We start from the raw sequence: 72089 nt of genomic DNA, 5'->3' as shown, positions 1-72089 counted from the left end.
AAATTTTCCCGCCATTTTGAATTTTCTGAAAAACCTACTTTTTCGAACTCCTCCTAGGCCGTTGCTCCGATTTTCACGAAAATTGAAACAGATCATCTTCAGAGCATGTTGACAAAAAGTTATGGAATTCAAGTTGATTCGTCCAATCGTTTTCAATAAACGCACAAACAAATTTTACGTGGAGGTTGCAAAAACACACTAAAGGCTATATCTCCGCAACGCTTTATCGTATTCAAACCAACCTTGGTACATGTCATCACAAGCATGACTTGAAGCAACATGCAGCGTTTCGGCGCAGCGCCACCTACCTGTCCGGAGATACGAAAAATGCCTATTTTGGCTTATAACTTCTGAACCGTTTATCCAAAAATCATAAAATTGGTCTCATTAGATTCAGGGCGTCATGCCGAGTCGACTGATATCCAATTTTACCATGTCGGCCATTTTGGATGTCGGCCATTTTGAATTATGTGCAAAAATGCTGTATTTTATGAACGCATGAACGGATTGTTATGAAACTTGGTATGGGTCATCACCACGATGCCCTGAAGTAGCCTGAGAAGTTTCGAAACAGCGCCACCTAGTGGAGAATTTTTTTTTTCAAACGCTTATAACTTTGGGTGTGGTTGACATATTTTGATGGGAGTGTGTTTTTTGGTCTCCTGAATCCTTGCCGACTCCAACGATACCAGACTTGCCAGGTTTCGGCATATGGTTTGCGCAGAGTTGTAATTTAGTGCTTAAAAAACATTTGCTGATATCTTCGAAACCGCTAGTCCGATCGAGACGAAACCAGCCTCAGAAGTTCGGAAACATAGGTCGATAGCTATACGCTAATGCCCAAATCTCAAAATATTGATAGTAAGGGGTAGTAAAATCCAATCAAAGTCAGGTGTCAGTCCTTTTTTACGTGTTTTTTCATATAAATGTCTATAACTCCAAAACAAAATGAAATATTTTCACCAAACTTGACACACATATGTATGGGCTCACTACGAGGACACATAAAAAAATTGGTGGGATTGTGCCTCTTGGTGGCGCTATAATAAAACAAAACATGAAATTCCCATTGACTTCAATGCAGTATTACGGTTTAAAATGCTAATGCTATAATTTAAGAATGCACTAGTGTATCGTTACAAAACTCGGTATGTGTCTTCCGCTCTATGTCCCGAAGATATTCAAAAAGTTTCGGGGCAGCGCCACCTTGTGGTCAAAAGTTGTAATAAAATGTACAAAAATGCTAATAACTTTTGATTAAATTAGCCTATTGTAATGAGACTGGTCATAATACATTCATTGGCTCATGCCGAGAAGATAGATACCAATTTTGCCATATTTTGCAAACATATCTGTGCTCCATCTTGTTATTTGTTAAAAATCTACTTTTTCAAACTCATCCTAGACCGTTTGTCCGATTTTCACCAAAATTGATCCGTATCGTCTTCAGACCATGCTGACAAATACTTATGGATTTCGGATTGATAGACAAAACAGTTTTCATATACCACTGCAACAGAGTTGAGCCATGATGCAAAAATTACTCTTGAGGCTGTATCTCTGCAATGCTTTGACATATTGACACCAAACTTTGCATGTGTCATTGTCATCTCAATCTGACTAAACCACATCAGTTTCGTAACAGTGACACCTATTGGTCGAAAGTGATAAACCATTAAACCATTATTATTGACTGTATTTAAAATTTGACTGCTATTTTGCCTAAAATCAACTTAATAGGTCCTTAATGGCTCATTGTTGCAGTTGGCTTGAGACTTCCAGCCATGCTGGCATGTCTTGTCTTCTTCTTTGCGCTTGGCCCCGATAATGGCTGCTTGCAGCTATATTTAGGGGCCAAGCACCGAAGGTGCGGAGGCACCTATTGAAATTGTTAGTGTTCCTATTATTATTATTCTGCTTCTTCTTCTTCTTCTTCTTCTTCTTCTTCTTTTTCTTTTTCTTCCGCCATAGGAGTCTCTGGCAGCCCATAGAACCGTATGGTAAAAAGTTGTGAAATTTGGCACACTCATAGAGGCCAGTCTGAGCTGTCACTATAGCAAATTTGGTGCCTCTAACTCAATCCCTCTAGCGCCACCACCTGTCCAAAGTTTCACTCATATTTATGCTTATAACTTTTGACCCCTAAGGGCTAGAAACAAAATTCTTTTTTCATCGGATTCCTTGGCTCAAGCCGATTCGATTTCACCCTATGATGTCATTTTCCGGTATGCAAATTTTCCCGCCATTTTGAATTTTCTGAAAAACCTACTTTTTCGAACTCCTCCTAGGCCGTTGCTCCGATTTTCACGAAAATTGAAACAGATCATCTTCAGAGCATGTTGACAAAAAGTTATGGAATTCAAGTTGATTCGTCCAATCGTTTCCAATAAACGCACAAACAAATTTTACGTGGAGGTTGCAAAAACACACTAAAGGCTATATCTCCGCAACGCTTTATCGTATTCAAACCAACCTTGGTACATGTCATCACAAGCATGACTTGAAGCAACATGCAGCGTTTCGGCGCAGCGCCACCTACCTGTCCGGAGATACGAAAAATGCCTATTTTGGCTTATAACTTCTGAACCGTTTATCCAAAAATCATAAAATTGGTCTCATTAGATTCAGGGCGTCATGCCGAGTCGACTGATATCCAATTTTACCATGTCGGCCATTTTGGATGTCGGCCATTTTGAATTATGTGCAAAAATGCTGTATTTTATGAACGCATGAACAGATTGTTATGAAACTTGGTATGGGTCATCACCACGATGCCCTGAAGTAGCCTGAGAAGTTTCGAAACAGCGCCACCTAGTGGAGAATTTTTTTTTTCAAACGCTTATAACTTTGGGTGTGGTTGACATATTTTGATGGGAGTGTGTTTTTTGGTCTCCTGAATCCTTGCCGACTCCAACGATACCAGACTTGCCAGGTTTCGGCATATGGTTTGCGCAGAGTTGTAATTTAGTGCTTAAAAAACATTTGCTGATATCTTCGAAACCGCTAGTCCGATCGAGACGAAACCAGCCTCAGAAGTTCGGAAACATAGGTCGATAGCTATATGCTAATGCCCAAATCTCAAAATATTGATAGTAAGGGGTAGTAAAATCCAATCAAAGTCAGGTGTCAGTCCTTTTTTACGTGTTTTTTCATATAAATGTCTATAACTCCAAAACAAAATGAGATATTTTCACCAAACTTGACACACATATGTATGGGCTCACTATGAGGACACATAAAAAAATTGGTGGGATTGTGCCTCTTGGTGGCGCTATAATAAAACAAAACATGAAATTCCCATTGACTTCAATGCAGTATTATGGTTTAAAATGCTAATGCTATAATTTAAGAATGCATTAGCGTATCGTTACAAAACTCGGTATGTGTCTTCCGCTCCATGTCCTGAAGATACTCAAAAAGTTTCGGGGTAGCGCCACCTTGTGGTCAAAAGTTGTAATAAAATGTACAGAAATGCGAATAACTTTTGATTAAATTAACCCATTGTAATGAAACTGGTCATAATACAGTCAATGGCTCATGCCGAGAACATGGATACCAATTGTGCCATATTTTGCAAACCTATCTGTCCTCCGTCTTGTTATTTGTTAAAAACCTACTTTTTCAAACTCATCCTAGACCGTTTGTCCGATTTTCACCAAAATTGATCCGTATCGTCTTCAGACCATGCTGACAAATAGTTATGGATTTCGGATTGATAGACAAAACAGTTTTCATATACCACTGCAACAGAGTTGAGCCATGATGCAAAAATTACTCTTGAGGCTGTATCTCTGCAATGCTTTGACATATTGACACCAAACTTTGCATGTGTCATTGTCATCTCAATCTGACTAAACCACATCAGTTTCGTAACAGTGACACCTATTGGTCGAAAGTGATAAACCATTAAACCATTATTATTGACTGTATTTAAAATTTGACTGCTATTTTGCCTAAAATCAACTTAATAGGTCCTTAATGGCTCATTGTTGCAGTTGGCTTGAGACTTCCAGCCATGCTGGCATGTCTTGTCTTCTTCTTTGCGCTTGGCCCCGATAATGGCTGCTTGCAGCTATATTTAGGGGCCAAGCACCGAAGGTGCGGAGGCACCTATTGAAATTGTTAGTGTTCCTATTATTATTATTCTGCTTCTTCTTCTTCTTCTTTTTCTTTTTCTTCCGCCATAGGAGTCTCTGGCAGCCCATAGAACCGTATGGTAAAAAGTTGTGAAATTTGGCACACTCATAGAGGCCAGTCTGAGCTGTCACTATAGCAAATTTGGTGCCTCTAACTCAATCCCTCTAGCGCCACCACCTGTCCAAAGTTTCACTCATATTTATGCTTATAACTTTTGACCCCTAAGGGCTAGAAACAAAATTCTTTTTTCATCGGATTCCTTGGCTCAAGCCGATTCGATTTCACCCTATGATGTCATTTTCCGGTATGCAAATTTTCCCGCCATTTTGAATTTTCTGAAAAACCTACTTTTTCGAACTCCTCCTAGGCCGTTGCTCCGATTTTCACGAAAATTGAAACAGATCATCTTCAGAGCATGTTGACAAAAAGTTATGGAATTCAAGTTGATTCGTCCAATCGTTTTCAATAAACGCACAAACAAATTTTACGTGGAGGTTGCAAAAACACACTAAAGGCTATATCTCCGCAACGCTTTATCGTATTCAAACCAACCTTGGTACATGTCATCACAAGCATGACTTGAAGCAACATGCAGCGTTTCGGCGCAGCGCCACCTACCTGTCCGGAGATACGAAAAATGCCTATTTTGGCTTATAACTTCTGAACCGTTTATCCAAAAATCATAAAATTGGTCTCATTAGATTCAGGGCGTCATGCCGAGTCGACTGATATCCAATTTTACCATGTCGGCCATTTTGGATGTCGGCCATTTTGAATTATGTGCAAAAATGCTGTATTTTATGAACGCATGAACAGATTGTTATGAAACTTGGTATGGGTCATCACCACGATGCCCTGAAGTAGCCTGAGAAGTTTCGAAACAGCGCCACCTAGTGGAGAATTTTTTTTTTCAAACGCTTATAACTTTGGGTGTGGTTGACATATTTTGATGGGAGTGTGTTTTTTGGTCTCCTGAATCCTTGCCGACTCCAACGATACCAGACTTGCCAGGTTTCGGCATATGGTTTGCGCAGAGTTGTAATTTAGTGCTTAAAAAACATTTGCTGATATCTTCGAAACCGCTAGTCCGATCGAGACGAAACCAGCCTCAGAAGTTCGGAAACATAGGTCGATAGCTATATGCTAATGCCCAAATCTCAAAATATTGATAGTAAGGGGTAGTAAAATCCAATCAAAGTCAGGTGTCAGTCATTTTTTACGTGTTTTTTCATATAAATGTCTATAACTCCAAAACAAAATGAAATATTTTCACCAAACTTGACACACATATGTATGGGCTCACTACGAGGACACATAAAAAAATTGGTGGGATTGTGCCTCTTGGTGGCGCTATAATAAAACAAAACATGAAATTCCCATTGACTTCAATGCAGTATTACGGTTTAAAATGCTAATGCTATAATTTAAGAATGCACTAGTGTATCGTTACAAAACTCGGTATGTGTCTTCCGCTCTATGTCCCGAAGATATTCAAAAAGTTTCGGGGCAGCGCCACCTTGTGGTCAAAAGTTGTAATAAAATGTACAAAAATGCTAATAACTTTTGATTAAATTAGCCTATTGTAATGAGACTGGTCATAATACATTCATTGGCTCATGCCGAGAAGATAGATACCAATTTTGCCATATTTTGCAAACATATCTGTGCTCCATCTTGTTATTTGTTAAAAATCTACTTTTTCAAACTCATCCTAGACCGTTTGTCCGATTTTCACCAAAATTGATCCGTATCGTCTTCAGACCATGCTGACAAATAGTTATGGATTTCGGATTGATAGACAAAACAGTTTTCATATACCACTGCAACAGAGTTGAGCCATGATGCAAAAATTACTCTTGAGGCTGTATCTCTGCAATGCTTTGACATATTGACACCAAACTTTGCATGTGTCATTGTCATCTCAATCTGACTAAACCACATCAGTTTCGTAACAGTGACACCTATTGGTCGAAAGTGATAAACCATTAAACCATTATTATTGACTGTATTTAAAATTTGACTGCTATTTTGCCTAAAATCAACTTAATAGGTCCTTAATGGCTCATTGTTGCAGTTGGCTTGAGACTTCCAGCCATGCTGGCATGTCTTGTCTTCTTCTTTGCGCTTGGCCCCGATAATGGCTGCTTGCAGCTATATTTAGGGGCCAAGCACCGAAGGTGCGGAGGCACCTATTGAAATCGTTAGTGTTCCTATTATTAGGGGCCAAGCACCGAAGGTGCGGAGGCACCTATTGAAATCGTTAGTGTTCCTATTATTAGGGGCCAAGCACCGAAGGTGCGGAGGCACCTATTGAAATCGTTAGTGTTCCTATTATTATTCTGCTTCTTCTTCTTCTTCTTTTTCCGCCATAGGAGTCTCTGGCAGCCCATAGAACCGTATGGTAAAAAGTTGTGAAATTTGGCACACTCATAGAGGCCAGTCTGAGCTGTCACTATAGCAAATTTGGTGCCTCTAACTCAATCCCTCTAGCGCCACCACCTGTCCAAAGTTTCACTCATATTTATGCTTATAACTTTTGACCCCTAAGGGCTAGAAACAAAATTCTTTTTTCATCGGATTCCTTGGCTCAAGCCGATTCGATTTCACCCTATGATGTCATTTTCCGGTATGCAAATTTTCCCGCCATTTTGAATTTTCTGAAAAACCTACTTTTTCGAACTCCTCCTAGGCCGTTGCTCCGATTTTCACGAAAATTGAAACAGATCATCTTCAGAGCATGTTGACAAAAAGTTATGGAATTCAAGTTGATTCGTCCAATCGTTTTCAATAAACGCACAAACAAATTTTACGTGGAGGTTGCAAAAACACACTAAAGGCTATATCTCCGCAACGCTTTATCGTATTCAAACCAACCTTGGTACATGTCATCACAAGCATGACTTGAAGCAACATGCAGCGTTTCGGCGCAGCGCCACCTACCTGTCCGGAGATACGAAAAATGCCTATTTTGGCTTATAACTTCTGAACCGTTTATCCAAAAATCATAAAATTGGTCTCATTAGATTCAGGGCGTCATGCCGAGTCGACTGATATCCAATTTTACCATGTCGGCCATTTTGGATGTCGGCCATTTTGAATTATGTGCAAAAATGCTGTATTTTATGAACGCATGGACAGATTGTTATGAAACTTGGTATGGGTCATCACCACGATGCCCTGAAGTAGCCTGAGAAGTTTCGAAACAGCGCCACCTAGTGGAGAATTTTTTTTTTCAAACGCTTATAACTTTGGGTGTGGTTGACATATTTTGATGGGAGTGTGTTTTTTGGTCTCCTGAATCCTTGCCGACTCCAACGATACCAGACTTGCCAGGTTTCGGCATATGGTTTGCGCAGAGTTGTAATTTAGTGCTTAAAAAACATTTGCTGATATCTTCGAAACCGCTAGTCCGATCGAGACGAAACCAGCCTCAGAAGTTCGGAAACATAGGTCGATAGCTATACGCTAATGCCCAAATCTCAAAATATTGATAGTAAGGGGTAGTAAAATCCAATCAAAGTCAGGTGTCAGTCATTTTTTACGTGTTTTTTCATATAAATGTCTATAACTCCAAAACAAAATGAAATATTTTCACCAAACTTGACACACATATGTATGGGCTCACTACGAGGACACATAAAAAAATTGGTGGGATTGTGCCTCTTGGTGGCGCTATAATAAAACAAAACATGAAATTCCCATTGACTTCAATGCAGTATTATGGTTTAAAATGCTAATGCTATAATTTAAGAATGCATTAGCGTATCGTTACAAAACTCGGTATGTGTCTTCCGCTCCATGTCCTGAAGATACTCAAAAAGTTTCGGGGTAGCGCCACCTTGTGGTCAAAAGTTGTAATAAAATGTACAGAAATGCGAATAACTTTTGATTAAATTAACCCATTGTAATGAAACTGGTCATAATACAGTCAATGGCTCATGCCGAGAACATGGATACCAATTGTGCCATATTTTGCAAACCTATCTGTCCTCCGTCTTGTTATTTGTTAAAAACCTACTTTTTCAAACTCATCCTAGACCGTTTGTCCGATTTTCACCAAAATTGATCCGTATCGTCTTCAGACCATGCTGACAAATAGTTATGGATTTCGGATTGATAGACAAAACAGTTTTCATATACCACTGCAACAGAGTTGAGCCATGATGCAAAAATTACTCTTGAGGCTGTATCTCTGCAATGCTTTGACATATTGACACCAAACTTTGCATGTGTCATTGTCATCTCAATCTGACTAAACCACATCAGTTTCGTAACAGTGACACCTATTGGTCGAAAGTGATAAACCATTAAACCATTATTATTGACTGTATTTAAAATTTGACTGCTATTTTGCCTAAAATCAACTTAATAGGTCCTTAATGGCTCATTGTTGCAGTTGGCTTGAGACTTCCAGCCATGCTGGCATGTCTTGTCTTCTTCTTTGCGCTTGGCCCCGATAATGGCTGCTTGCAGCTATATTTAGGGGCCAAGCACCGAAGGTGCGGAGGCACCTATTGAAATTGTTAGTGTTCCTATTATTATTATTCTGCTTCTTCTTCTTCTTCTTTTTCTTTTTCTTCCGCCATAGGAGTCTCTGGCAGCCCATAGAACCGTATGGTAAAAAGTTGTGAAATTTGGCACACTCATAGAGGCCAGTCTGAGCTGTCACTATAGCAAATTTGGTGCCTCTAACTCAATCCCTCTAGCGCCACCACCTGTCCAAAGTTTCACTCATATTTATGCTTATAACTTTTGACCCCTAAGGGCTAGAAACAAAATTCTTTTTTCATCGGATTCCTTGGCTCAAGCCGATTCGATTTCACCCTATGATGTCATTTTCCGGTATGCAAATTTTCCCGCCATTTTGAATTTTCTGAAAAACCTACTTTTTCGAACTCCTCCTAGGCCGTTGCTCCGATTTTCACGAAAATTGAAACAGATCATCTTCAGAGCATGTTGACAAAAAGTTATGGAATTCAAGTTGATTCGTCCAATCGTTTTCAATAAACGCACAAACAAATTTTACGTGGAGGTTGCAAAAACACACTAAAGGCTATATCTCCGCAACGCTTTATCGTATTCAAACCAACCTTGGTACATGTCATCACAAGCATGACTTGAAGCAACATGCAGCGTTTCGGCGCAGCGCCACCTACCTGTCCGGAGATACGAAAAATGCCTATTTTGGCTTATAACTTCTGAACCGTTTATCCAAAAATCATAAAATTGGTCTCATTAGATTCAGGGCGTCATGCCGAGTCGACTGATATCCAATTTTACCATGTCGGCCATTTTGGATGTCGGCCATTTTGAATTATGTGCAAAAATGCTGTATTTTATGAACGCATGAACAGATTGTTATGAAACTTGGTATGGGTCATCACCACGATGCCCTGAAGTAGCCTGAGAAGTTTCGAAACAGCGCCACCTAGTGGAGAATTTTTTTTTTCAAACGCTTATAACTTTGGGTGTGGTTGACATATTTTGATGGGAGTGTGTTTTTTGGTCTCCTGAATCCTTGCCGACTCCAACGATACCAGACTTGCCAGGTTTCGGCATATGGTTTGCGCAGAGTTGTAATTTAGTGCTTAAAAAACATTTGCTGATATCTTCGAAACCGCTAGTCCGATCGAGACGAAACCAGCCTCAGAAGTTCGGAAACATAGGTCGATAGCTATACGCTAATGCCCAAATCTCAAAATATTGATAGTAAGGGGTAGTAAAATCCAATCAAAGTCAGGTGTCAGTCATTTTTTACGTGTTTTTTCATATAAATGTCTATAACTCCAAAACAAAATGAAATATTTTCACCAAACTTGACACACATATGTATGGGCTCACTACGAGGACACATAAAAAAATTGGTGGGATTGTGCCTCTTGGTGGCGCTATAATAAAACAAAACATGAAATTCCCATTGACTTCAATGCAGTATTACGGTTTAAAATGCTAATGCTATAATTTAAGAATGCACTAGTGTATCGTTACAAAACTCGGTATGTGTCTTCCGCTCTATGTCCCGAAGATATTCAAAAAGTTTCGGGGCAGCGCCACCTTGTGGTCAAAAGTTGTAATAAAATGTACAAAAATGCTAATAACTTTTGATTAAATTAGCCTATTGTAATGAGACTGGTCATAATACATTCATTGGCTCATGCCGAGAAGATAGATACCAATTTTGCCATATTTTGCAAACATATCTGTGCTCCATCTTGTTATTTGTTAAAAATCTACTTTTTCAAACTCATCCTAGACCGTTTGTCCGATTTTCACCAAAATTGATCCGTATCGTCTTCAGACCATGCTGACAAATAGTTATGGATTTCGGATTGATAGACAAAACAGTTTTCATATACCACTGCAACAGAGTTGAGCCATGATGCAAAAATTACTCTTGAGGCTGTATCTCTGCAATGCTTTGACATATTGACACCAAACTTTGCATGTGTCATTGTCATCTCAATCTGACTAAACCACATCAGTTTCGTAACAGTGACACCTATTGGTCGAAAGTGATAAACCATTAAACCATTATTATTGACTGTATTTAAAATTTGACTGCTATTTTGCCTAAAATCAACTTAATAGGTCCTTAATGGCTCATTGTTGCAGTTGGCTTGAGACTTCCAGCCATGCTGGCATGTCTTGTCTTCTTCTTTGCGCTTGGCCCCGATAATGGCTGCTTGCAGCTATATTTAGGGGCCAAGCACCGAAGGTGCGGAGGCACCTATTGAAATCGTTAGTGTTCCTATTATTAGGGGCCAAGCACCGAAGGTGCGGAGGCACCTATTGAAATCGTTAGTGTTCCTATTATTAGGGGCCAAGCACCGAAGGTGCGGAGGCACCTATTGAAATCGTTAGTGTTCCTATTATTATTCTGCTTCTTCTTCTTCTTCTTTTTCCGCCATAGGAGTCTCTGGCAGCCCATAGAACCGTATGGTAAAAAGTTGTGAAATTTGGCACACTCATAGAGGCCAGTCTGAGCTGTCACTATAGCAAATTTGGTGCCTCTAACTCAATCCCTCTAGCGCCACCACCTGTCCAAAGTTTCACTCATATTTATGCTTATAACTTTTGACCCCTAAGGGCTAGAAACAAAATTCTTTTTTCATCGGATTCCTTGGCTCAAGCCGATTCGATTTCACCCTATGATGTCATTTTCCGGTATGCAAATTTTCCCGCCATTTTGAATTTTCTGAAAAACCTACTTTTTCGAACTCCTCCTAGGCCGTTGCTCCGATTTTCACGAAAATTGAAACAGATCATCTTCAGAGCATGTTGACAAAAAGTTATGGAATTCAAGTTGATTCGTCCAATCGTTTTCAATAAACGCACAAACAAATTTTACGTGGAGGTTGCAAAAACACACTAAAGGCTATATCTCCGCAACGCTTTATCGTATTCAAACCAACCTTGGTACATGTCATCACAAGCATGACTTGAAGCAACATGCAGCGTTTCGGCGCAGCGCCACCTACCTGTCCGGAGATACGAAAAATGCCTATTTTGGCTTATAACTTCTGAACCGTTTATCCAAAAATCATAAAATTGGTCTCATTAGATTCAGGGCGTCATGCCGAGTCGACTGATATCCAATTTTACCATGTCGGCCATTTTGGATGTCGGCCATTTTGAATTATGTGCAAAAATGCTGTATTTTATGAACGCATGGACAGATTGTTATGAAACTTGGTATGGGTCATCACCACGATGCCCTGAAGTAGCCTGAGAAGTTTCGAAACAGCGCCACCTAGTGGAGAATTTTTTTTTTCAAACGCTTATAACTTTGGGTGTGGTTGACATATTTTGATGGGAGTGTGTTTTTTGGTCTCCTGAATCCTTGCCGACTCCAACGATACCAGACTTGCCAGGTTTCGGCATATGGTTTGCGCAGAGTTGTAATTTAGTGCTTAAAAAACATTTGCTGATATCTTCGAAACCGCTAGTCCGATCGAGACGAAACCAGCCTCAGAAGTTCGGAAACATAGGTCGATAGCTATACGCTAATGCCCAAATCTCAAAATATTGATAGTAAGGGGTAGTAAAATCCAATCAAAGTCAGGTGTCAGTCATTTTTTACGTGTTTTTTCATATAAATGTCTATAACTCCAAAACAAAATGAAATATTTTCACCAAACTTGACACACATATGTATGGGCTCACTACGAGGACACATAAAAAAATTGGTGGGATTGTGCCTCTTGGTGGCGCTATAATAAAACAAAACATGAAATTCCCATTGACTTCAATGCAGTATTACGGTTTAAAATGCTAATGCTATAATTTAAGAATGCACTAGTGTATCGTTACAAAACTCGGTATGTGTCTTCCGCTCTATGTCCCGAAGATATTCAAAAAGTTTCGGGGCAGCGCCACCTTGTGGTCAAAAGTTGTAATAAAATGTACAAAAATGCTAATAACTTTTGATTAAATTAGCCTATTGTAATGAGACTGGTCATAATACATTCATTGGCTCATGCCGAGAAGATAGATACCAATTTTGCCATATTTTGCAAACATATCTGTGCTCCATCTTGTTATTTGTTAAAAATCTACTTTTTCAAACTCATCCTAGACCGTTTGTCCGATTTTCACCAAAATTGATCCGTATCGTCTTCAGACCATGCTGACAAATACTTATGGATTTCGGATTGATAGACAAAACAGTTTTCATATACCACTGCAACAGAGTTGAGCCATGATGCAAAAATTACTCTTGAGGCTGTATCTCTGCAATGCTTTGACATATTGACACCAAACTTTGCATGTGTCATTGTCATCTCAATCTGACTAAACCACATCAGTTTCGTAACAGTGACACCTATTGGTCGAAAGTGATAAACCATTAAACCATTATTATTGACTGTATTTAAAATTTGACTGCTATTTTGCCTAAAATCAACTTAATAGGTCCTTAATGGCTCATTGTTGCAGTTGGCTTGAGACTTCCAGCCATGCTGGCATGTCTTGTCTTCTTCTTTGCGCTTGGCCCCGATAATGGCTGCTTGCAGCTATATTTAGGGGCCAAGTACCGAAGGTGCGGAGGCACCTATTGAAATCGTTAGTGTTCCTATTATTATTATTCTGCTTCTTCTTCTTCTTCTTCTTCTTCTTCTTCTTCCGCCATAGGAGTCTCTGGCAGCCCATAGAACCGTATGGTAAAAAGTTGTGAAATTTGGCACACTCATAGAGGCCAGTCTGAGCTGTCACTATAGCAAATTTGGTGCCTCTAACTCAATCCCTCTAGCGCCACCACCTGTCCAAAGTTTCACTCATATTTATGCTTATAACTTTTGACCCCTAAGGGCTAGAAACAAAATTCTTTTTTCATCGGATTCCTTGGCTCAAGCCGATTCGATTTCACCCTATGATGTCATTTTCCGGTATGCAAATTTTCCCGCCATTTTGAATTTTCTGAAAAACCTACTTTTTCGAACTCCTCCTAGGCCGTTGCTCCGATTTTCACGAAAATTGAAACAGATCATCTTCAGAGCATGTTGACAAAAAGTTATGGAATTCAAGTTGATTCGTCCAATCGTTTTCAATAAACGCACAAACAAATTTTACGTGGAGGTTGCAAAAACACACTAAAGGCTATATCTCCACAACGCTTTATCGTATTCAAACCAACCTTGGTACATGTCATCACAAGCATAACTTGAAGCAACATGCAGCGTTTCGGCGCAGCGCCACCTACCTGTCCGGAGATACGAAAAATGCCTATTTTGGCTTATAACTTCTGAACCGTTTATCCAAAAATCATAAAATTGGTCTCATTAGATTCAGGGCGTCATGCCGAGTCGACTGATATCCAATTTTACCATGTCGGCCATTTTGGATGTCGGCCATTTTGAATTATGTGCAAAAATGCTGTATTTTATGAACGCATGAACAGATTGTTATGAAACTTGGTATGGGTCATCACCACGATGCCCTGAAGTAGCCTGAGAAGTTTCGAAACAGCGCCACCTAGTGGAGAATTTTTTTTTTCAAACGCTTATAACTTTGGGTGTGGTTGACATATTTTGATGGGAGTGTGTTTTTTGGTCTCCTGAATCCTTGCCGACTCCAACGATACCAGACTTGCCAGGTTTCGGCATATGGTTTGCGCAGAGTTGTAATTTAGTGCTTAAAAAACATTTGCTGATATCTTCGAAACCGCTAGTCCGATCGAGACGAAACCAGCCTCAGAAGTTCGGAAACATAGGTTGATAGCTATACGCTAATGCCCAAATCTCAAAATATTGATAGTAAGGGGTAGTAAAATCCAATCAAAGTCAGGTGTCAGTCCTTTTTTACGTGTTTTTTCATATAAATGTCTATAACTCCAAAACAAAATGAGATATTTTCACCAAACTTGACACACATATGTATGGGCTCACTATGAGGACACATAAAAAAATTGGTGGGATTGTGCCTCTTGGTGGCGCTATAATAAAACAAAACATGAAATTCCCATTGACTTCAATGCAGTATTATGGTTTAAAATGCTAATGCTATAATTTAAGAATGCATTAGCGTATCGTTACAAAACTCGGTATGTGTCTTCCGCTCCATGTCCTGAAGATACTCAAAAAGTTTCGGGGTAGCGCCACCTTGTGGTCAAAAGTTGTAATAAAATGTACAGAAATGCGAATAACTTTTGATTAAATTAACCCATTGTAATGAAACTGGTCATAATACAGTCAATGGCTCATGCCGAGAACATGGATACCAATTGTGCCATATTTTGCAAACCTATCTGTCCTCCGTCTTGTTATTTGTTAAAAACCTACTTTTTCAAACTCATCCTAGACCGTTTGTCCGATTTTCACCAAAATTGATCCGTATCGTCTTCAGACCATGCTGACAAATAGTTATGGATTTCGGATTGATAGACAAAACAGTTTTCATATACCACTGCAACAGAGTTGAGCCATGATGCAAAAATTACTCTTGAGGCTGTATCTCTGCAATGCTTTGACATATTGACACCAAACTTTGCATGTGTCATTGTCATCTCAATCTGACTAAACCACATCAGTTTCGTAACAGTGACACCTATTGGTCGAAAGTGATAAACCATTAAACCATTATTATTGACTGTATTTAAAATTTGACTGCTATTTTGCCTAAAATCAACTTAATAGGTCCTTAATGGCTCATTGTTGCAGTTGGCTTGAGACTTCCAGCCATGCTGGCATGTCTTGTCTTCTTCTTTGCGCTTGGCCCCGATAATGGCTGCTTGTTAGGGGCCAAGCACCGAAGGTGCGGAGGCACCTATTGAAATCGTTAGTGTTCCTATTATTATTATTCTGCTTCTTCTTCTTCTTCTTCTTCCGCCATAGGAGTCTCTGGCAGCCCATAGAACCGTATGGTAAAAAGTTGTGAAATTTGGCACACTCATAGAGGCCAGTCTGAGCTGTCACTATAGCAAATTTGGTGCCTCTAACTCAATCCCTCTAGCGCCACCACCTGTCCAAAGTTTCACTCATATTTATGCTTATAACTTTTGACCCCTAAGGGCTAGAAACAAAATTCTTTTTTCATCGGATTCCTTGGCTCAAGCCGATTCGATTTCACCCTATGATGTCATTTTCCGGTATGCAAATTTTCCCGCCATTTTGAATTTTCTGAAAAACCTACTTTTTCGAACTCCTCCTAGGCCGTTGCTCCGATTTTCACGAAAATTGAAACAGATCATCTTCAGAGCATGTTGACAAAAAGTTATGGAATTCAAGTTGATTCGTCCAATCGTTTTCAATAAACGCACAAACAAATTTTACGTGGAGGTTGCAAAAACACACTAAAGGCTATATCTCCGCAACGCTTTATCGTATTCAAACCAACCTTGGTACATGTCATCACAAGCATGACTTGAAGCAACATGCAGCGTTTCGGCGCAGCGCCACCTACCTGTCCGGAGATACGAAAAATGCCTATTTTGGCTTATAACTTCTGAACCGTTTATCCAAAAATCATAAAATTGGTCTCATTAGATTCAGGGCGTCATGCCGAGTCGACTGATATCCAATTTTACCATGTCGGCCATTTTGGATGTCGGCCATTTTGAATTATGTGCAAAAATGCTGTATTTTATGAACGCATGAACAGATTGTTATGAAACTTGGTATGGGTCATCACCACGATGCCCTGAAGTAGCCTGAGAAGTTTCGAAACAGCGCCACCTAGTGGAGAATTTTTTTTTTCAAACGCTTATAACTTTGGGTGTGGTTGACATATTTTGATGGGAGTGTGTTTTTTGGTCTCCTGAATCCTTGCCGACTCCAACGATACCAGACTTGCCAGGTTTCGGCATATGGTTTGCGCAGAGTTGTAATTTAGTGCTTAAAAAACATTTGCTGATATCTTCGAAACCGCTAGTCCGATCGAGACGAAACCAGCCTCAGAAGTTCGGAAACATAGGTCGATAGCTATACGCTAATGCCCAAATCTCAAAATATTGATAGTAAGGGGTAGTAAAATCCAATCAAAGTCAGGTGTCAGTCATTTTTTACGTGTTTTTTCATATAAATGTCTATAACTCCAAAACAAAATGAAATATTTTCACCAAACTTGACACACATATGTATGGGCTCACTACGAGGACACATAAAAAAATTGGTGGGATTGTGCCTCTTGGTGGCGCTATAATAAAACAAAACATGAAATTCCCATTGACTTCAATGCAGTATTACGGTTTAAAATGCTAATGCTATAATTTAAGAATGCACTAGTGTATCGTTACAAAACTCGGTATGTGTCTTCCGCTCTATGTCCCGAAGATATTCAAAAAGTTTCGGGGCAGCGCCACCTTGTGGTCAAAAGTTGTAATAAAATGTACAAAAATGCTAATAACTTTTGATTAAATTAGCCTATTGTAATGAGACTGGTCATAATACATTCATTGGCTCATGCCGAGAAGATAGATACCAATTTTGCCATATTTTGCAAACATATCTGTGCTCCATCTTGTTATTTGTTAAAAATCTACTTTTTCAAACTCATCCTAGACCGTTTGTCCGATTTTCACCAAAATGGATCCGTATCGTCTTCAGACCATGCTGACAAATACTTATGGATTTCGGATTGATAGACAAAACAGTTTTCATATACCACTGCAACAGAGTTGAGCCATGATGCAAAAATTACTCTTGAGGCTGTATCTCTGCAATGCTTTGACATATTGACACCAAACTTTGCATGTGTCATTGTCATCTCAATCTGACTAAACCACATCAGTTTCGTAACAGTGACACCTATTGGTCGAAAGTGATAAACCATTAAACCATTATTATTGACTGTATTTAAAATTTGACTGCTATTTTGCCTAAAATCAACTTAATAGGTCCTTAATGGCTCATTGTTGCAGTTGGCTTGAGACTTCCAGCCATGCTGGCATGTCTTGTCTTCTTCTTTGCGCTTGGCCCCGATAATGGCTGCTTGCAGCTATATTTATTATTCTGCTTCTTCTTCTTCCGCCATAGGAGTCTCTGGCAGCCCATAGAACCGTATGGTAAAAAGTTGTGAAATTTGGCACACTCATAGAGGCCAGTCTGAGCTGTCACTATAGCAAATTTGGTGCCTCTAACTCAATCCCTCTAGCGCCACCACCTGTCCAAAGTTTCACTCATATTTATGCTTATAACTTTTGACCCCTAAGGGCTAGAAACAAAATTTTTTTTTCATCGGATTCCTTGGCTCAAGCCGATTCGATTTCACCCTATGATGTCATTTTCCGGTATGCAAATTTTCCCGCCATTTTGAATTTTCTGAAAAACCTACTTTTTCGAACTCCTCCTAGGCCGTTGCTCCGATTTTCACGAAAATTGAAACAGATCATCTTCAGAGCATGTTGACAAAAAGTTATGGAATTCAAGTTGATTCGTCCAATCGTTTTCAATAAACGCACAAACAAATTTTACGTGGAGGTTGCAAAAACACACTAAAGGCTATATCTCCGCAACGCTTTATCGTATTCAAACCAACCTTGGTACATGTCATCACAAGCATGACTTGAAGCAACATGCAGCGTTTCGGCGCAGCGCCACCTACCTGTCCGGAGATACGAAAAATGCCTATTTTGGCTTATAACTTCTGAACCGTTTATCCAAAAATCATAAAATTGGTCTCATTAGATTCAGGGCGTCATGCCGAGTCGACTGATATCCAATTTTACCATGTCGGCCATTTTGGATGTCGGCCATTTTGAATTATGTGCAAAAATGCTGTATTTTATGAACGCATGAACAGATTGTTATGAAACTTGGTATGGGTCATCACCACGATGCCCTGAAGTAGCCTGAGAAGTTTCGAAACAGCGCCACCTAGTGGAGAATTTTTTTTTTCAAACGCTTATAACTTTGGGTGTGGTTGACATATTTTGATGGGAGTGTGTTTTTTGGTCTCCTGAATCCTTGCCGACTCCAACGATACCAGACTTGCCAGGTTTCGGCATATGGTTTGCGCAGAGTTGTAATTTAGTGCTTAAAAAACATTTGCTGATATCTTCGAAACCGCTAGTCCGATCGAGACGAAACCAGCCTCAGAAGTTCGGAAACATAGGTCGATAGCTATACGCTAATGCCCAAATCTCAAAATATTGATAGTAAGGGGTAGTAAAATCCAATCAAAGTCAGGTGTCAGTCCTTTTTTACGTGTTTTTTCATATAAATGTCTATAACTCCAAAACAAAATGAGATATTTTCACCAAACTTGACACACATATGTATGGGCTCACTACGAGGACACATAAAAAAATTGGTGGGATTGTGCCTCTTGGTGGCGCTATAATAAAACAAAACATGAAATTCCCATTGACTTCAATGCAGTATTACGGTTTAAAATGCTAATGCTATAATTTAAGAATGCATTAGCGTATCGTTACAAAACTCGGTATGTGTCTTCCGCTCCATGTCCCGAAGATACTCAAAAAGTTTCGGGGTAGCGCCACCTTGTGGTCAAAAGTTGTAATAAAATGTACAGAAATGCGAATAACTTTTGATTAAATTAACCCATTGTAATGAAACTGGTCATAATACAGTCAATGGCTCATGCCGAGAACATGGATACCAATTGTGCCATATTTTGCAAACCTATCTGTCCTCCGTCTTGTTATTTGTTAAAAACCTACTTTTTCAAACTCATCCTAGACCGTTTGTCCGATTTTCACCAAAATTGATCCGTATCGTCTTCAGACCATGCTGACAAATAGTTATGGATTTCGGATTGATAGACAAAACAGTTTTCATATACCACTGCAACAGAGTTGAGCCATGATGCAAAAATTACTCTTGAGGCTGTATCTCTGCAATGCTTTGACATATTGACACCAAACTTTGCATGTGTCATTGTCATCTCAATCTGACTAAACCACATCAGTTTCGTAACAGTGACACCTATTGGTCGAAAGTGATAAACCATTAAACCATTATTATTGACTGTATTTAAAATTTGACTGCTATTTTGCCTAAAATCAACTTAATAGGTCCTTAATGGCTCATTGTTGCAGTTGGCTTGAGACTTCCAGCCATGCTGGCATGTCTTGTCTTCTTCTTTGCGCTTGGCCCCGATAATGGCTGCTTGTTAGGGGCCAAGCACCGAAGGTGCGGAGGCACCTATTGAAATCGTTAGTGTTCCTATTATTATTATTCTGCTTCTTCTTCTTCTTCTTCTTCCGCCATAGGAGTCTCTGGCAGCCCATAGAACCGTATGGTAAAAAGTTGTGAAATTTGGCACACTCATAGAGGCCAGTCTGAGCTGTCACTATAGCAAATTTGGTGCCTCTAACTCAATCCCTCTAGCGCCACCACCTGTCCAAAGTTTCACTCATATTTATGCTTATAACTTTTGACCCCTAAGGGCTAGAAACAAAATTCTTTTTTCATCGGATTCCTTGGCTCAAGCCGATTCGATTTCACCCTATGATGTCATTTTCCGGTATGCAAATTTTCCCGCCATTTTGAATTTTCTGAAAAACCTACTTTTTCGAACTCCTCCTAGGCCGTTGCTCCGATTTTCACGAAAATTGAAACAGATCATCTTCAGAGCATGTTGACAAAAAGTTATGGAATTCAAGTTGATTCGTCCAATCGTTTTCAATAAACGCACAAACAAATTTTACGTGGAGGTTGCAAAAACACACTAAAGGCTATATCTCCGCAACGCTTTATCGTATTCAAACCAACCTTGGTACATGTCATCACAAGCATGACTTGAAGCAACATGCAGCGTTTCGGCGCAGCGCCACCTACCTGTCCGGAGATACGAAAAATGCCTATTTTGGCTTATAACTTCTGAACCGTTTATCCAAAAATCATAAAATTGGTCTCATTAGATTCAGGGCGTCATGCCGAGTCGACTGATATCCAATTTTACCATGTCGGCCATTTTGGATGTCGGCCATTTTGAATTATGTGCAAAAATGCTGTATTTTATGAACGCATGAACAGATTGTTATGAAACTTGGTATGGGTCATCACCACGATGCCCTGAAGTAGCCTGAGAAGTTTCGAAACAGCGCCACCTAGTGGATAATTTTTTTTTTCAAACGCTTATAACTTTGGGTGTGGTTGACATATTTTGATGGGAGTGTGTTTTTTGGTCTCCTGAATCCTTGCCGACTCCAACGATACCAGACTTGCCAGGTTTCGGCATATGGTTTGCGCAGAGTTGTAATTTAGTGCTTAAAAAACATTTGCTGATATCTTCGAAACCGCTAGTCCGATCGAGACGAAACCAGCCTCAGAAGTTCGGAAACATAGGTCGATAGCTATACGCTAATGCCCAAATCTCAAAATATTGATAGTAAGGGGTAGTAAAATCCAATCAAAGTCAGGTGTCAGTCATTTTTTACGTGTTTTTTCATATAAATGTCTATAACTCCAAAACAAAATGAAATATTTTCACCAAACTTGACACACATATGTATGGGCTCACTACGAGGACACATAAAAAAATTGGTGGGATTGTGCCTCTTGGTGGCGCTATAATAAAACAAAACATGAAATTCCCATTGACTTCAATGCAGTATTACGGTTTAAAATGCTAATGCTATAATTTAAGAATGCACTAGTGTATCGTTACAAAACTCTGTATGTGTCTTCCGCTCTATGTCCCGAAGATATTCAAAAAGTTTCGGGGCAGCGCCACCTTGTGGTCAAAAGTTGTAATAAAATGTACAAAAATGCTAATAACTTTTGATTAAATTAGCCTATTGTAATGAGACTGGTCATAATACATTCATTGGCTCATGCCGAGAAGATAGATACCAATTTTGCCATATTTTGCAAACATATCTGTGCTCCATCTTGTTATTTGTTAAAAATCTACTTTTTCAAACTCATCCTAGACCGTTTGTCCGATTTTCACCAAAATGGATCCGTATCGTCTTCAGACCATGCTGACAAATACTTATGGATTTCGGATTGATAGACAAAACAGTTTTCATATACCACTGCAACAGAGTTGAGCCATGATGCAAAAATTACTCTTGAGGCTGTATCTCTGCAATGCTTTGACATATTGACACCAAACTTTGCATGTGTCATTGTCATCTCAATCTGACTAAACCACATCAGTTTCGTAACAGTGACACCTATTGGTCGAAAGTGATAAACCATTAAACCATTATTATTGACTGTATTTAAAATTTGACTGCTATTTTGCCTAAAATCAACTTAATAGGTCCTTAATGGCTCATTGTTGCAGTTGGCTTGAGACTTCCAGCCATGCTGGCATGTCTTGTCTTCTTCTTTGCGCTTGGCCCCGATAATGGCTGCTTGCAGCTATATTTATTATTCTGCTTCTTCTTCTTCCGCCATAGGAGTCTCTGGCAGCCCATAGAACCGTATGGTAAAAAGTTGTGAAATTTGGCACACTCATAGAGGCCAGTCTGAGCTGTCACTATAGCAAATTTGGTGCCTCTAACTCAATCCCTCTAGCGCCACCACCTGTCCAAAGTTTCACTCATATTTATGCTTATAACTTTTGACCCCTAAGGGCTAGAAACAAAATTTTTTTTTCATCGGATTCCTTGGCTCAAGCCGATTCGATTTCACCCTATGATGTCATTTTCCGGTATGCAAATTTTCCCGCCATTTTGAATTTTCTGAAAAACCTACTTTTTCGAACTCCTCCTAGGCCGTTGCTCCGATTTTCACGAAAATTGAAACAGATCATCTTCAGAGCATGTTGACAAAAAGTTATGGAATTCAAGTTGATTCGTCCAATCGTTTTCAATAAACGCACAAACAAATTTTACGTGGAGGTTGCAAAAACACACTAAAGGCTATATCTCCGCAACGCTTTATCGTATTCAAACCAACCTTGGTACATGTCATCACAAGCATGACTTGAAGCAACATGCAGCGTTTCGGCGCAGCGCCACCTACCTGTCCGGAGATACGAAAAATGCCTATTTTGGCTTATAACTTCTGAACCGTTTATCCAAAAATCATAAAATTGGTCTCATTAGATTCAGGGCGTCATGCCGAGTCGACTGATATCCAATTTTACCATGTCGGCCATTTTGGATGTCGGCCATTTTGAATTATGTGCAAAAATGCTGTATTTTATGAACGCATGAACAGATTGTTATGAAACTTGGTATGGGTCATCACCACGATGCCCTGAAGTAGCCTGAGAAGTTTCGAAACAGCGCCACCTAGTGGAGAATTTTTTTTTTCAAACGCTTATAACTTTGGGTGTGGTTGACATATTTTGATGGGAGTGTGTTTTTTGGTCTCCTGAATCCTTGCCGACTCCAACGATACCAGACTTGCCAGGTTTCGGCATATGGTTTGCGCAGAGTTGTAATTTAGTGCTTAAAAAACATTTGCTGATATCTTCGAAACCGCTAGTCCGATCGAGACGAAACCAGCCTCAGAAGTTCGGAAACATAGGTCGATAGCTATACGCTAATGCCCAAATCTCAAAATATTGATAGTAAGGGGTAGTAAAATCCAATCAAAGTCAGGTGTCAGTCCTTTTTTACGTGTTTTTTCATATAAATGTCTATAACTCCAAAACAAAATGAAATATTTTCACCAAACTTGACACACATATGTATGGGCTCACTACGAGGACACATAAAAAAATTGGTGGGATTGTGCCTCTTGGTGGCGCTATAATAAAACAAAACATGAAATTCCCATTGACTTCAATGCAGTATTACGGTTTAAAATGCTAATGCTATAATTTAAGAATGCACTAGTGTATCATTACAAAACTCGGTATGTGTCTTCCGCTCTATGTCCCGAAGATATTCAAAAAGTTTCGGGGCAGCGCCACCTTGTGGTCAAAAGTTGTAATAAAATGTACAAAAATGCTAATAACTTTTGATTAAATTAGCCTATTGTAATGAGACTGGTCATAATACATTCATTGGCTCATGCCGAGAAGATAGATACCAATTTTGCCATATTTTGCAAACATATCTGTGCTCCATCTTGTTATTTGTTAAAAATCTACTTTTTCAAACTCATCCTAGACCGTTTGTCCGATTTTCACCAAAATTGATCCGTATCGTCTTCAGACCATGCTGACAAATACTTATGGATTTCGGATTGATAGACAAAACAGTTTTCATATACCACTGCAACAGAGTTGAGCCATGATGCAAAAATTACTCTTGAGGCTGTATCTCTGCAATGCTTTGACATATTGACACCAAACTTTGCATGTGTCATTGTCATCTCAATCTGACTAAACCACATCAGTTTCGTAACAGTGACACCTATTGGTCGAAAGTGATAAACCATTAAACCATTATTATTGACTGTATTTAAAATTTGACTGCTATTTTGCCTAAAATCAACTTAATAGGTCCTTAATGGCTCATTGTTGCAGTTGGCTTGAGACTTCCAGCCATGCTGGCATGTCTTGTCTTCTTCTTTGCGCTTGGCCCCGATAATGGCTGCTTGTTATTATTATTATTATTATTAGGGGCCAAGCACCGAAGGTGCGGAGGCACCTATTGAAATCGTTAGTGTTCCTATTATTAGGGGCCAAGCACCGAAGGTGCGGAGGCACCTATTGAAATCGTTAGTGTTCCTATTATTAGGGGCCAAGCACAGAAGGTGCGGAGGCACCTATTGAAATCGTTAGTGTTCCTATTATTATTATTCTGCTTCTTCTTCTTCTTCTTCTTCTTCTTCTTCTTCTTCTTCTTCCGCCATAGGAGTCTCTGGCAGCCCATAGAACCGTATGGTAAAAAGTTGTGAAATTTGGCACACTCATAGAGGCCAGTCTGAGCTGTCACTATAGCAAATTTGGTGCCTCTAACTCAATCCCTCTAGCGCCACCACCTGTCCAAAGTTTCACTCATATTTATGCTTATAACTTTTGACCCCTAAGGGCTAGAAACAAAATTCTTTTTTCATCGGATTCCTTGGCTCAAGCCGATTCGATTTCACCCTATGATGTCATTTTCCGGTATGCAAATTTTCCCGCCATTTTGAATTTTCTGAAAAACCTACTTTTTCGAACTCCTCCTAGGCCGTTGCTCCGATTTTCACGAAAATTGAAACAGATCATCTTCAGAGCATGTTGACAAAAAGTTATGGAATTCAAGTTGATTCGTCCAATCGTTTTCAATAAACGCACAAACAAATTTTACGTGGAGGTTGCAAAAACACACTAAAGGCTATATCTCCGCAACGCTTTATCGTATTCAAACCAAACTTGGTACATGTCATCACAAGCATGACTTGAAGCAACATGCAGCGTTTCGGCGCAGCGCCACCTACCTGTCCGGAGATACGAAAAATGCCTATTTTGGCTTATAACTTCTGAACCGTTTATCCAAAAATCATAAAATTGGTCTCATTAGATTCAGGGCGTCATGCCGAGTCGACTGATATCCAATTTTACCATGTCGGCCATTTTGGATGTCGGCCATTTTGAATTATGTGCAAAAATGCTGTATTTTATGAACGCATGAACAGATTGTTATGAAACTTGGTATGGGTCATCACCACGATGCCCTGAAGTAGCCTGAGAAGTTTCGAAACAGCGCCACCTAGTGGAGAATTTTTTTTTTCAAACGCTTATAACTTTGGGTGTGGTTGACATATTTTGATGGGAGTGTGTTTTTTGGTCTCCTGAATCCTTGCCGACTCCAACGATACCAGACTTGCCAGGTTTCGGCATATGGTTTGCGCAGAGTTGTAATTTAGTGCTTAAAAAACATTTGCTGATATCTTCGAAACCGCTAGTCCGATCGAGACGAAACCAGCCTCAGAAGTTCGGAAACATAGGTCGATAGCTATACGCTAATGCCCAAATCTCAAAATATTGATAGTAAGGGGTAGTAAAATCCAATCAAAGTCAGGTGTCAGTCATTTTTTACGTGTTTTTTCATATAAATGTCTATAACTCCAAAACAAAATGAAATATTTTCACCAAACTTGACACACATATGTATGGGCTCACTACGAGGACACATAAAAAAATTGGTGGGATTGTGCCTCTTGGTGGCGCTATAATAAAACAAAACATGAAATTCCCATTGACTTCAATGCAGTATTACGGTTTAAAATGCTAATGCTATAATTTAAGAATGCACTAGTGTATCATTACAAAACTCGGTATGTGTCTTCCGCTCTATGTCCCGAAGATATTCAAAAAGTTTCGGGGCAGCGCCACCTTGTGGTCAAAAGTTGTAATAAAATGTACAAAAATGCTAATAACTTTTGATTAAATTAGCCTATTGTAATGAGACTGGTCATAATACATTCATTGGCTCATGCCGAGAAGATAGATACCAATTTTGCCATATTTTGCAAACATATCTGTGCTCCATCTTGTTATTTGTTAAAAATCTACTTTTTCAAACTCATCCTAGACCGTTTGTCCGATTTTCACCAAAATTGATCCGTATCGTCTTCAGACCATGCTGACAAATACTTATGGATTTCGGATTGATAGACAAAACAGTTTTCATATACCACTGCAACAGAGTTGAGCCATGATGCAAAAATTACTCTTGAGGCTGTATCTCTGCAATGCTTTGACATATTGACACCAAACTTTGCATGTGTCATTGTCATCTCAATCTGACTAAACCACATCAGTTTCGTAACAGTGACACCTATTGGTCGAAAGTGATAAACCATTAAACCATTATTATTGACTGTATTTAAAATTTGACTGCTATTTTGCCTAAAATCAACTTAATAGGTCCTTAATGGCTCATTGTTGCAGTTGGCTTGAGACTTCCAGCCATGCTGGCATGTCTTGTCTTCTTCTTTGCGCTTGGCCCCGATAATGGCTGCTTGCAGCTATATTTATTATTCTGCTTCTTCTTCTTCTTCTTCTTTTTCTTCCGCCATAGGAGTCTCTGGCAGCCCATAGAACCGTATGGTAAAAAGTTGTGAAATTTGGCACACTCATAGAGGCCAGTCTGAGCTGTCACTATAGCAAATTTGGTGCCTCTAACTCAATCCCTCTAGCGCCACCACCTGTCCAAAGTTTCACTCATATTTATGCTTATAACTTTTGACCCCTAAGGGCTAGAAACAAAATTCTTTTTTCATCGGATTCCTTGGCTCAAGCCGATTCGATTTCACCCTATGATGTCATTTTCCGGTATGCAAATTTTCCCGCCATTTTGAATTTTCTGAAAAACCTACTTTTTCGAACTCCTCCTAGGCCGTTGCTCCGATTTTCACGAAAATTGAAACAGATCATCTTCAGAGCATGTTGACAAAAAGTTATGGAATTCAAGTTGATTCGTCCAATCGTTTTCAATAAACGCACAAACAAATTTTACGTGGAGGTTGCAAAAACACACTAAAGGCTATATCTCCACAACGCTTTATCGTATTCAAACCAAACTTGGTACATGTCATCACAAGCATGACCTGAAGCAACATGCAGCGTTTCGGCGCAGCGCCACCTACTGGTCCGGAGATACGAAAAATGCATATTTTGGCTTATAACTTCTGAACCGTTTATCCAAAAATCATAAAATTGGTCTCATTAGATTCAGGGCGTCATGCTGAGTCGACTGATATCCAATTTTACCATGTCGGCCATTTTGGATGTCGGCCATTTTGAATTATGTGCAAAAATGCTGTATTTTATGAACGCATGAACGGATTGTTACGAAACTTGGTATGGGTCATCACCACGATGCCCTGAAGTAGCCTGAGAAGTTTCGAAACAGCGCCACCTAGTGGAGAATTTTTTTTTTCAAACGCTTATAACTTTGGGTGTGGTTGACATATTTTGATGGGAGTGTGTTTTTTGGTCTCCTGAATCCTTGCCGACTCCAACGATACCAGACTTGCCAGGTTTCGGCATATGGTTTGCGCAGAGTTGTAATTTAGTGCTTAAAAAACATTTGCTGATATCTTCGAAACCGCTAGTCCGATCGAGACGAAACCAGCCTCAGAAGTTCGGAAACATAGGTCGATAGCTATACGCTAATGCCCAAATCTCAAAATATTGATAGTAAGGGGTAGTAAAATCCAATCAAAGTCAGGTGTCAGTCCTTTTTTACGTGTTTTTTCATATAAATGTCTATAACTCCAAAACAAAATGAGATATTTTCACCAAACTTGACACACATATGTATGGGCTCACTATGAGGACACATAAAAAAATTGGTGGGATTGTGCCTCTTGGTGGCGCTATAATAAAACAAAACATGAAATTCCCATTGACTTCAATGCAGTATTATGGTTTAAAATGCTAATGCTATAATTTAAGAATGCATTAGCGTATCGTTACAAAACTCGGTATGTGTCTTCCGCTCCATGTCCTGAAGATACTCAAAAAGTTTCGGGGTAGCGCCACCTTGTGGTCAAAAGTTGTAATAAAATGTACAGAAATGCGAATAACTTTTGATTAAATTAACCCATTGTAATGAAACTGGTCATAATACAGTCAATGGCTCATGCCGAGAACATGGATACCAATTGTGCCATATTTTGCAAACCTATCTGTCCTCCGTCTTGTTATTTGTTAAAAACCTACTTTTTCAAACTCATCCTAGACCGTTTGTCCGATTTTCACCAAAATTGATCCGTATCGTCTTCAGACCATGCTGACAAATAGTTATGGATTTCGGATTGATAGACAAAACAGTTTTCATATACCACTGCAACAGAGTTGAGCCATGATGCAAAAATTACTCTTGAGGCTGTATCTCTGCAATGCTTTGACATATTGACACCAAACTTTGCATGTGTCATTGTCATCTCAATCTGACTAAACCACATCAGTTTCGTAACAGTGACACCTATTGGTCGAAAGTGATAAACCATTAAACCATTATTATTGACTGTATTTAAAATTTGACTGCTATTTTGCCTAAAATCAACTTAATAGGTCCTTAATGGCTCATTGTTGCAGTTGGCTTGAGACTTCCAGCCATGCTGGCATGTCTTGTCTTCTTCTTTGCGCTTGGCCCCGATAATGGCTGCTTGCAGCTATATTTATTATTCTGCTTCTTCTTCTTCTTCTTTTTCCGCCATAGGAGTCTCTGGCAGCCCATAGAACCGTATGGTAAAAAGTTGTGAAATTTGGCACACTCATAGAGGCCAGTCTGAGCTGTCACTATAGCAAATTTGGTGCCTCTAACTCAATCCCTCTAGCGCCACCACCTGTCCAAAGTTTCACTCATATTTATGCTTATAACTTTTGACCCCTAAGGGCTAGAAACAAAATTCTTTTTTCATCGGATTCCTTGGCTCAAGCCGATTCGATTTCACCCTATGATGTCATTTTCCGGTATGCAAATTTTCCCGCCATTTTGAATTTTCTGAAAAACCTACTTTTTCGAACTCCTCCTAGGCCGTTGCTCCGATTTTCACGAAAATTGAAACAGATCATCTTCAGAGCATGTTGACAAAAAGTTATGGAATTCAAGTTGATTCGTCCAATCGTTTTCAATAAACGCACAAACAAATTTTACGTGGAGGTTGCAAAAACACACTAAAGGCTATATCTCCGCAACGCTTTATCGTATTCAAACCAACCTTGGTACATGTCATCACAAGCATGACTTGAAGCAACATGCAGCGTTTCGGCGCAGCGCCACCTACCTGTCCGGAGATACGAAAAATGCCTATTTTGGCTTATAACTTCTGAACCGTTTATCCAAAAATCAAAAAATTGGTCTCATTAGATTCAGGGCGTCATGCCGAGTCGACTGATATCCAATTTTACCATGTCGGCCATTTTGGATGTCGGCCATTTTGAATTATGTGCAAAAATGCGGTATTTTATGAACGCATGAACAGATTGTTATGAAACTTGGTATGGGTCATCACCACGATGCCCTGAAGTAGCCTGAGAAGTTTCGAAACAGCGCCACCTAGTGGAGAATTTTTTTTTTCAAACGCTTATAACTTTGGGTGTGGTTGACATATTTTGATGGGAGTGTGTTTTTTGGTCTCCTGAATCCTTGCCGACTCCAACGATACCAGACTTGCCAGGTTTCGGCATATGGTTTGCGCAGAGTTGTAATTTAGTGCTTAAAAAACATTTGCTGATATCTTCGAAACCGCTAGTCCGATCGAGACGAAACCAGCCTCAGAAGTTCGAAAACATAGGTCGATAGCTATACGCTAATGCCCAAATGTCAAAATATTGATAGTAAGGGGTAGTAAAATCCAATCAAAGTCAGGTGTCAGTCATTTTTTACGTGTTTTTTCATATAAATGTCTATAACTCCAAAACAAAATGAAATATTTTCACCAAACTTGACACACATATGTATGGGCTCACTACGAGGACACATAAAAAAATTGGTGGGATTGTGCCTCTTGGTGGCGCTATAATAAAACAAAACATGAAATTCCCATTGACTTCAATGCAGTATTACGGTTTAAAATGCTAATGCTATAATTTAAGAATGCACTAGTGTATCATTACAAAACTCGGTATGTGTCTTCCGCTCTATGTCCCGAAGATATTCAAAAAGTTTCGGGGCAGCGCCACCTTGTGGTCAAAAGTTGTAATAAAATGTACAAAAATGCTAATAACTTTTGATTAAATTAGCCTATTGTAATGAGACTGGTCATAATACATTCATTGGCTCATGCCGAGAAGATAGATACCAATTTTGCCATATTTTGCAAACATATCTGTGCTCCATCTTGTTATTTGTTAAAAATCTACTTTTTCAAACTCATCCTAGACCGTTTGTCCGATTTTCACCAAAATTGATCCGTATCGTCTTCAGACCATGCTGACAAATAGTTATGGATTTCGGATTGATAGACAAAACAGTTTTCATATACCACTGCAACAGAGTTGAGCCATGATGCAAAAATTACTCTTGAGGCTGTATCTCTGCAATGCTTTGACATATTGACACCAAACTTTGCATGTGTCATTGTCATCTCAATCTGACTAAACCACATCAGTTTCGTAACAGTGACACCTATTGGTCGAAAGTGATAAACCATTAAACCATTATTATTGACTGTATTTAAAATTTGACTGCTATTTTGCCTAAAATCAACTTAATAGGTCCTTAATGGCTCATTGTTGCAGTTGGCTTGAGACTTCCAGCCATGCTGGCATGTCTTGTCTTCTTCTTTGCGCTTGGCCCCGATAATGGCTGCTTGCAGCTATATTTAGGGGCCAAGCACCGAAGGTGCGGAGGCACCTATTGAAATCGTTAGTGTTCCTATTATTAGGGGCCAAGCACCGAAGGTGCGGAGGCACCTATTGAAATCGTTAGTGTTCCTATTATTATTATTCTGCTTCTTCTTCTTCTTCTTCTTCTTCTTCTTCTTCTTCTTCCGCCATAGGAGTCTCTGGCAGCCCATAGAACCGTATGGTAAAAAGTTGTGAAATTTGGCACACTCATAGAGGCCAGTCTGAGCTGTCACTATAGCAAATTTGGTGCCTCTAACTCAATCCCTCTAGCGCCACCACCTGTCCAAAGTTTCACTCATATTTATGCTTATAACTTTTGACCCCTAAGGGCTAGAAACAAAATTCTTTTTTCATCGGATTCCTTGGCTCAAGCCGATTCGATTTCACCCTATGATGTCATTTTCCGGTATGCAAATTTTCCCGCCATTTTGAATTTTCTGAAAAACCTACTTTTTCGAACTCCTCCTAGGCCGTTGCTCCGATTTTCACGAAAATTGAAACAGATCATTTTCAGAGCATGTTGACAAAAAGTTATGGAATTCAAGTTGATTCGTCCAATCGTTTTCAATAAACGCACAAACAAATTTTACGTGGAGGTTGCAAAAACACACTAAAGGCTATATCTCCGCAACGCTTTATCGTATTCAAACCAACCTTGGTACATGTCATCACAAGCATGACTTGAAGCAACATGCAGCGTTTCGGCGCAGCGCCACCTACCTGTCCGGAGATACGAAAAATGCCTATTTTGGCTTATAACTTCTGAACCGTTTATCCAAAAATCATAAAATTGGTCTCATTAGATTCAGGGCGTCATGCCGAGTCGACTGATATCCAATTTTACCATGTCGGCCATTTTGGATGTCGGCCATTTTGAATTATGTGCAAAAATGCTGTATTTTATGAACGCATGAACAGATTGTTATGAAACTTGGTATGGGTCATCACCACGATGCCCTGAAGTAGCCTGAGAAGTTTCGAAACAGCGCCACCTAGTGGAGAATTTTTTTTTTCAAACGCTTATAACTTTGGGTGTGGTTGACATATTTTGATGGGAGTGTGTTTTTTGGTCTCCTGAATCCTTGCCGACTCCAACGATACCAGACTTGCCAGGTTTCGGCATATGGTTTGCGCAGAGTTGTAATTTAGTGCTTAAAAAACATTTGCTGATATCTTCGAAACCGCTAGTCCGATCGAGACGAAACCAGCCTCAGAAGTTCGGAAACATAGGTCGATAGCTATACGCTAATGCCCAAATCTCAAAATATTGATAGTAAGGGGTAGTAAAATCCAATCAAAGTCAGGTGTCAGTCATTTTTTACGTGTTTTTTCATATAAATGTCTATAACTCCAAAACAAAATGAAATATTTTCACCAAACTTGACACACATATGTATGGGCTCACTACGAGGACACATAAAAAAATTGGTGGGATTGTGCCTCTTGGTGGCGCTATAATAAAACAAAACATGAAATTCCCATTGACTTCAATGCAGTATTACGGTTTAAAATGCTAATGCTATAATTTAAGAATGCACTAGTGTATCGTTACAAAACTCGGTATGTGTCTTCTGCTCTATGTCCCGAAGATATTCAAAAAGTTTCGGGGCAGCGCCACCTTGTGGTCAAAAGTTGTAATAAAATGTACAAAAATGCTAATAACTTTTGATTAAATTAGCCTATTGTAACGAGACTGGTCATAATACATTCATTGGCTCATGCCGAGAAGATAGATACCAATTTTGCCATATTTTGCAAACATATCTGTGCTCCATCTTGTTATTTGTTAAAAATCTACTTTTTCAAACTCATCCTAGACCGTTTGTCCGATTTTCACCAAAATTGATCCGTATCGTCTTCAGACCATGCTGACAAATACTTATGGATTTCGGATTGATAGACAAAACAGTTTTCATATACCACTGCAACAGAGTTGAGCCATGATGCAAAAATTACTCTTGAGGCTGTATCTCTGCAATGCTTTGACATATTGACACCAAACTTTGCATGTGTCATTGTCATCTCAATCTGACTAAACCACATCAGTTTCGTAACAGTGACACCTATTGGTCGAAAGTGATAAACCATTAAACCATTATTATTGACTGTATTTAAAATTTGACTGCTATTTTGCCTAAAATCAACTTAATAGGTCCTTAATGGCTCATTGTTGCAGTTGGCTTGAGACTTCCAGCCATGCTGGCATGTCTTGTCTTCTTCTTTGCGCTTGGCCCCGATAATGGCTGCTTGCAGCTATATTTAGGGGCCAAGCACCGAAGGTGCGGAGGCACCTATTGAAATCGTTAGTGTTCCTATTATTAGGGGCCAAGCACCGAAGGTGCGGAGGCACCTATTGAAATCGTTAGTGTTCCTATTATTAGGGGCCAAGCACCGAAGGTGCGGAGGCACCTATTGAAATCGTTAGTGTTCCTATTATTATTATTCTGCTTCTTCTTCTTCTTCCTCTTCTTCTTCTTCTTCTTCTTCTTCCGCCATAGGAGTCTCTGGCAGCCCATAGAACCGTATGGTAAAAAGTTGTGAAATTTGGCACACTCATAGAGGCCAGTCTGAGCTGTCACTATAGCAAATTTGGTGCCTCTAACTCAATCCCTCTAGCGCCACCACCTGTCCAAAGTTTCACTCATATTTATGCTTATAACTTTTGACCCCTAAGGGCTAGAAACAAAATTCTTTTTTCATCGGATTCCTTGGCTCAAGCCGATTCGATTTCACCCTATGATGTCATTTTCCGGTATGCAAATTTTCCCGCCATTTTGAATTTTCTGAAAAACCTACTTTTTCAAACTCCTCCTAGGCCGTTGCTCCGATTTTCACGAAAATTGAAACAGATCATCTTCAGAGCATGTTGACAAAAAGTTATGGAATTCAAGTTGATTCGTCCAATCGTTTTCAATAAACGCACAAACAAATTTTACGTGGAGGTTGCAAAAACACACTAAAGGCTATATCTCCGCAACGCTTTATCGTATTCAAACCAACCTTGGTACATGTCATCACAAGCATGACTTGAAGCAACATGCAGCGTTTCGGCGCAGCGCCACCTACCTGTCCGGAGATACGAAAAATGCCTATTTTGGCTTATAACTTCTGAACCGTTTATCCAAAAATCATAAAATTGGTCTCATTAGATTCAGGGCGTCATGCCGAGTCGACTGATATCCAATTTTACCATGTCGGCCATTTTGGATGTCGGCCATTTTGAATTATGTGCAAAAATGCTGTATTTTATGAACGCATGAACAGATTGTTATGAAACTTGGTATGGGTCATCACCACGATGCCTTGAAGTAGCCTGAGAAGTTTCGAAACAGCGCCACCTAGTGGAGAATTTTTTTTTTCAAACGCTTATAACTTTGGGTGTGGTTGACATATTTTGATGGGAGTGTGTTTTTTGGTCTCCTGAATCCTTGCCGACTCCAACGATACCAGACTTGCCAGGTTTCGGCATATGGTTTGCGCAGAGTTGTAATTTAGTGCTTAAAAAACATTTGCTGATATCTTCGAAACCGCTAGTCCGATCGAGACGAAACCAGCCTCAGAAGTTCGGAAACATAGGTCGATAGCTATACGCTAATGCCCAAATCTCAAAATATTGATAGTAAGGGGTAGTAAAATCCAATCAAAGTCAGGTGTCAGTCATTTTTTACGTGTTTTTTCATATAAATGTCTATAACTCCAAAACAAAATGAAATATTTTCACCAAACTTGACACACATATGTATGGGCTCACTACGAGGACACATAAAAAAATTGGTGGGATTGTGCCTCTTGGTGGCGCTATAATAAAACAAAACATGAAATTCCCATTGACTTCAATGCAGTATTACGGTTTAAAATGCTAATGCTATAATTTAAGAATGCACTAGTGTATCATTACAAAACTCGGTATGTGTCTTCCGCTCTATGTCCCGAAGATATTCAAAAAGTTTCGGGGCAGCGCCACCTTGTGGTCAAAAGTTGTAATAAAATGTACAAAAATGCTAATAACTTTTGATTAAATTAGCCTATTGTAATGAGACTGGTCATAATACATTCATTGGCTCATGCCGAGAAGATAGATACCAATTTTGCCATATTTTGCAAACATATCTGTGCTCCATCTTGTTATTTGTTAAAAATCTACTTTTTCAAACTCATCCTAGACCGTTTGTCCGATTTTCACCAAAATTGATCCGTATCGTCTTCAGACCATGCTGACAAATAGTTATGGATTTTGGATTGATAGACAAAACAGTTTTCATATACCACTGCAACAGAGTTGAGCCATGATGCAAAAATGACTCTTGAGGCTGTATCTCTGCAATGCTTTGACATATTGACACCAAACTTTGCATGTGTCATTGTCATCTCAATCTGACTAAACCACATCAGTTTCGTAACAGTGACACCTATTGGTCGAAAGTGATAAACCATTAAACCATTATTATTGACTGTATTTAAAATTTTACTGCTATTTTGCCTAAAATCAACTTAATAGGTCCTTAATGGCTCATTGTTGCAGTTGGCTTGAGACTTCCAGCCATGCTGGCATGTCTTGTCTTCTTCTTTGCGCTTGGCCCCGATAATGGCTGCTTGCAGCTATATTTAGGGGCCAAGCACCGAAGGTGCGGAGGCACCTATTGAAATCGTTAGTGTTCCTATTATTATTATTCTGCTTCTTCTTCTTCTTCTTCTTCTTCTTCTTCTTCTTCTTCTTCCGCCATAGGAGTCTCTGGCAGCCCATAGAACCGTATGGTAAAAAGTTGTGAAATTTGGCACACTCATAGAGGCCAGTCTGAGCTGTCACTATAGCAAATTTGGTGCCTCTAACTCAATCCCTCTAGCGCCACCACCTGTCCAAAGTTTCACTCATATTTATGCTTATAACTTTTGACCCCTAAGGGCTAGAAACAAAATTCTTTTTTCATCGGATTCCTTGGCTCAAGCCGATTCGATTTCACCCTATGATGTCATTTTCCGGTATGCAAATTTTCCCGCCATTTTGAATTTTCTGAAAAACCTACTTTTTCGAACTCCTCCTAGGCCGTTGCTCCGATTTTCACGAAAATTGAAACAGATCATCTTCAGAGCATGTTGACAAAAAGTTATGGAATTCAAGTTGATTCGTCCAATCGTTTTCAATAAACGCACAAACAAATTTTACGTGGAGGTTGCAAAAACACACTAAAGGCTATATCTCCGCAACGCTTTATCGTATTCAAACCAACCTTGGTACATGTCATCACAAGCATGACTTGAAGCAACATGCAGCGTTTCGGCGCAGCGCCACCTACCTGTCCGGAGATACGAAAAATGCCTATTTTGGCTTATAACTTCTGAACCGTTTATCCAAAAATCATAAAATTGGTCTCATTAGATTCAGGGCGTCATGCCGAGTCGACTGATATCCAATTTTACCATGTCGGCCATTTTGGATGTCGGCCATTTTGAATTATGTGCAAAAATGCTGTATTTTATGAACGCATGAACAGATTGTTATGAAACTTGGTATGGGTCATCACCACGATGCCCTGAAGTAGCCTGAGAAGTTTCGAAACAGCGCCACCTAGTGGAGAATTTTTTTTTTCAAACGCTTATAACTTTGGGTGTGGTTGACATATTTTGATGGGAGTGTGTTTTTTGGTCTCCTGAATCCTTGCCGACTCCAACGATACCAGACTTGCCAGGTTTCGGCATATGGTTTGCGCAGAGTTGTAATTTAGTGCTTAAAAAACATTTGCTGATATCTTCGAAACCGCTAGTCCGATCGAGACGAAACCAGCCTCAGAAGTTCGGAAACATAGGTCGATAGCTATACGCTAATGCCCAAATCTCAAAATATTGATAGTAAGGGGTAGTAAAATCCAATCAAAGTCAGGTGTCAGTCATTTTTTACGTGTTTTTTCATATAAATGTCTATAACTCCAAAACAAAATGAAATATTTTCACCAAACTTGACACACATATGTATGGGCTCACTACGAGGACACATAAAAAAATTGGTGGGATTGTGCCTCTTGGTGGCGCTATAATAAAACAAAACATGAAATTCCCATTGACTTCAATGCAGTATTACGGTTTAAAATGCTAATGCTATAATTTAAGAATGCACTAGTGTATCATTACAAAACTCGGTATGTGTCTTCCGCTCTATGTCCCGAAGATATTCAAAAAGTTTCGGGGCAGCGCCACCTTGTGGTCAAAAGTTGTAATAAAATGTACAAAAATGCTAATAACTTTTGATTAAATTAGCCTATTGTAATGAGACTGGTCATAATACATTCATTGGCTCATGCCGAGAAGATAGATACCAATTTTGCCATATTTTGCAAACCTATCTGTCCTCCATCTTGTTATTTGTTAAAAATCTACTTTTTCAAACTCATCCTAGACCGTTTGTCCGATTTTCACCAAAATTGATCCGTATCGTCTTCAGACCATGCTGACAAATACTTATGGATTTCGGATTGATAGACAAAACAGTTTTCATATACCACTGCAACAGAGTTGAGCCATGATGCAAAAATTACTCTTGAGGCTGTATCTCTGCAATGCTTTGACATATTGACACCAAACTTTGCATGTGTCATTGTCATCTCAATCTGACTAAACCACATCAGTTTCGTAACAGTGACACCTATTGGTCGAAAGTGATAAACCATTAAACCATTATTATTGACTGTATTTAAAATTTGACTGCTATTTTGCCTAAAATCAACTTAATAGGTCCTTAATGGCTCATTGTTGCAGTTGGCTTGAGACTTCCAGCCATGCTGGCATGTCTTGTCTTCTTCTTTGCGCTTGGCCCCGATAATGGCTGCTTGCAGCTATATTTAGGGGCCAAGCACCGAAGGTGCGGAGGCACCTATTGAAATTGTTAGTGTTCCTATTATTATTATTCTGCTTCTTCTTCTTCTTCTTTTTCTTTTTCTTCCGCCATAGGAGTCTCTGGCAGCCCATAGAACCGTATGGTAAAAAGTTGTGAAATTTGGCACACTCATAGAGGCCAGTCTGAGCTGTCACTATAGCAAATTTGGTGCCTCTAACTCAATCCCTCTAGCGCCACCACCTGTCCAAAGTTTCACTCATATTTATGCTTATAACTTTTGACCCCTAAGGGCTAGAAACAAAATTCTTTTTTCATCGGATTCCTTGGCTCAAGCCGATTCGATTTCACCCTATGATGTCATTTTCCGGTATGCAAATTTTCCCGCCATTTTGAATTTTCTGAAAAACCTACTTTTTCGAACTCCTCCTAGGCCGTTGCTCCGATTTTCACGAAAATTGAAACAGATCATCTTCAGAGCATGTTGACAAAAAGTTATGGAATTCAAGTTGATTCGTCCAATCGTTTTCAATAAACGCACAAACAAATTTTACGTGGAGGTTGCAAAAACACACTAAAGGCTATATCTCCGCAACGCTTTATCGTATTCAAACCAACCTTGGTACATGTCATCACAAGCATGACTTGAAGCAACATGCAGCGTTTCGGCGCAGCGCCACCTACCTGTCCGGAGATACGAAAAATGCCTATTTTGGCTTATAACTTCTGAACCGTTTATCCAAAAATCATAAAATTGGTCTCATTAGATTCAGGGCGTCATGCCGAGTCGACTGATATCCAATTTTACCATGTCGGCCATTTTGGATGTCGGCCATTTTGAATTATGTGCAAAAATGCTGTATTTTATGAACGCATGAACAGATTGTTATGAAACTTGGTATGGGTCATCACCACGATGCCCTGAAGTAGCCTGAGAAGTTTCGAAACAGCGCCACCTAGTGGAGAATTTTTTTTTTCAAACGCTTATAACTTTGGGTGTGGTTGACATATTTTGATGGGAGTGTGTTTTTTGGTCTCCTGAATCCTTGCCGACTCCAACGATACCAGACTTGCCAGGTTTCGGCATATGGTTTGCGCAGAGTTGTAATTTAGTGCTTAAAAAACATTTGCTGATATCTTCGAAACCGCTAGTCCGATCGAGACGAAACCAGCCTCAGAAGTTCGGAAACATAGGTCGATAGCTATATGCTAATGCCCAAATCTCAAAATATTGATAGTAAGGGGTAGTAAAATCCAATCAAAGTCAGGTGTCAGTCATTTTTTACGTGTTTTTTCATATAAATGTCTATAACTCCAAAACAAAATGAAATATTTTCACCAAACTTGACACACATATGTATGGGCTCACTACGAGGACACATAAAAAAATTGGTGGGATTGTGCCTCTTGGTGGCGCTATAATAAAACAAAACATGAAATTCCCATTGACTTCAATGCAGTATTACGGTTTAAAATGCTAATGCTATAATTTAAGAATGCACTAGTGTATCGTTACAAAACTCGGTATGTGTCTTCCGCTCTATGTCCCGAAGATATTCAAAAAGTTTCGGGGCAGCGCCACCTTGTGGTCAAAAGTTGTAATAAAATGTACAAAAATGCTAATAACTTTTGATTAAATTAGCCTATTGTAATGAGACTGGTCATAATACATTCATTGGCTCATGCCGAGAAGATAGATACCAATTTTGCCATATTTTGCAAACATATCTGTGCTCCATCTTGTTATTTGTTAAAAATCTACTTTTTCAAACTCATCCTAGACCGTTTGTCCGATTTTCACCAAAATTGATCCGTATCGTCTTCAGACCATGCTGAAAAATACTTATGGATTTCGGATTGATAGACAAAACAGTTTTCATATACCACTGCAACAGAGTTGAGCCATGATGCAAAAATTACTCTTGAGGCTGTATCTCTGCAATGCTTTGACATATTGACACCAAACTTTGCATGTGTCATTGTCATCTCAATCTGACTAAACCACATCAGTTTCGTAACAGTGACACCTATTGGTCGAAAGTGATAAACCATTAAACCATTATTATTGACTGTATTTAAAATTTGACTGCTATTTTGCCTAAAATCAACTTAATAGGTCCTTAATGGCTCATTGTTGCAGTTGGCTTGAGACTTCCAGCCATGCTGGCATGTCTTGTCTTCTTCTTTGCGCTTGGCCCCGATAATGGCTGCTTGCAGCTATATTTCTGCTTCTTCTTCTTCTTCTTCTTCCGCCATAGGAGTCTCTGGCAGCCCATAGAACCGTATGGTAAAAAGTTGTGAAATTTGGCACACTCATAGAGGCCAGTCTGAGCTGTCACTATAGCAAATTTGGTGCCTCTAACTCAATCCCTCTAGCGCCACCACCTGTCCAAAGTTTCACTCATATTTATGCTTATAACTTTTGACCCCTAAGGGCTAGAAACAAAATTCTTTTTTCATCGGATTCCTTGGCTCAAGCCGATTCGATTTCACCCTATGATGTCATTTTCCGGTATGCAAATTTTCCCGCCATTTTGAATTTTCTGAAAAACCTACTTTTTCGAACTCCTCCTAGGCCGTTGCTCCGATTTTCACGAAAATTGAAACAGATCATCTTCAGAGCATGTTGACAAAAAGTTATGGAATTCAAGTTGATTCGTCCAATCGTTTTCAATAAACGCACAAACAAATTTTACGTGGAGGTTGCAAAAACACACTAAAGGCTATATCTCCGCAACGCTTTATCGTATTCAAACCAACCTTGGTACATGTCATCACAAGCATGACTTGAAGCAACATGCAGCGTTTCGGCGCAGCGCCACCTACCTGTCCGGAGATACGAAAAATGCCTATTTTGGCTTATAACTTCTGAACCGTTTATCCAAAAATCATAAAATTGGTCTCATTAGATTCAGGGCGTCATGCCGAGTCGACTGATATCCAATTTTACCATGTCGGCCATTTTGGATGTCGGCCATTTTGAATTATGTGCAAAAATGCTGTATTTTATGAACGCATGAACAGATTGTTATGAAACTTGGTATGGGTCATCACCACGATGCCCTGAAGTAGCCTGAGAAGTTTCGAAACAGCGCCACCTAGTGGAGAATTTTTTTTTCAAACGCTTATAACTTTGGGTGTGGTTGACATATTTTGATGGGAGTGTGTTTTTTGGTCTCCTGAATCCTTGCCGACTCCAACGATACCAGACTTGCCAGGTTTCGGCATATGGTTTGCGCAGAGTTGTAATTTAGTGCTTAAAAAACATTTGCTGATATCTTCGAAACCGCTAGTCCGATCAAGACGAAACCAGCCTCAGAAGTTCGGAAACATAGGTCGATAGCTATACGCTAATGCCCAAATCTCAAAATATTGATAGTAAGGGGTAGTAAAATCCAATCAAAGTCAGGTGTCAGTCATTTTTTACGTGTTTTTTCATATAAATGTCTATAACTCCAAAACAAAATGAAATATTTTCACCAAACTTGACACACATATGTATGGGCTCACTACGAGGACACATAAAAAAATTGGTGGGATTGTGCCTCTTGGTGGCGCTATAATAAAACAAAACATGAAATTCCCATTGACTTCAATGCAGTATTACGGTTTAAAATGCTAATGCTATAATTTAAGAATGCACTAGTGTATCATTACAAAACTCGGTATGTGTCTTCCGCTCTATGTCCCGAAGATATTCAAAAAGTTTCGGGGCAGCGCCACCTTGTGGTCAAAAGTTGTAATAAAATGTACAAAAATGCTAATAACTTTTGATTAAATTAGCCTATTGTAATGAGACTGGTCATAATACATTCATTGGCTCATGCCGAGAAGATAGATACCAATTTTGCCATATTTTGCAAACATATCTGTGCTCCATCTTGTTATTTGTTAAAAATCTACTTTTTCAAACTCATCCTAGACCGTTTGTCCGATTTTCACCAAAATTGATCCGTATCGTCTTCAGACCATGCTGACAAATAGTTATGGATTTCGGATTGATAGACAAAACAGTTTTCATATACCACTGCAACAGAGTTGAGCCATGATGCAAAAATGACTCTTGAGGCTGTATCTCTGCAATGCTTTGACATATTGACACCAAACTTTGCATGTGTCATTGTCATCTCAATCTGACTAAACCACATCAGTTTCGTAACAGTGACACCTATTGGTCGAAAGTGATAAACCATTAAACCATTATTATTGACTGTATTTAAAATTTGACTGCTATTTTGCCTAAAATCAACTTAATAGGTCCTTAATGGCTCATTGTTGCAGTTGGCTTGAGACTTCCAGCCATGCTGGCATGTCTTGTCTTCTTCTTTGCACTTGGCCCCGATAATGGCTGCTTGCAGCTATATTTAGGGGCCAAGCACCGAAGGTGCGGAGGCACCTATTGAAATCGTTAGTGTTCCTATTATTATTATTCTGCTTCTTCTTCTTCTTCTTCTTCTTCTTCTTCTTCTTCTTCTTCTTCCGCCATAGGAGTCTCTGGCAGCCCATAGAACCGTATGGTAAAAAGTTGTGAAATTTGGCACACTCATAGAGGCCAGTCTGAGCTGTCACTATAGCAAATTTGGTGCCTCTAACTCAATCCCTCTAGCGCCACCACCTGTCCAAAGTTTCACTCATATTTATGCTTATAACTTTTGACCCCTAAGGGCTAGAAACAAAATTCTTTTTTCATCGGATTCCTTGGCTCAAGCCGATTCGATTTCACCCTATGATGTCATTTTCCGGTATGCAAATTTTCCCGCCATTTTGAATTTTCTGAAAAACCTACTTTTTCGAACTCCTCCTAGGCCGTTGCTCCGATTTTCACGAAAATTGAAACAGATCATCTTCAGAGCATGTTGACAAAAAGTTATGGAATTCAAGTTGATTCGTCCAATCGTTTTCAATAAACGCACAAACAAATTTTACGTGGAGGTTGCAAAAACACACTAAAGGCTATATCTCCGCAACGCTTTATCGTATTCAAACCAACCTTGGTACATGTCATCACAAGCATGACTTGAAGCAACATGCAGCGTTTCGTCGCAGCGCCACCTACCTGTCCGGAGATACGAAAAATGCCTATTTTGGCTTATAACTTCTGAACCGTTTATCCAAAAATCATAAAATTGGTCTCATTAGATTCAGGGCGTCATGCCGAGTCGACTGATATCCAATTTTACCATGTCGGCCATTTTGGATGTCGGCCATTTTGAATTATGTGCAAAAATGCTGTATTTTATGAACGCATGAACAGATTGTTATGAAACTTGGTATGGGTCATCACCACGATGCCCTGAAGTAGCCTGAGAAGTTTCGAAACAGCGCCACCTAGTGGAGAATTTTTTTTTTCAAACGCTTATAACTTTGGGTGTGGTTGACATATTTTGATGGGAGTGTGTTTTTTGGTCTCCTGAATCCTTGCCGACTCCAACGATACCAGACTTGCCAGGTTTCGGCATATGGTTTGCGCAGAGTTGTAATTTAGTGCTTAAAAAACATTTGCTGATATCTTCGAAACCGCTAGTCCGATCGAGACGAAACCAGCCTCAGAAGTTCGGAAACATAGGTCGATAGCTATACGCTAATGCCCAAATCTCAAAATATTGATAGTAAGGGGTAGTAAAATCCAATCAAAGTCAGGTGTCAGTCATTTTTTACGTGTTTTTTCATATAAATGTCTATAACTCCAAAACAAAATGAGATATTTTCACCAAACTTGACACACATATGTATGGGCTCACTATGAGGACACATAAAAAAATTGGTGGGATTGTGCCTCTTGGTGGCGCTATAATAAAACAAAACATGAAATTCCCATTGACTTCAATGCAGTATTATGGTTTAAAATGCTAATGCTATAATTTAAGAATGCATTAGCGTATCGTTACAAAACTCGGTATGTGTCTTCCGCTCCATGTCCTGAAGATACTCAAAAAGTTTCGGGGTAGCGCCACCTTGTGGTCAAAAGTTGTAATAAAATGTACAGAAATGCGAATAACTTTTGATTAAATTAACCCATTGTAATGAAACTGGTCATAATACAGTCAATGGCTCATGCCGAGAACATGGATACCAATTGTGCCATATTTTGCAAACCTATCTGTCCTCCGTCTTGTTATTTGTTAAAAACCTACTTTTTCAAACTCATCCTAGACCGTTTGTCCGATTTTCACCAAAATTGATCCGTATCGTCTTCAGACCATGCTGACAAATACTTATGGATTTCGGATTGATAGACAAAACAGTTTTCATATACCACTGCAACAGAGTTGAGCCATGATGCAAAAATTACTCTTGAGGCTGTATCTCTGCAATGCTTTGACATATTGACACCAAACTTTGCATGTGTCATTGTCATCTCAATCTGACTAAACCACATCAGTTTCGTAACAGTGACACCTATTGGTCGAAAGTGATAAACCATTAAACCATTATTATTGACTGTATTTAAAATTTGACTGCTATTTTGCCTAAAATCAACTTAATAGGTCCTTAATGGCTCATTGTTGCAGTTGGCTTGAGACTTCCAGCCATGCTGGCATGTCTTGTCTTCTTCTTTGCGCTTGGCCCCGATAATGGCTGCTTGCAGCTATATTTCTGCTTCTTCTTCTTCTTCTTCTTCCGCCATAGGAGTCTCTGGCAGCCCATAGAACCGTATGGTAAAAAGTTGTGAAATTTGGCACACTCATAGAGGCCAGTCTGAGCTGTCACTATAGCAAATTTGGTGCCTCTAACTCAATCCCTCTAGCGCCACCACCTGTCCAAAGTTTCACTCATATTTATGCTTATAACTTTTGACCCCTAAGGGCTAGAAACAAAATTCTTTTTTCATCGGATTCCTTGGCTCAAGCCGATTCGATTTCACCCTATGATGTCATTTTCCGGTATGCAAATTTTCCCGCCATTTTGAATTTTCTGAAAAACCTACTTTTTCGAACTCCTCCTAGGCCGTTGCTCCGATTTTCACGAAAATTGAAACAGATCATCTTCAGAGCATGTTGACAAAAAGTTATGGAATTCAAGTTGATTCGTCCAATCGTTTTCAATAAACGCACAAACAAATTTTACGTGGAGGTTGCAAAAACACACTAAAGGCTATATCTCCGCAACGCTTTATCGTATTCAAACCAACCTTGGTACATGTCATCACAAGCATGACTTGAAGCAACATGCAGCGTTTCGGCGCAGCGCCACCTACCTGTCCGGAGATACGAAAAATGCCTATTTTGGCTTATAACTTCTGAACCGTTTATCCAAAAATCATAAAATTGGTCTCATTAGATTCAGGGCGTCATGCCGAGTCGACTGATATCCAATTTTACCATGTCGGCCATTTTGGATGTCGGCCATTTTGAATTATGTGCAAAAATGCTGTATTTTATGAACGCATGAACAGATTGTTATGAAACTTGGTATGGGTCATCACCACGATGCCCTGAAGTAGCCTGAGAAGTTTCGAAACAGCGCCACCTAGTGGAGAATTTTTTTTTCAAACGCTTATAACTTTGGGTGTGGTTGACATATTTTGATGGGAGTGTGTTTTTTGGTCTCCTGAATCCTTGCCGACTCCAACGATACCAGACTTGCCAGGTTTCGGCATATGGTTTGCGCAGAGTTGTAATTTAGTGCTTAAAAAACATTTGCTGATATCTTCGAAACCGCTAGTCCGATCAAGACGAAACCAGCCTCAGAAGTTCGGAAACATAGGTCGATAGCTATACGCTAATGCCCAAATCTCAAAATATTGATAGTAAGGGGTAGTAAAATCCAATCAAAGTCAGGTGTCAGTCATTTTTTACGTGTTTTTTCATATAAATGTCTATAACTCCAAAACAAAATGAAATATTTTCACCAAACTTGACACACATATGTATGGGCTCACTACGAGGACACATAAAAAAATTGGTGGGATTGTGCCTCTTGGTGGCGCTATAATAAAACAAAACATGAAATTCCCATTGACTTCAATGCAGTATTACGGTTTAAAATGCTAATGCTATAATTTAAGAATGCACTAGTGTATCATTACAAAACTCGGTATGTGTCTTCCGCTCTATGTCCCGAAGATATTCAAAAAGTTTCGGGGCAGCGCCACCTTGTGGTCAAAAGTTGTAATAAAATGTACAAAAATGCTAATAACTTTTGATTAAATTAGCCTATTGTAATGAGACTGGTCATAATACATTCATTGGCTCATGCCGAGAAGATAGATACCAATTTTGCCATATTTTGCAAACATATCTGTGCTCCATCTTGTTATTTGTTAAAAATCTACTTTTTCAAACTCATCCTAGACCGTTTGTCCGATTTTCACCAAAATTGATCCGTATCGTCTTCAGACCATGCTGACAAATAGTTATGGATTTCGGATTGATAGACAAAACAGTTTTCATATACCACTGCAACAGAGTTGAGCCATGATGCAAAAATGACTCTTGAGGCTGTATCTCTGCAATGCTTTGACATATTGACACCAAACTTTGCATGTGTCATTGTCATCTCAATCTGACTAAACCACATCAGTTTCGTAACAGTGACACCTATTGGTCGAAAGTGATAAACCATTAAACCATTATTATTGACTGTATTTAAAATTTGACTGCTATTTTGCCTAAAATCAACTTAATAGGTCCTTAATGGCTCATTGTTGCAGTTGGCTTGAGACTTCCAGCCATGCTGGCATGTCTTGTCTTCTTCTTTGCACTTGGCCCCGATAATGGCTGCTTGCAGCTATATTTAGGGGCCAAGCACCGAAGGTGCGGAGGCACCTATTGAAATCGTTAGTGTTCCTATTATTATTATTCTGCTTCTTCTTCTTCTTCTTCTTCTTCTTCTTCTTCTTCTTCTTCTTCCGCCATAGGAGTCTCTGGCAGCCCATAGAACCGTATGGTAAAAAGTTGTGAAATTTGGCACACTCATAGAGGCCAGTCTGAGCTGTCACTATAGCAAATTTGGTGCCTCTAACTCAATCCCTCTAGCGCCACCACCTGTCCAAAGTTTCACTCATATTTATGCTTATAACTTTTGACCCCTAAGGGCTAGAAACAAAATTCTTTTTTCATCGGATTCCTTGGCTCAAGCCGATTCGATTTCACCCTATGATGTCATTTTCCGGTATGCAAATTTTCCCGCCATTTTGAATTTTCTGAAAAACCTACTTTTTCGAACTCCTCCTAGGCCGTTGCTCCGATTTTCACGAAAATTGAAACAGATCATCTTCAGAGCATGTTGACAAAAAGTTATGGAATTCAAGTTGATTCGTCCAATCGTTTTCAATAAACGCACAAACAAATTTTACGTGGAGGTTGCAAAAACACACTAAAGGCTATATCTCCGCAACGCTTTATCGTATTCAAACCAACCTTGGTACATGTCATCACAAGCATGACTTGAAGCAACATGCAGCGTTTCGTCGCAGCGCCACCTACCTGTCCGGAGATACGAAAAATGCCTATTTTGGCTTATAACTTCTGAACCGTTTATCCAAAAATCATAAAATTGGTCTCATTAGATTCAGGGCGTCATGCCGAGTCGACTGATATCCAATTTTACCATGTCGGCCATTTTGGATGTCGGCCATTTTGAATTATGTGCAAAAATGCTGTATTTTATGAACGCATGAACAGATTGTTATGAAACTTGGTATGGGTCATCACCACGATGCCCTGAAGTAGCCTGAGAAGTTTCGAAACAGCGCCACCTAGTGGAGAATTTTTTTTTTCAAACGCTTATAACTTTGGGTGTGGTTGACATATTTTGATGGGAGTGTGTTTTTTGGTCTCCTGAATCCTTGCCGACTCCAACGATACCAGACTTGCCAGGTTTCGGCATATGGTTTGCGCAGAGTTGTAATTTAGTGCTTAAAAAACATTTGCTGATATCTTCGAAACCGCTAGTCCGATCGAGACGAAACCAGCCTCAGAAGTTCGGAAACATAGGTCGATAGCTATACGCTAATGCCCAAATCTCAAAATATTGATAGTAAGGGGTAGTAAAATCCAATCAAAGTCAGGTGTCAGTCATTTTTTACGTGTTTTTTCATATAAATGTCTATAACTCCAAAACAAAATGAGATATTTTCACCAAACTTGACACACATATGTATGGGCTCACTATGAGGACACATAAAAAAATTGGTGGGATTGTGCCTCTTGGTGGCGCTATAATAAAACAAAACATGAAATTCCCATTGACTTCAATGCAGTATTATGGTTTAAAATGCTAATGCTATAATTTAAGAATGCATTAGCGTATCGTTACAAAACTCGGTATGTGTCTTCCGCTCCATGTCCTGAAGATACTCAAAAAGTTTCGGGGTAGCGCCACCTTGTGGTCAAAAGTTGTAATAAAATGTACAGAAATGCGAATAACTTTTGATTAAATTAACCCATTGTAATGAAACTGGTCATAATACAGTCAATGGCTCATGCCGAGAACATGGATACCAATTGTGCCATATTTTGCAAACCTATCTGTCCTCCGTCTTGTTATTTGTTAAAAACCTACTTTTTCAAACTCATCCTAGACCGTTTGTCCGATTTTCACCAAAATTGATCCGTATCGTCTTCAGACCATGCTGACAAATACTTATGGATTTCGGATTGATAGACAAAACAGTTTTCATATACCACTGCAACAGAGTTGAGCCATGATGCAAAAATTACTCTTGAGGCTGTATCTCTGCAATGCTTTGACATATTGACACCAAACTTTGCATGTGTCATTGTCATCTCAATCTGACTAAACCACATCAGTTTCGTAACAGTGACACCTATTGGTCGAAAGTGATAAACCATTAAACCATTATTATTGACTGTATTTAAAATTTGACTGCTATTTTGCCTAAAATCAACTTAATAGGTCCTTAATGGCTCATTGTTGCAGTTGGCTTGAGACTTCCAGCCATGCTGGCATGTCTTGTCTTCTTCTTTGCGCTTGGCCCCGATAATGGCTGCTTGCAGCTATATTTATTATTCTGCTTCTTCTTCTTCTTCCGCCATAGGAGTCTCTGGCAGCCCATAGAACCGTATGGTAAAAAGTTGTGAAATTTGGCACACTCATAGAGGCCAGTCTGAGCTGTCACTATAGCAAATTTGGTGCCTCTAACTCAATCCCTCTAGCGCCACCACCTGTCCAAAGTTTCACTCATATTTATGCTTATAACTTTTGACCCCTAAGGGCTAGAAACAAAATTCTTTTTTCATCGGATTCCTTGGCTCAAGCCGATTCGATTTCACCCTATGATGTCATTTTCCGGTATGCAAATTTTCCCGCCATTTTGAATTTTCTGAAAAACCTACTTTTTCGAACTCCTCCTAGGGCGTTGCTCCGATTTTCACGAAAATTGAAACAGATCATCTTCAGAGCATGTTGACAAAAAGTTATGGAATTCAAGTTGATTCGTCTAATCGTTTTCAATAAACGCACAAACAAATTTTACGTGGAGGTTGCAAAAACACACTAAAGGCTATATCTCCGCAACGCTTTATCGTATTCAAACCAACCTTGGTACATGTCATCACAAGCATGACTTGAAGCAACATGCAGCGTTTCGGCGCAGCGCCACCTACCTGTCCGGAGATACGAAAAATGCCTATTTTGGCTTATAACTTCTGAACCGTTTATCCAAAAATCATAAAATTGGTCTCATTAGATTCAGGGCGTCATGCCGAGTCGACTGATATCCAATTTTACCATGTCGGCCATTTTGGATGTCGGCCATTTTGAATTATGTGCAAAAATGCTGTATTTTATGAACGCATGAACAGATTGTTATGAAACTTGGTATGGGTCATCACCACGATGCCCTGAAGTAGCCTGAGAAGTTTCGAAACAGCGCCACCTAGTGGAGAATTTTTTTTTTCAAACGCTTATAACTTTGGGTGTGGTTGACATATTTTGATGGGAGTGTGTTTTTTGGTCTCCTGAATCCTTGCCGACTCCAACGATACCAGACTTGCCAGGTTTCGGCATATGGTTTGCGCAGAGTTGTAATTTAGTGCTTAAAAAACATTTGCTGATATCTTCGAAACCGCTAGTCCGATCGAGACGAAACCAGCCTCAGAAGTTCGGAAACATAGGTCGATAGCTATACGCTAATGCCCAAATCTCAAAATATTGATAGTAAGGGGTAGTAAAATCCAATCAAAGTCAGGTGTCAGTCATTTTTTACGTGTTTTTTCATATAAATGTCTATAACTCCAAAACAAAATGAAATATTTTCACCAAACTTGACACACATATGTATGGGCTCACTACGAGGACACATAAAAAAATTGGTGGGATTGTGCCTCTTGGTGGCGCTATAATAAAACAAAACATGAAATTCCCATTGACTTCAATGCAGTATTACGGTTTAAAATGCTAATGCTATAATTTAAGAATGCACTAGTGTATCATTACAAAACTCGGTATGTGTCTTCCGCTCTATGTCCCGAAGATATTCAAAAAGTTTCGGGGCAGCGCCACCTTGTGCTCAAAAGTTGTAATAAAATGTACAAAAATGCTAATAACTTTTGATTAAATTAGCCTATTGTAATGAGACTGGTCATAATACATTCATTGGCTCATGCCGAGAAGATAGATACCAATTTTGCCATATTTTGCAAACATATCTGTGCTCCATCTTGTTATTTGTTAAAAATCTACTTTTTCAAACTCATCCTAGACCGTTTGTCCGATTTTCACCAAAATTGATCCGTATCGTCTTCAGACCATGCTGACAAATACTTATGGATTTCGGATTGATAGACAAAACAGTTTTCATATACCACTGCAACAGAGTTGAGCCATGATGCAAAAATTACTCTTGAGGCTGTATCTCTGCAATGCTTTGACATATTGACACCAAACTTTGCATGTGTCATTGTCATCTCAATCTGACTAAACCACATCAGTTTCGTAACAGTGACACCTATTGGTCGAAAGTGATAAACCATTAAACCATTATTATTGACTGTATTTAAAATTTGACTGCTATTTTGCCTAAAATCAACTTAATAGGTCCTTAATGGCTCATTGTTGCAGTTGGCTTGAGACTTCCAGCCATGCTGGCATGTCTTGTCTTCTTCTTTGCGCTTGGCCCCGATAATGGCTGCTTGCAGCTATATTTAGGGGCCAAGCACCGAAGGTGCGGAGGCACCTATTGAAATCGTTAGTGTTCCTATTATTATTATTAGGGGCCAAGCACCGAAGGTGCGGAGGCACCTATTGAAATTGTTAGTGTTCCTATTATTAGGGGCCAAGCACCGAAGGTGCGGAGGCACCTATTGAAATTGTTAGTGTTCTTATTATTATTATTCTGCTTCTTCTTCTTCTTCTTCTTCTTCTTCTTCTTTTTCTTTTTCTTCCGCCATAGGAGTCTCTGGCAGCCCATAGAACCGTATGGTAAAAAGTTGTGAAATTTGGCACACTCATAGAGGCCAGTCTGAGCTGTCACTATAGCAAATTTGGTGCCTCTAACTCAATCCCTCTAGCGCCACCACCTGTCCAAAGTTTCACTCATATTTATGCTTATAACTTTTGACCCCTAAGGGCTAGAAACAAAATTCTTTTTTCATCGGATTCCTTGGCTCAAGCCGATTCGATTTCACCCTATGATGTCATTTTCCGGTATGCAAATTTTCCCGCCATTTTGAATTTTCTGAAAAACCTACTTTTTCGAACTCCTCCTAGGCCGTTGCTCCGATTTTCACGAAAATTGAAACAGATCATCTTCAGAGCATGTTGACAAAAAGTTATGGAATTCAAGTTGATTCGTCCAATCGTTTCCAATAAACGCACAAACAAATTTTACGTGGAGGTTGCAAAAACACACTAAAGGCTATATCTCCGCAACGCTTTATCGTATTCAAACCAACCTTGGTACATGTCATCACAAGCATGACTTGAAGCAACATGCAGCGTTTCGGCGCAGCGCCACCTACCTGTCCGGAGATACGAAAAATGCCTATTTTGGCTTATAACTTCTGAACCGTTTATCCAAAAATCATAAAATTGGTCTCATTAGATTCAGGGCGTCATGCCGAGTCGACTGATATCCAATTTTACCATGTCGGCCATTTTGGATGTCGGCCATTTTGAATTATGTGCAAAAATGCTGTATTTTATGAACGCATGAACAGATTGTTATGAAACTTGGTATGGGTCATCACCACGATGCCCTGAAGTAGCCTGAGAAGTTTCGAAACAGCGCCACCTAGTGGAGAATTTTTTTTTTCAAACGCTTATAACTTTGGGTGTGGTTGACATATTTTGATGGGAGTGTGTTTTTTGGTCTCCTGAATCCTTGCCGACTCCAACGATACCAGACTTGCCAGGTTTCGGCATATGGTTTGCGCAGAGTTGTAATTTAGTGCTTAAAAAACATTTGCTGATATCTTCGAAACCGCTAGTCCGATCGAGACGAAACCAGCCTCAGAAGTTCGGAAACATAGGTCGATAGCTATACGCTAATGCCCAAATCTCAAAATATTGATAGTAAGGGGTAGTAAAATCCAATCAAAGTCAGGTGTCAGTCCTTTTTTACGTGTTTTTTCATATAAATGTCTATAACTCCAAAACAAAATGAGATATTTTCACCAAACTTGACACACATATGTATGGGCTCACTATGAGGACACATAAAAAAATTGGTGGGATTGTGCCTCTTGGTGGCGCTATAATAAAACAAAACATGAAATTCCCATTGACTTCAATGCAGTATTATGGTTTAAAATGCTAATGCTATAATTTAAGAATGCATTAGCGTATCGTTACAAAACTCGGTATGTGTCTTCCGCTCCATGTCCTGAAGATACTCAAAAAGTTTCGGGGTAGCGCCACCTTGTGGTCAAAAGTTGTAATAAAATGTACAGAAATGCGAATAACTTTTGATTAAATTAACCCATTGTAATGAAACTGGTCATAATACAGTCAATGGCTCATGCCGAGAACATGGATACCAATTTTGCCATATTTTGCAAACCTATCTGTCCTCCGTCTTGTTATTTGTTAAAAACCTACTTTTTCAAACTCATCCTAGACCGTTTGTCCGATTTTCACCAAAATTGATCCGTATCGTCTTCAGACCATGCTGACAAATAGTTATGGATTTCGGATTGATAGACAAAACAGTTTTCATATACCACTGCAACAGAGTTGAGCCATGATGCAAAAATTACTCTTGAGGCTGTATCTCTGCAATGCTTTGACATATTGACACCAAACTTTGCATGTGTCATTGTCATCTCAATCTGACTAAACCACATCAGTTTCGTAACAGTGACACCTATTGGTCGAAAGTGATAAACCATTAAACCATTATTATTGACTGTATTTAAAATTTGACTGCTATTTTGCCTAAAATCAACTTAATAGGTCCTTAATGGCTCATTGTTGCAGTTGGCTTGAGACTTCCAGCCATGCTGGCATGTCTTGTCTTCTTCTTTGCGCTTGGCCCCGATAATGGCTGCTTGCAGCTATTTAGGGGCCAAGCACCGAAGGTGCGGAGGCACCTATTGAAATTGTTAGTGTTCCTATTATTAGGGGCCAAGCACCGAAGGTGCGGAGGCACCTATTGAAATCGTTAGTGTTCCTATTATTATTATTCTGCTTCTTCTTCTTCTTCTTCTTCTTCTTCTTCTTCTTCTTCTTCTTCCGCCATAGGAGTCTCTGGCAGCCCATAGAACCGTATGGTAAAAAGTTGTGAAATTTGGCACACTCATAGAGGCCAGTCTGAGCTGTCACTATAGCAAATTTGGTGCCTCTAACTCAATCCCTCTAGCGCCACCACCTGTCCAAAGTTTCACTCATATTTATGCTTATAACTTTTGACCCCTAAGGGCTAGAAACAAAATTCTTTTTTCATCGGATTCCTTGGCTCAAGCCGATTTGATTTCACCCTATGATGTCATTTTCCGGTATGCAAATTTTCCCGCCATTTTGAATTTTCTGAAAAACCTACTTTTTCGAACTCCTCCTAGGCCGTTGCTCCGATTTTCACGAAAATTGAAACAGATCATCTTCAGAGCATGTTGACAAAAAGTTATGGAATTCAAGTTGATTCGTCCAATCGTTTTCAATAAACGCACAAACAAATTTTACGTGGAGGTTGCAAAAACACACTAAAGGCTATATCTCCGCAACGCTTTATCGTATTCAAACCAACCTTGGTACATGTCATCACAAGCATGACTTGAAGCAACATGCAGCGTTTCGGCGCAGCGCCACCTACCTGTCCGGAGATACGAAAAATGCCTATTTTGGCTTATAACTTCTGAACCGTTTATCCAAAAATCATAAAATTGGTCTCATTAGATTCAGGGCGTCATGCCGAGTCGACTGATATCCAATTTTACCATGTCGGCCATTTTGGATGTCGGCCATTTTGAATTATGTGCAAAAATGCTGTATTTTATGAACGCATGAACAGATTGTTATGAAACTTGGTATGGGTCATCACCACGATGCCCTGAAGTAGCCTGAGAAGTTTCGAAACAGCGCCACCTAGTGGAGAATTTTTTTTTTCAAACGCTTATAACTTTGGGTGTGGTTGACATATTTTGATGGGAGTGTGTTTTTTGGTCTCCTGAATCCTTGCCGACTCCAACGATACCAGACTTGCCAGGTTTCGGCATATGGTTTGCGCAGAGTTGTAATTTAGTGCTTAAAAAACATTTGCTGATATCTTCGAAACCGCTAGTCCGATCGAGACGAAACCAGCCTCAGAAGTTCGGAAACATAGGTCGATAGCTATACGCTAATGCCCAAATCTCAAAATATTGATAGTAAGGGGTAGTAAAATCCAATCAAAGTCAGGTGTCAGTCCTTTTTTACGTGTTTTTTCATATAAATGTCTATAACTCCAAAACAAAATGAGATATTTTCACCAAACTTGACACACATATGTATGGGCTCACTATGAGGACACATAAAAAAATTGGTGGGATTGTGCCTCTTGGTGGCGCTATAATAAAACAAAACATGAAATTCCCATTGACTTCAATGCAGTATTATGGTTTAAAATGCTAATGCTATAATTTACGAATGCATTAGCGTATCGTTACAAAACTCGGTATGTGTCTTCCGCTCCATGTCCTGAAGATACTCAAAAAGTTTCGGGGTAGCGCCACCTTGTGGTCAAAAGTTGTAATAAAATGTACAAAAATGCTAATAACTTTTGATTAAATTAGCCTATTGTAATGAGACTGGTCATAATACATTCATTGGCTCATGCCGAGAAGATAGATACCAATTTTGCCATATTTTGCAAACATATCTGTGCTCCATCTTGTTATTTGTTAAAAATCTACTTTTTCAAACTCATCCTAGACCGTTTGTCCGATTTTCACCAAAATTGATCCGTATCGTCTTCAGACCATGCTGACAAATACTTATGGATTTCGGATTGATAGACAAAACAGTTTTCATATACCACTGCAACAGAGTTGAGCCATGATGCAAAAATTACTCTTGAGGCTGTATCTCTGCAATGCTTTGACATATTGACACCAAACTTTGCATGTGTCATTGTCATCTCAATCTGACTAAACCACATCAGTTTCGTAACAGTGACACCTATTGGTCGAAAGTGATAAACCATTAAACCATTATTATTGACTGTATTTAAAATTTGACTGCTATTTTGCCTAAAATCAACTTAATAGGTCCTTAATGGCTCATTGTTGCAGTTGGCTTGAGACTTCCAGCCATGCTGGCATGTCTTGTCTTCTTCTTTGCGCTTGGCCCCGATAATGGCTGCTTGCAGCTATATTTAGGGGCCAAGCACCGAAGGTGCGGAGGCACCTATTGAAATTGTTAGTGTTCCTATTATTAGGGGCCAAGCACCGAAGGTGCGGAGGCACCTATTGAAATCGTTAGTGTTCCTATTATTATTATTCTGCTTCTTCTTCTTCTTCTTCTTCTTCTTCTTCTTCCGCCATAGGAGTCTCTGGCAGCCCATAGAACCGTATGGTAAAAAGTTGTGAAATTTGGCACACTCATAGAGGCCAGTCTGAGCTGTCACTATAGCAAATTTGGTGCCTCTAACTCAATCCCTCTAGCGCCACCACCTGTCCAAAGTTTCACTCATATTTATGCTTATAACTTTTGACCCCTAAGGGCTAGAAACAAAATTCTTTTTTCCTCGGATTCCTTGGCTCAAGCCGATTCGATTTCACCCTATGATGTCATTTTCCGGTATGCAAATTTTCCCGCCATTTTGAATTTTCTGAAAAACCTACTTTTTCGAACTCCTCCTAGGCCGTTGCTCCGATTTTCACGAAAATTGAAACAGATCATCTTCAGAGCATGTTGACAAAAAGTTATGGAATTCAAGTTGATTCGTCCAATCGTTTTCAATAAACGCACAAACAAATTTTACGTGGAGGTTGCAAAAACACACTAAAGGCTATATCTCCGCAACGCTTTATCGTATTCAAACCAACCTTGGTACATGTCATCACAAGCATGACTTGAAGCAACATGCAGCGTTTCGGCGCAGCGCCACCTACCTGTCCGGAGATACGAAAAATGCCTATTTTGGCTTATAACTTCTGAACCGTTTATCCAAAAATCATAAAATTGGTCTCATTAGATTCAGGGCGTCATGCCGAGTCGACTGATATCCAATTTTACCATGTCGGCCATTTTGGATGTCGGCCATTTTGAATTATGTGCAAAAATGCTGTATTTTATGAACGCATGAACAGATTGTTATGAAACTTGGTATGGGTCATCACCACGATGCCCTGAAGTAGCCTGAGAAGTTTCGAAACAGCGCCACCTAGTGGAGAATTTTTTTTTTCAAACGCTTATAACTTTGGGTGTGGTTGACATATTTTGATGGGAGTGTGTTTTTTGGTCTCCTGAATCCTTGCCGACTCCAACGATACCAGACTTGCCAGGTTTCGGCATATGGTTTGCGCAGAGTTGTAATTTAGTGCTTAAAAAACATTTGCTGATATCTTCGAAACCGCTAGTCCGATCGAGACGAAACCAGCCTCAGAAGTTCGGAAACATAGGTCGATAGCTATACGCTAATGCCCAAATCTCAAAATATTGATAGTAAGGGGTAGTAAAATCCAATCAAAGTCAGGTGTCAGTCATTTTTTACGTGTTTTTTCATATAAATGTCTATAACTCCAAAACAAAATGAAATATTTTCACCAAACTTGACACACATATGTATGGGCTCACTACGAGGACACATAAAAAAATTGGTGGGATTGTGCCTCTTGGTGGCGCTATAATAAAACAAAACATGAAATTCCCATTGACTTCAATGCAGTATTACGGTTTAAAATGCTAATGCTATAATTTAAGAATGCACTAGTGTATCGTTACAAAACTCGGTATGTGTCTTCCGCTCTATGTCCCGAAGATATTCAAAAAGTTTCGGGGCAGCGCCACCTTGTGGTCAAAAGTTGTAATAAAATGTACAAAAATGCTAATAACTTTTGATTAAATTAGCCTATTGTAATGAGACTGGTCATAATACATTCATTGGCTCATGCCGAGAAGATAGATACCAATTTTGCCATATTTTGCAAACATATCTGTGCTCCGTCTTGTTATTTGTTAAAAATCTACTTTTTCAAACTCATCCTAGACCGTTTGTCCGATTTTCACCAAAATTGATCCGTATCGTCTTCAGACCATGCTGACAAATACTTATGGATTTCGGATTGATAGACAAAACAGTTTTCATATACCACTGCAACAGAGTTGAGCCATGATGCAAAAATTACTCTTGAGGCTGTATCTCTGCAATGCTTTGACATATTGACACCAAACTTTGCATGTGTCATTGTCATCTCAATCTGACTAAACCACATCAGTTTCGTAACAGTGACACCTATTGGTCGAAAGTGATAAACCATTAAACCATTATTATTGACTGTATTTAAAATTTGACTGCTATTTTGCCTAAAATCAACTTAATAGGTCCTTAATGGCTCATTGTTGCAGTTGGCTTGAGACTTCCAGCCATGCTGGCATGTCTTGTCTTCTTCTTTGCGCTTGGCCCCGATAATGGCTGCTTGCAGCTATATTTAGGGGCCAAGCACCGAAGGTGCGGAGGCACCTATTGAAATCGTTAGTGTTCCTATTATTATTATTCTGCTTCTTCTTCTTCTTCTTCTTTTTCCGCCATAGGAGTCTCTGGCAGCCCATAGAACCGTATGGTAAAAAGTTGTGAAATTTGGCACACTCATAGAGGCCAGTCTGAGCTGTCACTATAGCAAATTTGGTGCCTCTAACTCAATCCCTCTAGCGCCACCACCTGTCCAAAGTTTCACTCATATTTATGCTTATAACTTTTGACCCCTAAGGGCTAGAAACAAAATTCTTTTTTCATCGGATTCCTTGGCTCAAGCCGATTCGATTTCACCCTATGATGTCATTTTCCGGTATGCAAATTTTCCCGCCATTTTGAATTTTCTGAAAAAACTACTTTTTCGAACTCCTCCTAGGCCGTTGCTCCGATTTTCACGAAAATTGAAACAGATCATCTTCAGAGCATGTTGACAAAAAGTTATGGAATTCAAGTTGATTCGTCCAATCGTTTTCAATAAACGCACAAACAAATTTTACGTGGAGGTTGCAAAAACACACTAAAGGCTATATCTCCGCAACGCTTTATCGTATTCAAACCAACCTTGGTACATGTCATCACAAGCATGACTTGAAGCAACATGCAGCGTTTCGGCGCAGCGCCACCTACCTGTCCGGAGATACGAAAAATGCCTATTTTGGCTTATAACTTCTGAACCGTTTATCCAAAAATCATAAAATTGGTCTCATTAGATTCAGGGCGTCATGCCGAGTCGACTGATATCCAATTTTACCATGTCGGCCATTTTGGATGTCGGCCATTTTGAATTATGTGCAAAAATGCTGTATTTTATGAACGCATGAACAGATTGTTATGAAACTTGGTATGGGTCATCACCACGATGCCCTGAAGTAGCCTGAGAAGTTTCGAAACAGCGCCACCTAGTGGAGAATTTTTTTTTTCAAACGCTTATAACTTTGGGTGTGGTTGACATATTTTGATGGGAGTGTGTTTTTTGGTCTCCTGAATCCTTGCCGACTCCAACGATACCAGACTTGCCAGGTTTCGGCATATGGTTTGCGCAGAGTTGTAATTTAGTGCTTAAAAAACATTTGCTGATATCTTCGAAACCGCTAGTCCGATCGAGACGAAACCAGCCTCAGAAGTTCGGAAACATAGGTCGATAGCTATACGCTAATGCCCAAATCTCAAAATATTGATAGTAAGGGGTAGTAAAATCCAATCAAAGTCAGGTGTCAGTCATTTTTTACGTGTTTTTTCATATAAATGTCTATAACTCCAAAACAAAATGAGATATTTTCACCAAACTTGACACACATATGTATGGGCTCACTATGAGGACACATAAAAAAATCGGTGGGATTGTGCCTCTTGGTGGCGCTATAATAAAACAAAACATGAAATTCCCATTGACTTCAATGCAGTATTATGGTTTAAAATGCTAATGCTATAATTTACGAATGCATTAGCGTATCGTTACAAAACTCGGTATGTGTCTTCCGCTCCATGTCCTGAAGATACTCAAAAAGTTTCGGGGTAGCGCCACCTTGTGGTCAAAAGTTGTAATAAAATGTACAAAAATGCTAATAACTTTTGATTAAATTAGCCTATTGTAATGAGACTGGTCATAATACATTCATTGGCTCATGCCGAGAAGATAGATACCAATTTTGCCATATTTTGCAAACATATCTGTGCTCCATCTTGTTATTTGTTAAAAATCTACTTTTTCAAACTCATCCTAGACCGTTTGTCCGATTTTCACCAAAATTGATCCGTATCGTCTTCAGACCATGCTGACAAATAGTTATGGATTTCGGATTGATAGACAAAACAGTTTTCATATACCACTGCAACAGAGTTGAGCCATGATGCAAAAATGACTCTTGAGGCTGTATCTCTGCAATGCTTTGACATATTGACACCAAACTTTGCATGTGTCATTGTCATCTCAATCTGACTAAACCACATCAGTTTCGTAACAGTGACACCTATTGGTCGAAAGTGATAAACCATTAAACCATTATTATTGACTGTATTTAAAATTTGACTGCTATTTTGCCTAAAATCAACTTAATAGGTCCTTAATGGCTCATTGTTGCAGTTGGCTTGAGACTTCCAGCCATGCTGGCATGTCTTGTCTTCTTCTTTGCGCTTGGCCCCGATAATGGCTGCTTGCAGCTATATTTATTATTATTATTCTTCTTCCGCTCTTGAGTCTATGGCAGCCCATAGAACCGTATGGTAAAAAGTTGTGAAATTTGGCACACAGATAGAGGACAGTCCCATCTGTCACTATAGCAAATTTTGAGTCTCCAATTCAATCCCTCTAGCGCCACCGCCTGTCCAAAGTTGCACTTATGTTTATGCTAATAACTTTTGAACCATAAGGGCTAGAAACAAAATTCCTTTTTCCCTTGAATCCTTGGCTCAAGCCGATTCGATTGCACCATATGACGTCATTTTCCGTCATGATAATTTTCCCGCCATTTTGAATTTTCCAAAAAAGCTACTTTTTCGAACTCCTCCTAGGCCGTTGTTCTGATTTTCACGAAAATTGAACCAGATCATCTTCAGACCATGCCAACAAAAAGTTATTAAAGTCAAGTTGATTAGTCGAACCGTTTTTGATAAATGCGCAAACAAATTTTATGTAGCAGTTGCAAAAATACTCTTAAGGCTGTATCTCTGCAATGCTTTATCGTATTCAACCCAAACTTGGTACATGTCATCACGAGCATGACTTGAAGTGATCTGCAGCATTTCGGTGCAGTGCCACCTACTGGTCCGGAGATACAAAAAATGGCTATTTTGGCTTATAACTTCTGATGGGTTTTTCCAAAAATCATAAAAGCGGTCTTGTTAGATTCGGGACATCATGCCGAGTTGATAAATATCCAATTATCCCGTATTACCCATTTTGGGCGTCGGCCATTTTGAATTTTGTCTAAAAATGCTGTATTTTACGAATTCATTAGCATATCGTTACGCAACTTGTTATGTGTCTTCTGCACCATGCCCTGAAGGTGCTCAAAAAGTTTCGGGGCAGTGCCACCTTGTGGTCAAAATGTATAACAAAATTTACACAAAGGCTAATAACTTTTGAATAAATTAACCTATTATGATGAAACTGGTCATAATACATTCCTTGGCTACTGCTGAGAACATAGATATAAATTTTGCCATATTTGGTAAAACGTCCTTTCCTCCATCTTGTTATTAGTTAAAAACCTACTTTTTCAAACTCCTCCTAGGCCGTTTGTCCGATTTTCACCAAAATTGACTCGTATCATCTTCAGCCCATCCCGACACAAAGTTATTGATTTCACATTAATAGATTAAATAGTTTTTGTTTAACACAGCGACGAAGCTGAGGCATGATGCCAAAATGACTCTTAAGGGTGTATCTCTGCAATGTTTTGACATATTGACAGCAAACTGTGCATGTGTCATTATCTCACCCTGACCACACCACATTCATTTGGTCACAGCGCCACCTATAGGTAAAAAGTGATACATTATTAATTTTTAACTTTATGTATAATTGTATATCTTTTTTGCCTCAGCTTATTTTAATAGGTCTTTAATGGTTCATTTTTGCAGCTGGTCACTCCCAGCCATGCTGGCATGTCCCATTTTCTTCTTTGCGCTGAGGCATGATGCCAAAATGAATCTTAAGGTTGTATCTCTGCAATGTTTTGACATATTGACACCAAACTGTGCATTTTTGCAGCTGGTCACTCCCAGCCATGTTGGCATGTCTTATTTTCTTCTTTGCGCTTGGCCCCGGAATTGCTGCTTGCAGCTATATTTATTATTCTGCTTCTTCTTCTTCTTCTTCTTCTTTTTCTTTTTCTTCCGCCATAGGAGTCTCTGGCAGCCCATAGAACCGTATGGTAAAAAGTTGTGAAATTTGGCACACTCATAGAGGCCAGTCTGAGCTGTCACTATAGCAAATTTGGTGCCTCTAACTCAATCCCTCTAGCGCCACCACCTGTCCAAAGTTTCACTCATATTTATGCTTATAACTTTTGACCCCTAAGGGCTAGAAACAAAATTCTTTTTTCATCGGATTCCTTGGCTCAAGCCGATTCGATTTCACCCTATGATGTCATTTTCCGGTATGCAAATTTTCCCGCCATTTTGAATTTTCTGAAAAACCTACTTTTTCGAACTCCTCCTAGGCCGTTGCTCCGATTTTCACGAAAATTGAAACAGATCATCTTCAGAGCATGTTGACAAAAAGTTATGGAATTCAAGTTGATTCGTCCAATCGTTTTCAATAAACGCACAAACAAATTTTACGTGGAGGTTGCAAAAACACACTAAAGGCTATATCTCCGCAACGCTTTATCGTATTCAAACCAACCTTGGTACATGTCATCACAAGCATGACTTGAAGCAACATGCAGCGTTTCGGCGCAGCGCCACCTACCTGTCCGGAGATACGAAAAATGCCTATTTTGGCTTATAACTTCTGAACCGTTTATCCAAAAATCATAAAATTGGTCTCATTAGATTCAGGGCGTCATGCCGAGTCGACTGATATCCAATTTTACCATGTCGGCCATTTTGGATGTCGGCCATTTTGAATTATGTGCAAAAATGCTGTATTTTATGAACGCATGAACAGATTGTTATGAAACTTGGTATGGGTCATCACCACGATGCCCTGAAGTAGCCTGAGAAGTTTCGAAACAGCGCCACCTAGTGGAGAATTTTTTTTTTCAAACGCTTATAACTTTGGGTGTGGTTGACATATTTTGATGGGAGTGTGTTTTTTGGTCTCCTGAATCCTTGCCGACTCCAACGATACCAGACTTGCCAGGTTTCGGCATATGGTTTGCGCAGAGTTGTAATTTAGTGCTTAAAAAACATTTGCTGATATCTTCGAAACCGCTAGTCCGATCGAGACGAAACCAGCCTCAGAAGTTCGGAAACATAGGTCGATAGCTACACGCTAATGCCCAAATCTCAAAATATTGATAGTAAGGGGTAGTAAAATCCAATCAAAGTCAGGTGTCAGTCATTTTTTACGTGTTTTTTCATATAAATGTCTATAACTCCAAAACAAAATGAAATATTTTCACCAAACTTGACACACATATGTATGGGCTCACTACGAGGACACATAAAAAAATTGGTGGGATTGTGCCTCTTGGTGGCGCTATAATAAAACAAAACATGAAATTCCCATTGACTTCAATGCAGTATTACGGTTTAAAATGCTAATGCTATAATTTAAGAATGCACTAGTGTATCATTACAAAACTCGGTATGTGTCTTCCGCTCTATGTCCCGAAGATATTCAAAAAGTTTCGGGGCAGCGCCACCTTGTGGTCAAAAGTTGTAATAAAATGTACAAAAATGCTAATAACTTTTGATTAAATTAGCCTATTGTAATGAGACTGGTCATAATACATTCATTGGCTCATGCCGAGAAGATAGATACCAATTTTGCCATATTTTGCAAACATATCTGTGCTCCATCTTGTTATTTGTTAAAAATCTACTTTTTCAAACTCATCCTAGACCGTTTGTCCGATTTTCACCAAAATTGATCCGTATCGTCTTCAGACCATGCTGACAAATACTTATGGATTTCGGATTGATAGACAAAACAGTTTTCATATACCACTGCAACAGAGTTGAGCCATGATGCAAAAATTACTCTTGAGGCTGTATCTCTGCAATGCTTTGACATATTGACACCAAACTTTGCATGTGTCATTGTCATCTCAATCTGACTAAACCACATCAGTTTCGTAACAGTGACACCTATTGGTCGAAAGTGATAAACCATTAAACCATTATTATTGACTGTATTTAAAATTTGACTGCTATTTTGCCTAAAATCAACTTAATAGGTCCTTAATGGCTCATTGTTGCAGTTGGCTTGAGACTTCCAGCCATGCTGGCATGTCTTGTCTTCTTCTTTGCGCTTGGCCCCGATAATGGCTGCTTGCAGCTATATTTCTGCTTCTTCTTCTTCTTCCGCCATAGGAGTCTCTGGCAGCCCATAGAACCGTATGGTAAAAAGTTGTGAAATTTGGCACACTCATAGAGGCCAGTCTGAGCTGTCACTATAGCAAATTTGGTGCCTCTAACTCAATCCCTCTAGCGCCACCACCTGTCCAAAGTTTCACTCATATTTATGCTTATAACTTTTGACCCCTAAGGGCTAGAAACAAAATTCCTTTTTCATCGGATTCCTTGGCTCAAGCCGATTCGATTTCACCCTATGATGTCATTTTCCGGTATGCAAATTTTCCCGCCATTTTGAATTTTCTGAAAAACCTACTTTTTCGAACTCCTCCTAGGCCGTTGCTCCGATTTTCACGAAAATTGAAACAGATCATCTTCAGAGCATGTTGACAAAAAGTTATGGAATTCAAGTTGATTCGTCCAATCGTTTTCAATAAACGCACAAACAAATTTTACGTGGAGGTTGCAAAAACACACTAAAGGCTATATCTCCGCAACGCTTTATCGTATTCAAACCAACCTTGGTACATGTCATCACAAGCATGACTTGAAGCAACATGCAGCGTTTCGGCGCAGCGCCACCTACCTGTCCGGAGATACGAAAAATGCCTATTTTGGCTTATAACTTCTGAACCGTTTATCCAAAAATCATAAAATTGGTCTCATTAGATTCAGGGCGTCATGCCGAGTCGACTGATATCCAATTTTACCATGTCGGCCATTTTGGATGTCGGCCATTTTGAATTATGTGCAAAAATGCTGTATTTTATGAACGCATGAACAGATTGTTATGAAACTTGGTATGGGTCATCACCACGATGCCCTGAAGTAGCCTGAGAAGTTTCGAAACAGCGCCACCTAGTGGAGAATTTTTTTTTTCAAACGCTTATAACTTTGGGTGTGGTTGACATATTTTGATGGGAGTGTGTTTTTTGGTCTCCTGAATCCTTGCCGACTCCAACGATACCAGACTTGCCAGGTTTCGGCATATGGTTTGCGCAGAGTTGTAATTTAGTGCTTAAAAAACATTTGCTGATATCTTCGAAACCGCTAGTCCGATCGAGACGAAACCAGCCTCAGAAGTTCGAAAACATAGGTCGATAGCTATACGCTAATGCCCAAATCTCAAAATATTGATAGTAAGGGGTAGTAAAATCCAATCAAAGTCAGGTGTCAGTCATTTTTTACGTGTTTTTTCATATAAATGTCTATAACTCCAAAACAAAATGAAATATTTTCACCAAACTTGACACACATATGTATGGGCTCACTACGAGGACACATAAAAAAATTGGTGGGATTGTGCCTCTTGGTGGCGCTATAATAAAACAAAACATGAAATTCCCATTGACTTCAATGCAGTATTACGGTTTAAAATGCTAATGCTATAATTTAAGAATGCACTAGTGTATCATTACAAAACTCGGTATGTGTCTTCCGCTCTATGTCCCGAAGATATTCAAAAAGTTTCGGGGCAGCGCCACCTTGTGGTCAAAAGTTGTAATAAAATGTACAAAAATGCTAATAACTTTTGATTAAATTAGCCTATTGTAATGAGACTGGTCATAATACATTCATTGGCTCATGCCGAGAAGATAGATACCAATTTTGCCATATTTTGCAAACATATCTGTGCTCCATCTTGTTATTTGTTAAAAATCTACTTTTTCAAACTCATCCTAGACCGTTTGTCCGATTTTCACCAAAATTGATCCGTATCGTCTTCAGACCATGCTGACAAATAGTTATGGATTTCGGATTGATAGACAAAACAGTTTTCATATACCACTGCAACAGAGTTGAGCCATGATGCAAAAATTACTCTTGAGGCTGTATCTCTGCAATGCTTTGACATATTGACACCAAACTTTGCATGTGTCATTGTCATCTCAATCTGACTAAACCACATCAGTTTCGTAACAGTGACACCTATTGGTCGAAAGTGATAAACCATTAAACCATTATTATTGACTGTATTTAAAATTTGACTGCTATTTTGCCTAAAATCAACTTAATAGGTCCTTAATGGCTCATTGTTGCAGTTGGCTTGAGACTTCCAGCCATGCTGGCATGTCTTGTCTTCTTCTTTGCGCTTGGCCCCGATAATGGCTGCTTGCAGCTATATTTATTATTAGGGGCCAAGCACCGAAGGTGCGGAGGCACCTATTGAAATCGTTAGTGTTCCTATTATTAGGGGCCAAGCACCGAAGGTGCGGAGGCACCTATTGAAATCGTTAGTGTTCCTATTATTATTATTCTGCTTCTTCTTCTTCTTCTTCTTCTTCTTCTTCTTCTTCTTCTTCCGCCATAGGAGTCTCTGGCAGCCCATAGAACCGTATGGTAAAAAGTTGTGAAATTTGGCACACTCATAGAGGCCAGTCTGAGCTGTCACTATAGCAAATTTGGTGCCTCTAACTCAATCCCTCTAGCGCCACCACCTGTCCAAAGTTTCACTCATATTTATGCTTATAACTTTTGACCCCTAAGGGCTAGAAACAAAATTCTTTTTTCATCGGATTCCTTGGCTCAAGCCGATTCGATTTCACCCTATGATGTCATTTTCCGGTATGCAAATTTTCCCGCCATTTTGAATTTTCTGAAAAACCTACTTTTTCGAACTCCTCCTAGGCCGTTGCTCCGATTTTCACGAAAATTGAAACAGATCATCTTCAGAGCATGTTGACAAAAAGTTATGGAATTCAAGTTGATTCGTCCAATCGTTTTCAATAAACGCACAAACAAATTTTACGTGGAGGTTGCAAAAACACACTAAAGGCTATATCTCCGCAACGCTTTATCGTATTCAAACCAACCTTGGTACATGTCATCACAAGCATGACTTGAAGCAACATGCAGCGTTTCGGCGCAGCGCCACCTACCTGTCCGGAGATACGAAAAATGCCTATTTTGGCTTATAACTTCTGAACCGTTTATCCAAAAATCATAAAATTGGTCTCATTAGATTCAGGGCGTCATGCCGAGTCGACTGATATCCAATTTTACCATGTCGGCCATTTTGGATGTCGGCCATTTTGAATTATGTGCAAAAATGCTGTATTTTATGAACGCATGAACAGATTGTTATGAAACTTGGTATGGGTCATCACCACGATGCCCTGAAGTAGCCTGAGAAGTTTCGAAACAGCGCCACCTAGTGGAGAATTTTTTTTTTCAAACGCTTATAACTTTGGGTGTGGTTGACATATTTTGATGGGAGTGTGTTTTTTGGTCTCCTGAATCCTTGCCGACTCCAACGATACCAGACTTGCCAGGTTTCGGCATATGGTTTGCGCAGAGTTGTAATTTAGTGCTTAAAAAACATTTGCTGATATCTTCGAAACCGCTAGTCCGATCGAGACGAAACCAGCCTCAGAAGTTCGGAAACATAGGTCGATAGCTATACGCTAATGCCCAAATCTCAAAATATTGATAGTAAGGGGTAGTAAAATCCAATCAAAGTCAGGTGTCAGTCATTTTTTACGTGTTTTTTCATATAAATGTCTATAACTCCAAAACAAAATGAAATATTTTCACCAAACTTGACACACATATGTATGGGCTCACTACGAGGACACATAAAAAAATTGGTGGGATTGTGCCTCTTGGTGGCGCTATAATAAAACAAAACATGAAATTCCCATTGACTTCAATGCAGTATTACGGTTTAAAATGCTAATGCTATAATTTAAGAATGCACTAGTGTATCGTTACAAAACTCGGTATGTGTCTTCCGCTCTATGTCCCGAAGATATTCAAAAAGTTTCGGGGCAGCGCCACCTTGTGCTCAAAAGTTGTAATAAAATGTACAAAAATGCTAATAACTTTTGATTAAATTAGCCTATTGTAATGAGACTGGTCATAATACATTCATTGGCTCATGCCGAGAAGATAGATACCAATTTTGCCATATTTTGCAAACATATCTGTGCTCCATCTTGTTATTTGTTAAAAATCTACTTTTTCAAACTCATCCTAGACCGTTTGTCCGATTTTCACCAAAATTGATCCGTATCGTCTTCAGACCATGCTGACAAATACTTATGGATTTCGGATTGATAGACAAAACAGTTTTCATATACCACTGCAACAGAGTTGAGCCATGATGCAAAAATTACTCTTGAGGCTGTATCTCTGCAATGCTTTGACATATTGACACCAAACTTTGCATGTGTCATTGTCATCTCAATCTGACTAAACCACATCAGTTTCGTAACAGTGACACCTATTGGTCGAAAGTGATAAACCATTAAACCATTATTATTGACTGTATTTAAAATTTGACTGCTATTTTGCCTAAAATCAACTTAATAGGTCCTTAATGGCTCATTGTTGCAGTTGGCTTGAGACTTCCAGCCATGCTGGCATGTCTTGTCTTCTTCTTTGCGCTTGGCCCCGATAATGGCTGCTTGCAGCTATATTTATTATTCTGCTTCTTCTTCTTCTTCTTCTTCTTCTTCTTCTTCTTCTTCCGCCATAGGAGTCTCTGGCAGCCCATAGAACCGTATGGTAAAAAGTTGTGAAATTTGGCACACTCATAGAGGCCAGTCTGAGCTGTCACTATAGCAAATTTGGTGCCTCTAACTCAATCCCTCTAGCGCCACCACCTGTCCAAAGTTTCACTCATATTTATGCTTATAACTTTTGACCCCTAAGGGCTAGAAACAAAATTCTTTTTTCATCGGATTCCTTGGCTCAAGCCGATTCGATTTCACCCTATGATGTCATTTTCCGGTATGCAAATTTTCCCGCCATTTTGAATTTTCTGAAAAACCTACTTTTTCGAACTCCTCCTAGGGCGTTGCTCCGATTTTCACGAAAATTGAAACAGATCATCTTCAGAGCATGTTGACAAAAAGTTATGGAATTCAAGTTGATTCGTCCAATCGTTTTCAATAAACGCACAAACAAATTTTACGTGGAGGTTGCAAAAACACACTAAAGGCTATATCTCCGCAACGCTTTATCGTATTCAAACCAACCTTGGTACATGTCATCACAAGCATGACTTGAAGCAACATGCAGCGTTTCGGCGCAGCGCCACCTACCTGTCCGGAGATACGAAAAATGCCTATTTTGGCTTATAACTTCTGAACCGTTTATCCAAAAATCATAAAATTGGTCTCATTAGATTCAGGGCGTCATGCCGAGTCGACTGATATCCAATTTTACCATGTCGGCCATTTTGGATGTCGGCCATTTTGAATTATGTGCAAAAATGCTGTATTTTATGAACGCATGAACAGATTGTTATGAAACTTGGTATGGGTCATCACCACGATGCCCTGAAGTAGCCTGAGAAGTTTCGAAACAGCGCCACCTAGTGGAGAATTTTTTTTTTCAAACGCTTATAACTTTGGGTGTGGTTGACATATTTTGATGGGAGTGTGTTTTTTGGTCTCCTGAATCCTTGCCGACTCCAACGATACCAGACTTGCCAGGTTTCGGCATATGGTTTGCGCAGAGTTGTAATTTAGTGCTTAAAAAACATTTGCTGATATCTTCGAAACCGCTAGTCCGATCGAGACGAAACCAGCCTCAGAAGTTCGGAAACATAGGTCGATAGCTATACGCTAATGCCCAAATCTCAAAATATTGATAGTAAGGGGTAGTAAAATCCAATCAAAGTCAGGTGTCAGTCATTTTTTACGTGTTTTTTCATATAAATGTCTATAACTCCAAAACAAAATGAAATATTTTCACCAAACTTGACACACATATGTATGGGCTCACTACGAGGACACATAAAAAAATTGGTGGGATTGTGCCTCTTGGTGGCGCTATAATAAAACAAAACATGAAATTCCCATTGACTTCAATGCAGTATTACGGTTTAAAATGCTAATGCTATAATTTAAGAATGCACTAGTGTATCATTACAAAACTCGGTATGTGTCTTCCGCTCTATGTCCCGAAGATATTCAAAAAGTTTCGGGGCAGCGCCACCTTGTGCTCAAAAGTTGTAATAAAATGTACAAAAATGCTAATAACTTTTGATTAAATTAGCCTATTGTAATGAGACTGGTCATAATACATTCATTGGCTAATGCCGAGAAGATAGATACCAATTTTGCCATATTTTGCAAACATATCTGTGCTCCATCTTGTTATTTGTTAAAAATCTACTTTTTCAAACTCATCCTAGACCGTTTGTCCGATTTTCACCAAAATTGATCCGTATCGTCTTCAGACCATGCTGACAAATACTTATGGATTTCGGATTGATAGACAAAACAGTTTTCATATACCACTGCAACAGAGTTGAGCCATGATGCAAAAATTACTCTTGAGGCTGTATCTCTGCAATGCTTTGACATATTGACACCAAACTTTGCATGTGTCATTGTCATCTCAATCTGACTAAACCACATCAGTTTCGTAACAGTGACACCTATTGGTCGAAAGTGATAAACCATTAAACCATTATTATTGACTGTATTTAAAATTTGACTGCTATTTTGCCTAAAATCAACTTAATAGGTCCTTAATGGCTCATTGTTGCAGTTGGCTTGAGACTTCCAGCCATGCTGGCATGTCTTGTCTTCTTCTTTGCGCTTGGCCCCGATAATGGCTGCTTGCAGCTATATTTAGGGGCCAAGCACCGAAGGTGCGGAGGCACCTATTGAAATCGTTAGTGTTCCTATTATTAGGGGCCAAGCACCGAAGGTGCGGAGGCACCTATTGAAATCGTTAGTGTTCCTATTATTATTATTCTGCTTCTTCTTCTTCTTCTTCTTCTTCTTCTTCTTCTTCTTCTTCTTCCGCCATAGGAGTCTCTGGCAGCCCATAGAACCGTATGGTAAAAAGTTGTGAAATTTGGCACACTCATAGAGGCCAGTCTGAGCTGTCACTATAGCAAATTTGGTGCCTCTAACTCAATCCCTCTAGCGCCACCACCTGTCCAAAGTTTCACTCATATTTATGCTTATAACTTTTGACCCCTAAGGGCTAGAAACAAAATTCTTTTTTCATCGGATTCCTTGGCTCAAGCCGATTCGATTTCACCCTATGATGTCATTTTCCGGTATGCAAATTTTCCCGCCATTTTGAATTTTCTGAAAAACCTACTTTTTCGAACTCCTCCTAGGCCGTTGCTCTGATTTTCACGAAAATTGAAACAGATCATCTTCAGAGCATGTTGACAAAAAGTTATGGAATTCAAGTTGATTCGTCCAATCGTTTTCAATAAACGCACAAACAAATTTTACGTGGAGGTTGCAAAAACACACTAAAGGCTATATCTCCGCAACGCTTTATCGTATTCAAACCAACCTTGGTACATGTCATCACAAGCATGACTTGAAGCAACATGCAGCGTTTCGGCGCAGCGCCACCTACCTGTCCGGAGATACGAAAAATGCCTATTTTGGCTTATAACTTCTGAACCGTTTATCCAAAAATCATAAAATTGGTCTCATTAGATTCAGGGCGTCATGCCGAGTCGACTGATATCCAATTTTACCATGTCGGCCATTTTGGATGTCGGCCATTTTGAATTATGTGCAAAAATGCTGTATTTTATGAACGCATGAACAGATTGTTATGAAACTTGGTATGGGTCATCACCACGATGCCCTGAAGTAGCCTGAGAAGTTTCGAAACAGCGCCACCTAGTGGAGAATTTTTTTTTCAAACGCTTATAACTTTGGGTGTGGTTGACATATTTTGATGGGAGTGTGTTTTTTGGTCTCCTGAATCCTTGCCGACTCCAACGATACCAGACTTGCCAGGTTTCGGCATATGGTTTGCGCAGAGTTGTAATTTAGTGCTTAAAAAACATTTGCTGATATCTTCGAAACCGCTAGTCCGATCGAGACGAAACCAGCCTCAGAAGTTCGGAAACATAGGTCGATAGCTATACGCTAATGCCCAAATCTCAAAATATTGATAGTAAGGGGTAGTAAAATCCAATCAAAGTCAGGTGTCAGTCATTTTTTACGTGTTTTTTCATATAAATGTCTATAACTCCAAAACAAAATGAAATATTTTCACCAAACTTGACACACATATGTATGGGCTCACTACGAGGACACATAAAAAAATTGGTGGGATTGTGCCTCTTGGTGGCGCTATAATAAAACAAAACATGAAATTCCCATTGACTTCAATGCAGTATTACGGTTTAAAATGCTAATGCTATAATTTAAGAATGCACTAGTGTATCATTACAAAACTTGGTATGTGTCTTCCGCTCTATGTCCCGAAGATATTCAAAAAGTTTCGGGGCAGCGCCACCTTGTGGTCAAAAGTTGTAATAAAATGTACAAAAATGCTAATAACTTTTGATTAAATTAGCCTATTGTAATGAGACTGGTCATAATACATTCATTGGCTCATGCCGAGAAGATAGATACCAATTTTGCCATATTTTGCAAACATATCTGTGCTCCATCTTGTTATTTGTTAAAAATCTACTTTTTCAAACTCATCCTAGACCGTTTGTCCGATTTTCACCAAAATTGATCCGTATCGTCTTCAGACCATGCTGACAAATACTTA

This window comes from Pseudorasbora parva, chromosome 19 (genome assembly GCF_024679245.1).
Source record: "Pseudorasbora parva isolate DD20220531a chromosome 19, ASM2467924v1, whole genome shotgun sequence".
In the NCBI taxonomy this organism is placed as follows: Eukaryota; Metazoa; Chordata; class Actinopteri; order Cypriniformes; family Gobionidae; genus Pseudorasbora; species Pseudorasbora parva.
The sequence above is the reverse complement of the archived record's forward strand: the minus strand, read 5'-3'. Positions refer to the sequence as shown.